Source organism: Anolis carolinensis, chromosome 4 (assembly GCF_035594765.1).
Source record: "Anolis carolinensis isolate JA03-04 chromosome 4, rAnoCar3.1.pri, whole genome shotgun sequence".
NCBI classification, from domain to species: Eukaryota; Metazoa; Chordata; class Lepidosauria; order Squamata; family Dactyloidae; genus Anolis; species Anolis carolinensis.
This window is the reverse complement of record NC_085844.1, coordinates 38,681,207-38,753,295: the sequence shown is the minus strand read 5'-3', so window position 1 is coordinate 38,753,295 and position 72,089 is coordinate 38,681,207. Positions and strand designations below refer to the sequence as shown.

Here is a 72,089-nt window from a genome sequence, read left to right as displayed (position 1 = left end):
AATCTCCTCATGCTCAATCATAAAGGAGGGTTCAGAAAATGAAGATATCAGAAAACAGCCATTTATTTTTTAATTCGGTCCTATTTTGAATTTGTGTTATTTCTTTGTTTGTTTTATATCTTGCCTTTCTCTTAAATGAGATCCGAGGTGGCTTACAACATGAATCAAAATGAGGTATGTGTACTTAAACCTAATAATAAAAAACTTTAACAAGAAATTAAATAAACTACCATATTAAAACATTCATACAGTAAAACAATATAAAATGGTGACTATAACATGGCTACAATAAAAGTATTGGCCTCTCCCTGCATTAAAGACCTTTCTGCATTGCCACTTATTCGGCATTTAAAATAATAATATCAATGCTAATGAAGCTACTAAAAATGATATTACTTCTACTATTACTACTATTAGGCCAGAATCCTCTATCATGTTTATGTACACTTCACTATGTGACAGAAGTGCTAAAAATCATGTCAGTGAATTGTGAAGATGCATAACTGGCAAGAGTGCCCTAATGCATGCTGCCAGTCTTGAGCAGGTGTCCTGATGCCCAGTGGTTCCAATGTGTATTGTTGCAATATATATCAGTTGAAGTGTGCATTGCATTTTGTGGCTTTCCTATGAAGTATCATAACAGCATCCTTTGTTATGAAGGTTAAGGAATCACATAGTTCTAATTCTCACAAACACATGTTCACTTATGAAGATGTAAACTCTGAACAGGAGTCTGGACATTATTATTAACTTTATTAATGTCTCACATTTTTCCCCAAATAGGGATTCAAGGCAGCTTGTATACTACAGTGGGCTGTTGCTAACCGCTGGGGTTTGGTTCCAGGAACTCCTGTTGATAGTCCATGGATATTCATGAACCATTATATACAATGGTGGAGCCCCAATGGTGCAATGGGTTAAACCCTTGTGCTGGCAGGATCGCTGATCAAAAGGTTGGTGGTTTGAATCCAGGGAACGGGGTGAGCTCTTGCTGTCAGCTCCCGTCTGTCAGCTCCCGTCTGTGAGGACATAGTAAAACATTTTTTAAAAAGCATCCAGGCATCCCCTGGGCAACGTCCTTGCAGATGGCCAATTCTCTCACATGGAAGTGACTTGCGTTTTTTCAAGTTGCTGCTGACACAGAAAAATAATACAATGGTATAGTAAAATGGTATCCCTTATATAAATGGCACAATCAAAGTTTGCTTTTTTGGATTTCTTTTTTGAACATTGTCAATCCACGAATGGTCAAATTCATCAAATACAGAATCCATAGATATGGAAGGCCAATTGTCAACTTTATACAGGCCTTTATTTAAGTATTGTGTAAGAAAAGCAAGAGTTGCTTTAAAAATATGATTAATATAGCAGTATAATGGCTTAATTGCTGCCTTGAACCTTATTTTTTGGAAGCTAAAATACAATGTAATGTGTAAATAAAATAATCTAACTGTCTTATAACTATAGTTCTAACTAATTAATTCAAAGGGCTACTCTTCAAGACATATATTTTCTATAGCACATTTCCTCAGCTTTAGTATGTTTCAAAAAGAACTATAGAAATGCATTAAACAAACACACACACAAATAAGCCATACCTTTTGGTTGCCCCACGGCAACTTGCAAACATAGATGAACAAGAAGAACAAATAATTTTAAGACAAAGTCATTAAAATACAATCAAGCAGCAAAGAGATAATTGTGCTCAAACACATTCAGTGGATGAGAGTGCCAAGTAAAGCCGGCAAATGAGCAAAGGTTCTTATTTGTGTGTGTAAGAACTGATCTTACTTGGGATGAAACCCTCATTGATTGATGTGAAATTCTACAGTCTTTTAAAATGGGATGTACGTTACAGAACAATTGCATGCGCCGATGTACAAGGGAATGTCTAAGCAATGGCCCTGTGGCTGACAGTGTCTGAATTTGATGCAGCTTCATTCATGCATATGATACCAAGCCAACCTCCAGTTTCAAGAGCATAATATTATTCTATGAGCCTAACAGCATCCATATGCATCATTACAAATCAGGAGTGAAGTCTTGGAAAAGCCATGAGTTTTCCCTGAACGTCCATAGAGAAAGCTCATATATTCACATATAGAATCCTGATTAGTATTCTGAACCCATTTGGAACTGAGCTGAGGCAGGCTTACCCATACTAATGAGAAGTAGAGGCTTGCAACAAGTCAACTGATCAAGTTTCCTGTGGTTGTTGCCTTTGTGTACTGAAAAATAAAATGTTTTACTGCTACTTATCAACCAGCTGTTAAATGTACAGTGAAGAAAGGTGACATTTTCACAGTCAGGACTCATTGACCTGGATATAAAACATATACTTGCCCAGAAGGCAAATAATTAAATGAAGACAGACTATCAGGTGGGTTGAATACTCTGATTAATTTCAAATTTAAGAGTTGAATACAAATTTGGTAAGAGCTGTTCAGTAGTTTGGGGCTTCTTCACTTGTGTTTTTCATAATTTAGCTGTGGATTCCTGTATTGGCTGGAATTTTGACTAGATGACCCTGAAAGGATTACTTTCAGTAGCAACTTAGTGCTGTGAGGTACTGTCATGAGTTCAATGCTCTTTAATATCTTTAGGAATGGTTTGAGTGAAAAATTAGAAAAGATGATCAAGGTTTGTAATTTACGTCAAGAGGAAAGGGGAAGAAACCTTTATCAGCAGAAAGAGGTCATCAAAATGACTTTTGAAGGTTTAGAATTGAATCAAAGCTAACAAAATCAACTTCAGCAGACGTAAATGTGAAGTTACAAATTTGATGAGCAAAGTCAGGCTCATAAATGCAGGGTACATGGCACCTGAGTTGAGAGCAGCACACAAGAAAATTATCCAGGAGTTGTACAGTTACAAGCTAAACAGTGTGATGAAACAATCACTGTCTAAAAAAGATTTAGGGTTTTATGACATGAGGCAGGCAAACCTGCATATTGCATGTTGCCACCTGTCTCCTTCTTGCCAATAGCTCCCAATCCCATAACATCCCCATCACTTACCTTAGTGCAATGGGTCCCTTCGGGTGCGGTAAAATGAGGTCAGGGAGTGGGATACTGCTCCCCCATACTATTCACAAGATGGATGTTTTCCTTTTATTTTATAGTTTATATTTCCTTTTTTTGTTTTTTAATGCTGAAATTCTATAATTGTGCTAAAAATTAAAAAGTAAGGAGCAGTGATGGTGTGTGAAGATGGGCTATGAGGGTCTGCTGAAGCGGGGTTTCAGGACCATGGATTGGTACAATTGGACTAAATTTTTATCATATCAGAAGCGAATTGAGAACATACTGCAAGTCGCTTCTGTTGTGAGAAAATCAGCTGTCTTGCAAAGACGTTTCCCAGGGGATGCCCAGATATGTTATCATCCACCTGGGAGGCTTTTCTCATTTCCCTGCATGGGAAGATATGGCTGACAGATGGGAGCTCACTTCATTTGAACCTGAAGAGAAGAGATATATCAATGCTGCTCAAAACAACATGCATCTCCTATCAGTGATAATGAGAATGTTGTGAAATATCAGGTTCATGTTATAAAGTTCAAATATTTCCAACTTTTTAATGATGATGTAAGCTGTTTGGGACATACAATATTTGAGATTTGGGGGCTCTCTTTATTTGCGCTTTTAGAGCAGAGGCTGGGTGTTCTATTAGATGGTGATAAATTAGATTTCCTTCATTGGATGATCTTTGATTCTCTGATTTTTCATTTGATGTTTACAGTCCATCATTACTATTTTACTATTGATACTGTGCTCGTCGTAAATCTGTGTTCTCTGCTTTTGTGTTTATTGACTACTTTCTTTAAACTGCTTTGATGGCCACTGAATGTCTCATCCATCTTTAAATGTGATTTTCTGATAATTGGCACCAGCAAAAAGTACACTGCTATGCTGGATTTTTTCTTGATTGGTTAAAACAAACCTTTATCCAAATAGGATTTTCCTTCTGAAAAATATGGAAAAGAGAATGAAATCCCATGCTCTTACTGAGTCCAGTGTGCTTGCAAGAAGAGCCTCAGGCACCATCAAGATGCTAGATCCAAACTTATATTTCTTTTCCTTATCTACTTTCCAAAGCTCATGATAGAAATATGATTTATTTCACAGGCTATGGTGCACTTTTTACCATCATAAGAGTTAAAACACTAAACACCACCCCTACACAAGCAAATATACAATGGTGAAATGTAGTTCCTTATTTTCATGGGTTTTTATCTATCTTGTTTTCATCTGTGCAAAGACCTGGGAATACAAAGCTGGGGAATTAATTGCTATTTCACCTGAAATGCACTTAATTGTTTGAAGCCTGTGGTTTAGTGTGACTTCCAAAAGAAAGGAAGAAATACATAAAAAGGAAAGACATGGAAAAGGGTTACAGGGCATTTCTTTTTGCACACTGAACCCTGATATTTCCTAGTGGTAAAAATTTAAATGCTTCATGCAAACGAAAAATGCAGAATCAGTTCAGCTATAGACAAATGTCAGTAGACTGAATGCAAAATGCACTGCAGGCAGAAAAAGATGACATTTATCAGTCATCCATACATCAGTAACTAAAACAATTTTAGGGTTGTCTAGACAGGCATCTATTATTTCTTAAATTTAAAAGCTTTAGTAGAAAGACAACAGCAAATGCTCTATTTATATTTAGGATTTTTTTTCCTTCCAAGAGAGATGAGACAGGCAATGGAAAAGTGGCAATTTTCAAAGTGAAAATTACAGATTTGCTGATTTCTAAAAATATTTTTTGACAGATGTACTGTATATATTTACGTGGACACTGGGTAATTTATTGCTCCATATCAATGGCAGTGGAACTGAATTATCGGAGTGTGCATATTTTTATGGGATGCTATTACTCTAGCAGTTTGTATATAACAGGCATGATCCAGCCCCAGCTAAGCACATTGAAAGCTCACATTGTTTGCTATATATATGATAAACACATGACCAAACCAGCCTTACAGAAACCGGTCAAATTAAAAGTAGCTATTTTGGACTCCATATATTCTTTATGATATATGTACTTTGCATTTTCCTCAAGGAATATGGACCTCTGCCATATTTTCTTCACAGCTTTGCTATGGGGAAGGTTAGATTGCAATGGCAACATGTCAAAGCTAAATAAATTAATTTTGTGCCCTTACAAAGATTTGAATTTGGATCTCCCTGATACAACCCTGGTGGCACAGTAGGTTAAACCCTTGTGCCGGGAGGACTGATGACTTGAAGGTTGGGTTGCTGACCTGAAGGTTGCCAGTTTGAATCCAATCTGGGGAGAGCATGGATGAGCTACCTCTATCAGCTCCAGCTCCATGCAGGGATACGAGAAAAGCTTCCCACATGGATGGTAAAAACATCAAAAACATCCGGGCATCCCCTGGGCAATGTTCTTGCAGTCGGCCAATTCTCTCACACCAGAAGCGACTTGCAGTTTCTCAAGTCGCTCCTGACATGAAAAAAAAAAAATCCCAACTCAGCATCCTAATCACAGTCTTTCAAATGACTGCCATTGGTGTCATGTTTTGAATGTAGGCTGCTCACTAGTGAACCATATCAGGATGACATTACTTGAATGGTCTGGTTTACAATTGTTTCCTGTACTCATTTTAATTCAAGGTGTTGCCTTTAATTCTAGACAAGTCTATTCATTCAAGGAACTGCCTCATCATGAACACATCTAGGCAAAAGGATAGCTTTAAAATGTTTTAATAAATATGTAAATGATAAAATATTGTGATACTTTTGGCCTGAAATGTATTGGAAAGCTGCAGCTAAAACAGATATACAGAAATAAATATTTAATGGTCTATGCCTTCAGTTCAAAGGGTTCACTCTCATTAGGATAAACAATAAGATAAAGTTAGGAAAAGAAATCATACACTCTTCCAGATGGTGTTGGAATGAACCTCTTAGCAACACTTTGTTGTTGTTGTTGTTGTTGTTGTTGTTGTTGTTGTTGTTGTTGTTGACTTGCCCAAGATTATACAATAGGTATATAGCAATTGCATTTCAACAACATTTGGAGCTACTGCACATTCAAATGTAAACCTTAGGCTGGATCTACACTGCCATATAATCCAGTTCAAAGCAGATAATCTGGATTTTATATGGCTGTGTAGATGGGGGCCATAGTGTCCCCACTTTGGTTGTGATTTTATACTATAACTGTTTTAACATCAATTCCATCCTTATATGCTTTGCCATTGTTGTAATTCCTGTTTCTATTTTTCCTCCAGTCTATTTGTGAAAGTCCCCCACGCACTGGAACCACCTTTACTTACTGCAAGGAGAGCAGTGGCTAACTCTGCTTGAAACAGCAACAAAAGTGGGGGTTGAATGTTTATCTTTAAACAGTGAAAAATATTTAAGGCAGAATATTTTCTAGAATGTAATAAATGTCTGCCGGTTTCACATCATGTTTTCATAACAGTGAAGGAATTGAATTGTTGTGAGTTGTCCGGGCTGTATGGCCATGTTCCAGAAGCATGTTTTGCCCACATCTATGGCAGGCTTCCTCAGAGATTGTGTCACCCCACAACCTCTGAGGATGCCTGCCATAGATATGTGTAAAACATCAGGAGAGAATGCTTCTGGAACATGGCCATACAGCCCAGAAAACTCACAACAACCCAGTGATTCCACCCATGAAAGCCTTCGACAACACAGTGAAGGAATTGAAGCTGCTGGTAAAATTCAAGCAAAGACGTGCATTTTATTAGTCAACAACTTCTAGAGAGCTTAAAAAATATGTTAGGACTTTTCTAGTCCAAAATAGGAATTATATATAGCATACAGAAAAATGAATGCATGCTATTGTAAATGCGAACAAACCAAACTGATACCACAAGAACTCTTGTATATCCACAATCGTAGACATGGGAAATTCATGGCTCTTTATATGTTGTTGGATAATAATTCTTGTCACCATTTTCTGTTGATTGTTCTGATTGGGGATGTTGAGAGTTGTAGACCAATAATATCTAGAGGGCCACAAATTGTCCAGCCCTGGCTTTCTGATGTTTGAAAACATTTGTCCCTAATAAAGCAGCTTTTTACCCCCTGTACAAAACTCTGTGCTACATAAATTTTAGTTTTTAAGGTACCAGAGATATTTTTAGTTTACAATACCAGAATTATATGGCTGCTCTTTGGAGGGAAATAGAGTATTGAAAATAGTATTTTAGAGACATTTTCCAAGATGGAATAGAAATATGTTTGATTGAATGTCATTCTTTTCCCCTTGATAAAGGTTTCTTGCCAATTGTACTTTAGGTTAGCAGCACAATTTCATGCATGTTTACTTGGAAATGTTTCCTTTAGCATTCTATGTGTCTTACTCCCAGGCAAATTAGAAAAAAGTGGCCTATTTCTCAGTAGGTAGACACACTCATACATTTGTGTATTTTTTTTTACTAATTTTGCATATGTTTCTAATTCTTCCTCCTATTACAACTTGCTAAATTTTGAACACTAGTGTTATAGAATATTGTTTCCCCTTCTTCTAGACAACTGACTCCTTTGACACCTTTGCATGAATTCAAAAAGAAAAACACATGATTTGTACAGGCACGAAAAGAAATGGCAGAAAAATAAAAGACAGAATAGTATGATGTGGAGGATTGTGCTTTCCATGCCCAAGGAATATCAGGTGAAGGAAAAGAGATCTAAACATGTTTCTTCTTGTTCTTTTGTGCTCCTCCTCCACATTCTTGGGTCTTGCTTCATTGGTATGATCACAGACATCCAGCTTCACCCTCCTTTCCTTTTTCATTGCAATTGATATATCTGTCCACTAGGTGGAGCTGTAACAATAGGTTTCTTATATTTATGATAATAAGGAACCAGTCACGAACCAATTTGAAAGGCAATGTTCATTTTAACAATTCAGATTCACTCCTGTTAATTTGTATTTTATAAAGGTTCAGCAGGCTTCACTGAATGTCTTGTTAACCAGAGTTTTAAATTTGCTTCCAAATCTGCCATTTGATTGTCCATTTTAGTGTGTGTGTGTGTGCGAGCGCGTGCTTTTTTAAAAAGGTGATTGCATGATATTTGTATGAAGTGGATACATTTGTGTATATGCGGAAGGGGATTAAAATATTCCCCTTTACACAAAAGATATCAAATTTAATATAATTTTTCTGCATGGATCAGGGCATGATCAAAATGCCAGGCTGGCATAGCACACACACACAATGAGACCCATGCGCTGTTTAGAAATATATTCAAAGGGAGAACATGATGGGCTTACTGTGTAATACCCAGCAGGTAGGCTATTCAGTATCTAGGGGGGAAAGAGGAGGGCATGGTTTTCATTTTGCAACATTTTTTTTCCTTCGAGAATATTTACAATTTCTTTAAGGACCCCTATGTTGGGCATGAACGAGGCTCCCATTTCTCTTCAGCTATGAAAATGGCCACAATCAAATTGCCTTCTTTTCCTTCACAGAGTTGCAGATGTGCAATGTAATGGCGTGAGGAACGGAAAGTAGAAATGCATCATAATCATCGCCACAGTTACTTTGAGCATCCTCTGAGATACAGCATGTGAGCCATCACCAGAACAGGAGGTTCAGACAGATGAGCTTCTGGTCGAGCACAGCTCTTCTTCTTAGGATCATCTGAGCCTTTTCTTAGGGAAAAGGGGGACAGGTGTGAAATTTATTTTTTGTTCATTTTTGAACTCACCCAAATGTGCAGATTTCTTCATAGCGATGAGGAACTGAAATTCAGATTTTAAACGTTCAAATGTAAAAGAAATCAGTAATGAGATATCTGTCTCACCAGGCCAGGATTTTGAATGTTTACTTTTTTAAAGTCTGGGTTTGCATGCAAACGTGACACAAAAGATTAATTTTTAAAATAAAAAAATTATATCCCTATTGTAATGCATTTGCTCTGTTTTAAATTGTATTGTGTCATGTTAGCAGTCCCTATATTGGAAGGAAGGAGGGAAAAATAAAGTGAATAATCGAATAATGAATAATTATGTTTCATTATAGGCTTGGAGCACCCAGTGGTGCAATGGGTTAAATCCTTGTGCTGACAGGACTGCTGACTGACAGGTCAGGAGTCGAATCTGGGGAGAGCAGGATGAGCTCCCTCTGTCAGCTCCAGCTTCCCATGTGGGGACATGAGCGAAGCTTCCCACAAGATAGTAAAACATCAAACATCTGAGTGTCCCCTGGGCAACATCCTTGCAGATGGCCAATTCTCTCACACCAGAAGCGACTTGCAGTTTCTCAAGTCACTCCTGACATAACAAAAAAACTATAGGCTTGTTCAGGTGTTTAGGACAGCATTCGCCTACTGACATGATCAAAAAGGTAACAATGTTAATTCAGTGCTTAAACTCTGCTTAGGTTTCTGGAACAGGTTCAACCTGAATGCAAGTGAGGGAGGGGAGACAATTAATTAATTAATGTAATACCATTAAATCCACATGCAGTACTCTTCACAGGAAAGGTTATAGGTGAAAGGAATCATAGAATCATGGAGTTGGAAGAGACCACTAGGGCCATCCAGTCCAACCCCCCTGGCATCCAGGAACCCACAATCAAAGGAGACCTCTATTGTATATGGAGTCTGTCCATATAGTATAAAACCTTTAAAAAAGAGTCCCAATGATGTGAACATGTTGCAAACAGAGAGCCCATCTACATCAAAGGAAGTGGACTCTGTGGCACCCATATGATGTATGCAGCCGATTTACCCTATTCACTGGGCAAGGCTGCTAAATGAAATCTTGTCCCATGCAACCTAATTTTGGGGAGTGCAATGGGGCTTCCCAAAAGCTTCAGAGCTTCCCTGCACTTTTGGGAGGTCTAAAAATTTGAGCTGCAGAAGATTATATGACCCAGGTCCAAATCAGGATATTTATGAGAACCCAGGGAGTTACTAAATTGAAGGCATAGTGCATCACATATGTTTACCTGTCCAGACCATTTTTCACAGGCTTCGGTGGTCAAGGGACAGGAGATGGCATTTACTGTCACCGTATTGCTGTTGTTATGGCATCAACCACAGAGTGTGAAACAGGTCCGGGTTTTCACTTGTTGTCATTGCTTATGCTTGCAAAAGCACCAATATGATTTGGAAAAGGGTGGGGGAAGCCAAGGGAGAAGTAAGATTATTTTCTTTTCACAAACAAGGGAAGTCTTTTCAATTCAAGTAAGCATTTGATGAGTGCCTTTATAAGGCCAATCTTACACAATGTGCTGGAAATTGCCAATTATTGTGCAGGTGTGCATGCATGTTTTTAATGAGGTATGTATGTATGTATGTATGTATGTATGTATGTTTTAACCTAGCCACATAGGTAGTAAAGGTAAAGGTTTTCCCCTGACGTTAAGTCCAGTCGTGACCGACTCTGGGGGTTGGTGCTCATCTCCATTGCTAAGGCAAAGAGCCGGTGTTGTCTGTAGACACCTCCAAGGTCATGTGGCCGGCATGACTGCATGGAGCACCGTTACCTTCCCGCTGGAATGGTACCTATTGATCTACTCACATTGGCATGTTTTCAAACTGCTAGGTTGGCAGGAGCTGGGGCTAACAGCAGGCGCTCATTCTGCTCCTGGGATTTAAACCTGGGACCTTTCAGTCTGCAAGTTCAGCAGCTCAGCGCTTTAACACACTGCGCCACCACCAGGGGCCCAGCCACATAGCCACTGAGAATTATAGTCAGAATAGTCAGGGAACTTTTCCAGGTATGGGGTCAACCGTTCATAGATGTGGCCAATGTGACTGTCAAAGGAATGTGTTTGCAAGCAAACAGGTTGCAAAGCAAGTGTTTTGTTACTCAGAGATCTGGAATAACATTGATAGTTCTGAATTTCCCAATTCCGTCTATCAAAGCTCAACCTAAGCTCGTAACATTCTGCATTTTTGTTAACCGCATGCCCAGACATAATTTTCATTATGAGGAATAATGTTAACATGGGTAGAATACAGATTTTGTATATGGAAAATCTGAGGTGTAATTGTTGGTATCTCAGGTAGCGGGAGATGGGAAAACCCTTTGCCAGAGACCCTGGAGAGCCATTGCCACTCTGAATAGACAAGACTTAGTTTGATAGACAAGGAACATGATCTGGTATAAGGCACTTTCCTATAGATCTGTATTTGGCTTCTTTGAATGAACTGATCAATGCATGACTCCTGGGGAATGCTGAAGTCCATTCAGTATTTAAGTTTGCACATCATGAGGCTGCTGCTCATGTTTGCGTATTGGCAAAAGACCTTTACACCAGCGCTTTGAAGCAGCATTTGTTTCCAATTTGTTTCCAGGTTCAAATGAAAACTTTGATTTCATTTATAAATCTTTCTAATAGCTTAGATCCTTTGACGATGAGATTTCACTCTCTATGAAAAGCCCTTTGTCTTTCTGCCTGAAATTTGACAGCCATCTAAAGGATATAGATATGTGCCTAGAAGCTTTATGATCAAATCCTCTATATGACTATGCCAAAACAGAGCATACATTTATACAACTGGCCAGGGACTCTACAAGCACCAGTGTGGCACATCCTTCTGAAGAACAGAGCTCACTGTTCCTGTTGTGGATATTTATTTAATAATGATTGAAAAGGAAACACATATTAATTGAAGTCTGCATTGACTAGCTGCTAACTCTAATGTGGCCATTCCTTGGCTTGAGGCAGTTGAGCTTATTCAAAGGCAAATGAAAAGCTGAAATGATTTTAAAGTCCTGATTCATCCAAATGCACAACTCAATTCCTTTTGCACCCTATCTGTCCCCCTTGCACTGTCCTTAGCTTTGGGTGTGCCTGCATCTAAGTAGCAGACATTAACTATAAACCTCCAATACCCAGACAATTTCTGACAGCCGTTTTTGCAATCACTCTAACACGTTTCTTCTCTTGGCCCCAAAATGGATTACATGGCTGACCATATCTGCATATTGCTGGTTCACACAATGTTTTTGTATGTAAGTATATGTTGTTGTAGAAGAGACCAACTAGATGCATAGGCAATATTGCATTATTGACAAACACAATTTGACAACTGAATTTTCAAATGCAGAGGGCCAAAAAGTGGATTCTTACATGAGGAAAAAGTAATGAAGTTATATTCTGTGTTGGTGTGTCTCTGTGTAAAGCTTCACTATATATAAGCTTCTTCTTCCCTTTTGGCAATGTACCTTGCACTGCTAACATATAAGCAGTTATGGGAGTGTGGGAATGAAAGAACTGTCATTCACAAATAACCTGGTCAGATCAGATTTCTGGCATTTCAGTAACTTAAGACTTCAGTTGAGCAATTAGAAACATAATTTAGGCATCTAAAGAAACAGTGTAGAAAAAAAAAACCAGTGACACAGCAAATATAGTCATCCCAGGTCTCTAGAATACTAGAAATGTGGAGACTGAAGGAAAAACTAATTGAGAGGACAGAATTCTTATTTTGCCATCTCTGATGCTCAGTTATGGGGAGGTAACTCTAAAGAATAACGGAGATGGTGGTAGAATGCTCTCAAACAGCATTAGGCAACATCTGCCCCTGGAATCTCACATGGTCCCCCCAAGTCTTTTTGTGGCGCTTTGCTCCTCAAGATTTCCTCTGGGCAAAAAAGAAAGAAAAAGAAAAAACAAGAAAGAGAGAAAGAGAGAGAGAGAAGTGTTCTTCTTGGAAACCTTGAGGAGTAGAAATTTACCTTACACCGTTTAATTCCCTCGTATTCATACTGAAGGTGGATCACTGGGCATTTCTTTTTGAGGTGGAGGGATTAATATGGTAATATGTGTTGTGCCTACAGGGTTTCAGTTGCAAGCATAAACAAAAAGCTGTTCTGGGGGGATTTGGAAGAGGCACAACTCCTGGCTGTAGACCTGTAGCCACTTGCTGTATGGACATCCTCCACCCTGCCTCAGGCATTCAGTGGCCAAGGGAACACACAACTGTCTTTTCAAGCAGGCATTTGCATCTAGTTAGCACCTGCCAGGGAGAACTGTGTGGACAGTGTATTATGCTGTAGCCTGCTTGATGTAAGATACCAACCAAGGGCATAACATAAAATGTTGGACTAGGAATTCTAGCATAGGATCAACCATAACATTCAATAATGAATTAACCCTCATTTCTCAGTGCCATGTTCTTTCCACAGTTGTCATGGTAAAACAATGGAGGGGGCATGTACTTCACCATTTGTGCACATGTGTGTACCCATTTTTTCCAATATTTGTTTAACTGTGGCAGTGTTCATTTATAACATGAGTGATGGCCAAGATGCCCTAAGGTATCCCTGTATAGAAAATCACCTGGCAACTCTCCCCTGCAAGATGCACAAAGATTGCAGAAGCTCTGAGATCCCTGGAGGACCCCCTCAGATCCCAGCACTGATATCATCATTGTGCATCTGGTTATGGAGCAGTGTAGCCAGACCTTCTCTGATCCTGACTGCTTGTTATGAAGAATGGAATAGTTATGCAAGTTAATTTTAGCACTGTACAATAAGTTGGGAAGAAGGGGATTATGTGGCCCAGTGTGCCCATAGGTTTAAATCAGGATATTATGCTATCCTGAGGGGACACTGAATTGAGTCCATAGTGCATCACTCATTTATGGTACTCCTGCACTTGGGAAATTGTCTTTACATTTGCTATTTTAGCAAAGTTGCAAAAGTAAAACAGATGTGTTGAACCCCTGGTGTGTTTCTAATTGTAATCACTGGGTTAGATTATGTTTGATTTAATCAGTCATGAACTGGGTGGGCCTGGTTTTGTCTATCAAAGTTCTTATCCAATGTTGTAGTGCTCAAGCATGTTTTGAATCTGGAATGACTCTCCTCTGTTTTTGAAGAGGCATCTTCAATTTTGTATCCTGAAAGCTCATCTTCATTTGCACTTACAGAAGGCAGGGTTTCATTCATGCTGTTGCTGGCATATTCAAAGCAGAAAGTGAATTTGAAATAGGTGTAAAATCTCAGAAGGCTCACCTAAGTCCCATAAAGAATGACAAGTCAGAAAAAGCAATCTGTTTGTGAACCTGAGCATCGCGCACTGTAACTAAGTGCCTTACCAATAAGCCTGGTGTAGGCCATACAAGCAGCTTAAAATGTGATTGTCATGGGTACTCTATATATAATATATTCATCCCAAAGTGCACATAGATTTTTACTATTAGCTTAGAGAGATTTGACTGCATGTGCATTTGAATGTAAAACATAATAGAAGAGGGAAAGTGAACAATAATATGCAGCTCTGGGTGGCACAACAAGAGTGATGACTCAGGCTCAGGGTGAATGCCAGATTGGTCACTTGCTGTAGGAGGCTACATACAGATAGTGGTGATGGTGTTTGGTGATATAGATAAATAATATAAAACCTTGGCTCATATGCACCAACGTTACGGTCTAAAGCAGTGTTTCTCAACCTGTGGGTCCTCAGATGTTTTGATCTTCAACTCCCAGAAATCCTAACAGCTGGTAAACTGGCTGGAATTTCTGGGAGTTGTAGGCCAAAACACCTGGGGGCCCACTGGGTGAGAACCACTGGTCTAAAAGCTCCTTTGAGGTGCCAGATTTTGCGGGAGCCACCTTGAACTGAGGACTTGTTCATGCTATTTGTGTATAGCAGTTATTTTCCTTTAACTACCAGGGCAACATCCTGTAGAATCCTTGGATTTGTATTTAGAGGTGATATTCAGAATTCACAGCTAGAGAACTCTAGTGCATTACAAAAATACAAACTCTAGAATTCAGTAGAAAATTGCTATGGCAGTTAAAGAAGATTCATAGTGCTATTAATTGCATAATGTGAAAAGGTTCCAAGATAGAGAATGTGTGTACCTCTTGATGTTGCTGAACTGCAACAACTGTTCTTTTACCCCGGGGTTGCTGAAAGTCTGGAAACATGTAGAAGACCACAGTCCTGTTCTAGAAAATAACCACTTATAAACAGTGAAGGATCCATGGAAAACTGTGACCAGTCATTTTCAGAATTGTACTTTTTGAACAAAAGAAGCTTTTTTTTTCTCAACATGGAGATGTTCATAATGACTTTTTATGTCTATTAGCTGGTGATGACTATGTTGTTCCTGAATAAAACTACCATTTTAAGTCATCTAAGCTTGGGGCCATCACATCTTTCCTTGTTGGGATAAGTGCATATTGCATGAAGCATCATTGTTATGTGCCAGAAAATGTTAAGGAAGTCTCTTAGTTTTGAGACCATTGCCTTTCTCTGAACCCCATTTCTGTTTTTACCACCTTGGTTTTCTATCATGTTGTGAAGTTCAAATTGTTTTAGACAGCTTAAATATGTCAATGTAAGTCATGACTGAGACAGTATAGACGAGGGTGCGGGGTAACATGGCTGCATCTGCCATGGTTGCCTTTGTCCAGAAAGAAAGCTGTTGTGCCAGCTTCTGAGCTTTTTGGGAGCCAGCAGGGAAGCTTTAACACCAACAATGACCTTCTAACCCAGAGCCTCATTGTCTCTGCACACTACACACCAAATAATGTTGGCGTACTAGTGCTCATGTTAGCACCAGCAAGATGATTCTGGCTCTTGTTTTTGTTTCTGTTTTGTAATCTGTATGCATTTTAATGCATCTTTTCTTGGGGTACACACTGATTTACCTACACATTTCCCTTCTCTAAATGATGTTTCAGTGTATTTTTTTCATTTGTATTCATTTTTATCCACTTGCATTTTAATAAGCAATACTTTGTGTCTACTGGCTATCCTCTGTTTTTTGATGTAAACATGTCTAACTTTTTCAGATTTCCTAAGGTCCTTACCCTAACATGCAACAAAAGCTATGGGAAGAATGTTGCTTAAAGACACAGTTCCTTTGCCACCTGCAATAGTTTTGGCTGCAGTTGAATATTGAGGTAATAAGGTAAAGCCTGATGCTAGGGACAGAGATGCCTCTCTGTCCTTCCGTTCTCAACAGCAGATGGAATGAGACCTAGGGTGCAACACCATTTTAACTATGCATTCATGGGAGTTGCAGTTTTACAAGGTCTTTAGCTTCCTGTACTAAGAAGTACTGGTACCTTACCAAACTAGAAATTCCAGAATTCCATAGCATTGAGCCATGGCAGTTAAAGTGAGGTCAAACGGCATTTATTCTACAGTATAGCTCCACACTAGAAACACCCCTACAGCCAATTACTGATCATCCCTGTCCAGCTGTTGTTACATGCCAAGGGAAGCAGCTGGGCAGAAACGTATGGATTGCCAGCAAGACATAAAGTATCATCAAGTTTCTCCAAAATTCTCACAAGCATTCTTGTCATGAGATGCATTTCTTTGCATCAGGAGATGCAAAGTCACCACTTTTATTAAGAGTGTTGAATTCAATTCAACAGAAAAGCCTTTACACCCATAATGACAGAGAACCAACTGTTCTTGCATGAGGCTGTAGCTTCATTGCATCTTAGATATTCTTAAGTGCTAAGGATTAGGACAGCTCCTGGCTTAGATTTGTCAGGATGAGAAAGAAGACTAGAATCTGGCTGCCCATCAGATTCAACATCTACCCACCTGTCCAGCAGTGCTTGGGCAGAGTGATTTGATGAAAGCATGTTTACTTTTGATGATGGGACAGAAAATTGGTTACGTCACATTTCCACCAGAACTGGCTTTTGTATCAATTACTCATAAAATGAAAAATATTTCAACTGAAAAATAAGAACATCTTAAAAGTTGTTTGGTCTACATTTTAAGTGAACTGACCTGAGACACACACTTCAGAGACAATGGTCATTTTTGCCCCCCAAATATTACAATAGAATTCTCAGTTTTAAAAGAAATGCCCTAATGTGTAACACTTGCCATATTAGGAGAATTGGAAATAAAAATGCATATTTTAGGCAGAGGCGGTCCATAGGTGAGGTCAATTAGGTGCTCGCCTGTGGTGCAAAACTACCGAGGGCGCAGTTGAGGCCCCCTGCATGCGTATGGTGCTGCCGCCGCCATGGTGTGCATCGGCCAGGCCAGGTCGAAGGAAGGCCCGAAGGCGGGTGGTGGGCCCGCACAGACACAGAAGGCACGCCAGCCACCCATCCACACGGGCGAATGGAAGCCCTGCACATGCACACAGGACCATCGCCCAAAATGGTCGATGGTCCTGTGCACGTGCGCAGGGCTTACCTTCTCCTGCATGGACATGGAAGGCACGCCAGCCACCCGTCCACGTGGATGAATGGAAGCTCTGCGCATGCGCACATGACTAGTGCACAGGGATTCCCATCGCCCACGCGGACACGTGGCTGATGGCCCTTCCGTGTCTGCACGGGCGGGGCTGGAGAGGGCCGACTGGCTTGTCTCCTGGCTGCTTCCCAGAGCCCCGCATTGCAGCTGGGCGAAGGAAGCTCCCCGCCCTGCAAAGAGGCCTCCCAAGCCAGGAGGCCACCCTCTTCCTTTTGGCCCATGGCACCTCCATTTTGGTTCCTTCCCCCCCCCCCCCCAAAAAAAAACCTGAAGCTTCCAAGTGCACAAAGGCATCAAGACCCCAGAGCCTTGTTGGTTGTGCCAGAAGAAACGTCAGGAGAGAATTCTTCTGGAACATGGCAGGCAAGAGTTCTTTCTCCAAAACTGGCCCATTGCCCGGGGGGGTGCCAAAATTCGAGGGGGGGGGCGCAAAAAAATCCGGTTTGACTACTCTTGAAAATGACCTAGGGACGGCTCTGATTTTAGGCTAAATTTATGCTTAATGCATATTTAACTCTGTAGTAAAATGCAATGTTGGTGTTATTTAAATTTATAAATGTATTTAACAAAACTTTGTCATAGTTGTTTAGAGCAGGCATAGGCAACCCTTTTTGCCTCGGACCCGCATTGTGGACCCAGCTGGGAAGGCCGGGTTGGGAGGGAGTGGGGCGATTTACACACTGGTTCGGGCGGGCCCACAAGGGCTAGGGCCCAGGAGAGAGTGGGGTGAGGAGGGGTCAGGGCAAGGCCTGGGCCATCTTCAGGTTGTCCTCACAGCATAAGGGCAGTGCTGCTTGTGCCATTCTTATGCAGGAGGAAGGCAGGACACACGGTGACTGCCCTGATCCTCATCCCCCGATCCTTAAGCACTTGACGTTGAGACAGGAGTTGTCTGAGAGTGCTCCTGAGAGCTCTCAGCCACCATGTGCTATCCTTGAGCAGTCATCCCGGCATAAGGATGGGACCTCTCTCGCTGTCCTTATGCTGGGAGGAGGGTGAGACATGCGGTGGCTGAGAGTGCTCCAAAGGATTCTCAGCTGCTGTGGGCTGCTGTGTCCTTATGCCAAAAGAACAGGGTAAATGAGGAGGACCTGAGGTAAGTGCCCCAGGGGCCACAACTGGCCCCCAGGCCTTAGTTTGGCCATGCCTGGTTTAGAGTCATAATGGTGATTTCTTCAACTCTTAGCCCAAATAATAGCTTCATCAGCACCAGGGACTCTTTCATGTGTGTAACAGCTGATAATACAGCCTTGTTTATCATGCTGGCCATTCTGAGGGGGGGGGGGGAAGTGAGTCAAGTTCTGGAATTCAAGAAAAGTGTCATTCCGACTGAAGCAGTGAAAAAGCCAGTTGATTCATATTCACCTTTTGTCATATTAAGGGGGCTGAAAAATGACTTGCAAACAACAAATTCAGTGTGGTATTTCCTTGCAAAATCCTCAGTAGAGCCACAGCCTATTGATTCATATATATTTATATTAACGTCTATATGCCAATAACATCATGTCTGCAAGTTCTAAAACAACTTGGTGAAAAATGGTAAACTTAATGCAACAACAATACAAGTCCAAAATATATTTATTTATTTATTCATTCATTTAGAGTACTTATATCCCTGACTTCAGCCAAAAGGATTCCCAGAGCAGCTTACAAAGTATTATTTTGAGAGTTCCCTGCCCTCAGACTTACAATCTAAATAAGACACAACACACAGGGACAAAGCAATGGCAGTGGGAGAGAGGATTAAGTTCAGCAAATGCTGGCTCCTGGCTCCCTCTGTGGTGACAGCAGTGGCAGCTTGGATTGATGGAAGGACTTTCATCAGCTTCTGCCTATGTATGATAGAGCTGTGTCTACTTCTTCTCTTCCTCCAAGGACACATCAATGGCAGTTGAGATAGAGGGAGAGCCTTTCTTCAGCTACTGGGTCTGTGGATGATAGAGCTTTGCATGCATGTTCCCCTCTCAATGTAAGGCCATCATAATGACAACTGGGATGGAAGAAGGGGCCATTAGTCAACTCCTAAACCAGGGCTTTGAAGAGGGTTTTTTTGGGACTATGACTCCTAGAACTCCCTCAGCAATATTGTCAGTAGAAGCTGTAGTCTAAAAAATGTTTTTAAGACCCCCTTAATACTAGCACATAAAAATGGAGACAACATGTATCAGACAACTTAGTGTCAATGAGAAGACATTTGAAAGAGAAGTGCCTTAATTAACTACATAAATGAAGAAGCCAATTTGATTTTCTTTGGTATAGTGTTCCATACTACAGGTGCCATCTTTTTTTAAATATAGATGGCAAGATCATATCAGAGTGGAATAAGAGTTTTCCATCACTTTATCTAAATTATGGGTGTAGATGGAAGGGTGTTTATTTATTCAATGCTCCATAAGTATTGTTTCTAGATGATACCATGGGTGCTCACATACATGCTTTAAGGTATTTTGGAACACTGGCAATAGTATATCATAGGTAGATTAGTCACAATAAACCAGATCCTTCTACATTTAAAAGTGTGTTTTTTAAATAAAAAAAATCAACAACAAGAAAACAAAGCATTTATCATTATTGCATTGCAGAATAGCAAATATTGCGGTAGAGCTTCATGAATGGCGAACAATATATGCAAAATCAAAAAATATTTTGGAATACATTTTAAAACAAAAATTGGAAATATCAGCTAGAAAGAAGTGGATTTACTCCAGTGGTTCCCAAGGAGTTTGGTTCTCAAGGAATTTTGGACTTCAGCTCCCACAATTCCAAACAGCTGGTAAGCTGGATGGGATTTCTGGGTGTTGAAGTCCAAAACACCTGGAGGAGCAAAGGTTGGGAACCACTGATTTACAAAGTGCAAGGTGCTATAGAGGACTGGTTTCAAGTTAGTGGCAGACTTTGGTGCTAAGCAATCTGAGATTCAGGTGCTGTTAACAGGAGAAGGGAGAAAGAGAGAGGAAGGTGCCCCAAAGTATGGTGGTAATATTTGTTATGACTTGATTTGTACTTGATTGACACACCTGGGATGATAAACATATCTTATACATAGTGCCTATCCAACTGTGGGCAAAGCTAATTTTCTGGGCAGTATTTGTGTTTAATGTCGAGAGGTGTTAATAATACTAGGCAAGACTTGGAAAATTATCAGAAAGCAAGAACAAGATAAAAAAAATTCCTCACAAACACAATTCTGGACTGATTAAAAATCTTCATAGTTTTGGACTTATTCTACACAAATTTTGCTTACGAGATATTTGCATAGGAAATATCATTTACCATCCTAAAGGTAAAAAGGTAAAGGTTTCCCCTGACATTAAGTCCAGTCATGTCTGACTCTGGGGGTTGGTGCTCATCTCCATTTCTAAGCTGAAGAGCCGGCATTGTCCGTAGACACCTCCAAGGTCATGTGGCCGGTATGACTGTATGGAGTGCTGTTACCTTCCTGCCGGAGTGGTACCTATTGATCTACTCATATTGGCACGTTTCCGAACTGCTAGTTTGGCAGAAGCTGAAGCAACAGCGGGTGCTCACTCCGCTCCCGGGATTTGAACCTGCGACCTTTCGGACTGCAAGTTCAGCAGCTCAGTGCTTTAACACACTTCGCCACCGGGGCTCCACCATCCTAAAACAGAGCGTTGTTGTTTTTTTTGTAGACCATGAAGAAAATTCTGTTACTTACACAGAAATGCTGTTTTCTGCATAAAAACCCTTATGAGATTTTTTTTAATGGAATAAATCAGCATTTTTTAAATACAGAAAACATGAATTTCTGCACAGAAAATGGTATTCTGTTAACCACACAGAAAATGCTGCTTTCGGTGCCAAACTGCCACGGGTTAGTTTTTCACATAATAAGTTCAAAACTGTGAATAGTCTTCAAAAATTAACTGTTTTAGGAGACATTTCCTAAAACTACTCATTGCTTCCTTCAAGAACAAAATGAACAAAGTAATGCATTCCCGATAATGTTGGATTGATTTTTGTGAGCATCATAATTGGATAGTTGCTATGATTTTAGCATTATCTTTCTACAAATTTTCCCTTGATGTTTATTTAAGAATCAGAGGAAGATTTCCTTTCAGTCTCTGTTTTAACTCTTCTTTCTTCTGAACCAAGAAAGATCCCAGACCAACCTGTTTTGGCAAAGATATGAAAAATATAGTTAGGCAAATATCTGTTTGGGTTTAAAAGAACAATGCTCAGACCTTATAGAGTTGGAAGCAAAATAATAACCAGTAACCTTCATCTACACTGCTATATAATGTAGTTTGGAACTGCATTATATGGTCCCTGTAGACTCATTTAATGCAGTTCAATGCAGTTAAATTATATTTATATGTGTCTACATTGACCATATAATGCAATTCTAAACAGCATTACATAGCAGCATAGATGGAGCCTAATTTGGAGTCTGTGGGAAGCCGGTGATAGGCACTGTATTTTGCTGTATTCTGTATATCAGATGATTCAATGTCAGTTATATAAAGAGTAACACTATGTTGTGTTAGTTAGTACACAAGTTAGTACACAAGGCAGGAAAGAATGGTCTACCTCTTGAGATTGAGAGAATGCACACCTAACTTCGGTCTAAATAAATAAATAAATACATTTTATTTCTATTCCGCCACCATCTCCCTGAAGGGACCTGAGGTGGCCAACAAAATACAGCGAAATACTGCATATAGATAATACATAAATCTGAAACAATAAAAACCACAGAATTACAACTACATATCTGGTAGTCGGGCTGTGGCTCAGGCTGGTTAGTAGCCAGCTGCAATAAATCATTAAGACCAAGAGGTCATGAGTTCGAGGCCAGCCCGTATGGGAGTGACCACACGACAATTAAAATAAAAAATAGCCCTGCTCGTTGTTGACCTAAGCAACCTGAAAGACAGTTGCATCTGTCAAGTAGGAAAATTTAGGGACCGCTTATGCGGGGAGGCTAATTTAACTGATTTACAACACCGGATGAGGAAGTATTCAATCAAAAAAGGACTCGTTGTCACAGTGGATGATGAAGCAGCAGCTCCTCCTGTGGTCGGAATCAAGCATAGCCTCACAAAGCCAGAAGCTGGGAAGTTAAATAGCCTCTGTGTCTGTCTGTGTGCTGTTTGTCTAATGGCACTGAATGTTTGCCATATATATGTACATTGTGATCCGCCTTGAGTCCCCTTCGGGGTGAGAAGGGAGGAATATAAATACTGTAAATAAATAAAATAAATAAATAGTGTTGAGGAGAAAAGGGCAGGAACAACTGTGCTTCCAAATTTGTACATTATGGCTTTATTATTAGGATGCAGTCTTAAACATCCAAAGCCGTTAATTGAGATAGGGACATGGGAAGCTGCCCAGTACAGACATATCTCAGTTAATGAATTAGTTGTGGTCCTGGGTGTTACTTCTTTAACAGAAAAAAACTGAATCATAAGCAGAAATAACATGGAAAATAGATCCCCATACCATAAAAAAGCAGTCTAACATGTTTCGACAAAGTATTTTAGTTAAAATGAACTATCTACACATGTGAAATGAAATAATCAGGTCAGGAAAACCTTGCATTAATAAACAAAACTGCTTTGAACCTTCTGGAGACCATTTGAGGATTTATTCTAAAATGGATCACTTTTTCTTTAACTCTTCACCACCTTTCTTATGATTTCAATTCAATCCCTGCTGCGAAATAAAGAGACCAGACACAAGATATGGAGAAATAAATGGGTCATTTATTGACCTAATTAGAAACTGGTAATTGAACGAATTGACTAGTTGTGGGGGGAGCACTGTGACATGGGCAATGGTGTGAGGCCAGGTATCTTTTGGGACCACCTGCCAAGCCAACCACTGAGCAAAACACCTGACCCCGGAGGCACTCCACATTGATAGCTTGCTGTCCTTACTGGTCATTACTGGAAGGCCATCCCTGGGAACCTCCCCCCGGACCTATAAGAGAGAGGGAAGTCCCCCAAGGTAAGCACTAAGGGAGATAGTTTGGGGAACCTGCTAAGCTATAGAACCTACAGAGGTAAACCCCAAATTCCCCCTTTACCCCAGAATGGAGGAATGCCAAGGTGTATGCCGAACCAAGCTTTCGTCCCACTTCCTGCGAGTGACACCTATTTATACAGCCCCCACCCATTTAAATTCCTTACTCCTGGCAGCTTCACTATGGGGTAGGTGAAAAACCCTCCTCTCTGAGGAGGCAACAATTTGCTACCTGGCCTCAATGCAACCAGCATAACTCATATTGAATTGAGGGTGGGAGGGTAATTTGTGCTGCAGAAAGGTGAATGCAGAGAGAAAAGGGCTACCTGCAAGAAGGTTCCTTAGGCCCCTCCCCTCTGCCAACTGGCAAGAACGCCAGCTGGAACCAACAGCCTTTCACTGGGGGATTCAATTAGTCCCATCTGACCGGAGTTGCATGTTTTGTGTCTAAATTTATAGATCTATGTTTTTAAAAACCCACAAAAATGACTGTAATCAGATAGTGAAAGTCTTATCTCCTCCCCTCTTTTCCTCTGTTTTGCAATTTGTACATGACCAGTTAGAGATTTTCAAAGCAGCTATTATTTATCTTTGCTATTATACATAGGCACACATAACTATTGACTAGAGTAGAATCCTGTTCTTTCCCAGCTTTTCTTTATTGTATCATTTTCTTCAGACAAATACACAATAAATGGTTCTGAAACAAACCCATAGTAATAGTCCATTATGATACTCCTTAAGTGAGAGAGGAGAGATTTTAGGGTCCATATTTGATGAATCACATGACTTACCATTTCTTTGAAGAACAGCAAATATGATTGAGATACACAGGTTCATTTCTAAATTCTCACATGGTAATCATTTTCACCATCCAGCAGAAGGGGAAAGCAATTCAATGGGTTCTTTTATGTGTTCCTTCTAATAATTAGTTTGGGAAAATTAGAAACTTACATTGGCACTTCAGTTTGGAAAACCCTTAAAGTTTGGGCACAGAGTAAACAGAACAAAGCTAACTAAAGGTCTTTGAAGATTAGGTGTGGTAGACTCTTTGTTCAAACATGAAGCTCATGTAATACTTTGGATGGATGGCTCTTTCCAGAGCCTAGGAAAGTTAATTATTGGAAGTATAATTGGACTCCCAGAATAACCTGAGCCAACGTCATTGACCATCTGGGGAGGGAGGATTCTAGGAGCTGTATCAAATGACCACTCTCATGTAAGTTGGTGGTAAATCTTCTCCAGGTTTTAGTCTAAACTTCAAAGGATCTACAAAAAGTATATAACTATATTCCTTCAAAAACAAAAGTTCAGCACCTGAAATAACTGCTAGAATGGATCTAATGTTTATTGGCATGGAAATTATCAGCTGTTATTGAAAATAATATGCAAAAGTAATGATCCCAAGTTTTGATGGACTCATCTTATTTTATATAGTTTCAAGAAATAAGTTGGATTAAACTATGAAATCAATAGTAGTTATGTACATGTGTATACAGAACTGCAAGCTAAATGGGATTTTAAAGAAAAGCAATATACTTTGTATGGTGAAAAGGCTACAGAAATTACAATCAGTAAGTGAAATCGGACTCGAGTCCTACATCGTTGTAAATAGACTTAACGTCTGCAAGAATTAGATCTGTGCAGTTGCATCACATAACATCCGTATCAGTAAAGGGCTGCAGTTGTGTTACTACAAAGCAGAGCTAGCAAAGTGCATGATATGCATTAATGTGTGATGCACATCATACATGTCGGGTACTCTTGATAACATATTTTTGCAATTCAGTCAAGGGTTTCTTAGAACCTCTGCTACATTGCTAGGTATATGTAAAGTTGCATCAGATAAGTTATATAAGATTCCAGTGTTTATAAATCTTATTTACTTATCACTGTATTCTCTGCCTAACATAATTATGACTTTGGTGCACATTGTCTTAACCACTTTGCTACTTATATTTTTCTAATCTCTAAATGTTGAAAACTAGAAATTTTGAAGGTGTGTGAGAGTGTGTATGTGTATGTAGATAGGCAGGTAAATAGAATAATTTGGCTTCATAAGTCTTCATATGTCATGTTATAAAACATTACAGTAATCTTTAATTCTCTCCCAAAACAGTTTGCTGAGATTTGTTTTTTTAATACTGGCAGCTTTTTTCCACTTGTGCTTTTTAATCCACAATCAGTAAAACATCAGGATTGGGCTGTTTTTAAGAATCTCTTTATTGATGAAAACCCTGAAGTGCCCTTTATCCTTTTTCACATTGTGCTCCCTCACATTTTCTGACTTGTCTTGGCTAGATCAGCTAAATTTCCTCTGAAAGATTGAGAATCTTTCCAGCCTCACCCAGTCACAGTCCAGGAGGAATTCAGTCATTTTTTAAAAAATGTTACATAAGATTCCTTTATTGGCTCTTGTTATTTATCTTTGTGTGCGATCGCCTTTTCTTTCCCCCTCATCTTCTTAATTCAAATTAATAAAGTCCTGCAGTGAATGATCCCTCTCTTCCATAGAAAATTCTTTTCAAAAGACTGAAAAGTCCTCCAAAATCACAGTGCTCATAAAATGGTGGAAAGGGGGTGGGGGAAAGGAAGGGGAGGAACATCTTTTCTTCTTTCCCTTCGACTTCAGTGACACTATGAAGTTTCACATAATTTGCAGACTGCATCTCATAAAATACTGGCAAAATTTATTCATTTCAAATTAAATAGATGTAGCACAGAGTAATCTTTCTCTATTAAATATGTCACTTTTTGCAATTGTTTCTTAATATCCCTCACAGCTTCTATCTAAGATTAGCACTTTCTTTGCTGCCACAGTTTCACTAACCTACTGAATTATTCACTGAAGCAGAACCTTCAGATATCAGGTTAGAAAGGCCTTGATTATGGCAGGAAGTGAACTGTATAAACCATTTTTCTTTAAAGAAAAAAACCCCCTCTCCTTATAGAAAAATATATATCCAGAAATCTGTATTAAATGTGCATCCAAAAATGTTTATAATTAATAGGAATGTGGTCAGCTGTGACCTCCTTATATTTTCTTTACAATAATACATAATAACATTTGGACAATACTTCAATCTTTTTTTTTTAATGCACATGCTCATGAGACTAATGTTAATGGAGCTGGATGTAGACGACTTTTCTTCCATCTTTTTAATGTGAAAGGTTGAAAGATGCTGAGCATGTGTTATTCTGGAAGGCTACCTACAATATACACAATTGTATATATTTTCATACCTGACTCTCCTCCTTTGCTCCAGAAACTTCACAGTATTTTGAATGCACTATGACAGTAAAGCTCGGTTTATGGCTTACTGCCAATAAAGGCTATTACGTTGTGCCAGCCAAGTGCTGAAAAGTTGTTTGAACCTACGGAGGAGACAGAAGCTCCCTTTGCTAGTGCTGAAATCCAGAAACTCACCACTCACAATTCTGCTACTTGATGACGTGTCCAGAGGCACCCAAGTGTTTGAAATATAGTCCTGACACGGAGCAGGCTAAAAGCCCTAACTTCTGCAGGGCTGCACAACATGAAGAAAAACTGCATGCTGCTGATGTCCATTAGTCAGAAGAAGAGATTTTCAGCAACAATTCACCTTAACAAAGATTGAAATTCCTTTCTTGAAATCTGCTGTCCTGTGTATCCCTATTACATTTGAGAAAAGTATCATTTTTCAATGTCTGTCTCAGAATTTGTGGTCCAAAAAAAGGAACTTTTCTGGCCTTTGGTAGTTATGATACAAATGAAATTCAGTAGCTCTCCTGACTGATTTAAAAGTTACTGCAACCAGAAAGACAGAAACTAGACCATAATACTAATGTGTTTTCTTAGGGTCAGGGTGGTTATGTCTAAAAATGTTCAGTACTAGCAACTGTGTTTTGGAAATAAAAGGGGGAAATGTAGATTAGTGATAGACATTCTTGCTTAATAGCAATTGGTTTCTGCATGAAGGAACAACCATTTTGTCCTTTGTCTCCAAAATATGTCCTGAATAAGCTTCTAAAGGCTCCAACATTCCTTTTATCTTCAGGTAAGAATTCTGATTTAAGCTTTGGAGACACTGAGATGAATGGACCCATAGTCTAACAAATTATTAAGGTAAATTAGTATGTTCCTATGAATTCCATAAGCAATATGCTGTGTTTACTTAACTTTACTGTCCTGATTTGACTATTAAGAGATATTCTCCTTCATTCACTGGCTCAATTTCACTTTCAGTTTCATGGCCACCTGATGGTCTGGAAAGTGTCCCAAACTGGTCAGAACACAGCAATTCCACCAACTGCTTGTTTTCTCCATGTATTAGCTATCTGGTTATTCAAGTTCCAACTCATTTTTTAGAATTCAGTTGTAAATTATATACAGTAGAGTCTCACTTATCCAAGCTAAACGGGCGGGCAGAAGCTTGGATAAGCGAATATCTTGGATAATAAGGAGGGATTAAGGAAAAGCCTATTAAACATCAAATTAGGTTATGATTTTACAAATTAAGCACCAAAACATCATGTTATACAACAAATTTGACAGAAAAAGTAGTTCAATACACAGCAATGCTATGTAGTAATTACTGTATTTATGAATTTAGCACCAAAATATCACGATGTATTGAAAACATTGACTACAAAAATGGCTTGGATTATCCAGAGGCTTGGATAAGCGAGGCTTGGAATAGTGAGACTCTACTGTATTATTTTTATTTATTGTTTATTACAATGTTTATATTCTGCCCTTCATCACAGGATATCTTGGCAGTCAGCTATGGAATCAATGTAATACTGTTGAAATAATTTTAAACAGTAAAAAATAGTCTGACAGCATATTAAACAGGTTAAATTAAAACAAGACAGTTTAGACTCAGATTTGAATGAAATCAATTACACTCCAAAGGCATGCATATTTTTAGTTGCCATTACAGTGAAGACAGCATTGCTACTAATCAGATTTTTAAAGGAGGGTATGCCATAACTGACATGCTAAGGAAAGAGAAGGTCATTTCTTATGTTCTCCCAAAAATTTTATTCCTTCAGCAGATCTCAATGCTCAAGCAAGCCTTATGCTTTCATGCATGGAATTCTAAGCTTTTTAGGGCTTGGAATATCATCACTAGTACAGTTCCTTGAGTTCAGAACAGAGTCACATACTCGCCAGCATTTCACAGATGAAACCTGGGACACTTGTGGTTTAAAACACCAGCGTGTAGTCAAGATGGAAAAGGTATTAATGAGGGAGAACACACAATCTAGGAATGGCTCCCTTTGGCTTAAAACCACTGGCAAGGGCAAGATTCCAGCCTTTCCACTCCTCTCCTCCTTGTTATTAACTGAGTGTAAACTATTTTTGCACTTTGAATTCAATTTGTAGCAATTGTAGTAAGGGGGAGAGGGAGAGAGGAACCAGAACATTTTAAAAGCAGCTGAAAAACTGGGATGAAAGAGAATTAATCAGGATTGTTCCTGCCAAATTAAACAATTGATTGATATGGAATCATACTAGTAATTTACTGTGCATCTAATAGATCTGACTAATAAGGCATTTTGTATCTTGTTGTATCAAACATCTCTCTATATTTTCTATGTATCATTTTACCTCATCAAATGGGGCTTTTTCTGGCGGCATATGCTGGTGAAGCCCTAGGTCATCCATGAAGCCCGCTGGCTCTCATCAAACAATGCACAGGAACTTCTGGTGGGGCTCCGTGAATAATCATTCACAGAGCCCCGTGGAGCCGGCACATACCGCCAAGACAGCAACATGGGAAGTTTCCCGTGCTGCCTAGGAAGCAATGGCGAAAGCCATGTTGTTGATGCTTCCTCCCATGGGATCAGCTTTGTTATGAGCCAGGCGATGTGGGGCATGCCCCCTGACGAGGGTCTCATTCTGGGCTCATAGAGTGCATTGTTCAGGGAAGTGCACTAGAGCAGTGCTACTCAAAGTGGTGGCCCATGGAAAGCTTCCATTAAATAAATAAACAGTTATAGCCAATGGACACAGATATTGTATTAGTCCTTGACACATTGAAAAAATATTATTGGTCCCTCAGATCAGATGGCATGAGATGCTCTGACCCAGAACTCTCTAGCAAGGAGTTCTAAGTGTAATTGGATACTTAAAGTGGCACCAAATTGCTACAACTGTGCATTCTAGATACACTCTGGAAGCTGCAAAGTCATTCAGTTATTCTTTTCTTATTGAAAGGCAGTCATAAAAGGCATCAATGATTGTGTAGGGGGAAGGGCACAGAATATTTGACCCTGCCCCTGCTACTATCATGATGAAAGACCCAACAGAATTTAACATGGACAGGACATTGGAGGTTACATACACAACAAAGCCATAATGGCATATAACATTTAGTTTGACCCTGTCTCTGCTATTGTCAGTAGTGATGGAGTAGTTCAGATCTGGGCAGCCGGCATGGACCAACCCTAAAGCTATGGGCAGGCTCTGAAACTGGTGTTTTGTTCTTCTAGCAGTAAAAATATATTGAAAAAATATTGGACAAAGCATTTTAAAACTAGAAGAGATGAAATGCACAGGTCTGCATAGCTCATATAATGTCTGTGCTATAAGAATATACTATTTTCTGATACGTTCTCTTCTTCATCTGCTGTGATGTATTTACTTAGTGAAATAGCATAGAGTTGATAGTGTTGTGGAGTGCAAGGAAGACAGACTAATGAACAATTTCTATTGGATCACATAGCATCTGCTAATACTTGGGATTCCTATAAGAAACTCAGTAGGGTGGACTTTTGTGTGATCCATCAATACATTGCCTATGTTTATGCAGGTGTGAATACTAAGGACCAAGGTGTGATGTTCTATAAACAGAAAAGCAATGAACTATCTGGTTTAATTTATTGCAGATCTACCCTAAACACTGTGCACTGATTTACCAGCAAGATCAAACTTATATTCTTCCTGTCCAATCCAAAACAAAAAAATAGAGGGAGAGGAGAGAAATCTCACTGGCTCTAGTGGAAACTATTTTTATTGCATTGTTATTGTTATTGTTGAACTATTTTACATTGCATTCTAAGCATAGGCAGGTGGGCCAGTTAGGATTCCAGTTAGGCTAGAAAATAATGATATCAGCTTCTCCTCTCAGAACAAGGTGTTTCAGATAACAATGGTCCTGACTCTCTGAAGTGCCTGTAATTTGCTAAAGCAAACAGGATATGAAGCTGCATGCTAAGAATTTACAGAATGCCTCGATGCAGATTTTTGTGCATTGAGCATTAGGAGATCCTGCATATATTCTGCTTGTTTAGTAAATCAAACGTATTAAAGAAATAATAGGGATTTTAAAAATAAAAGGCAGATAAAACAAGATGCAGTGTACCCACCTTTCTTTTGTAAAACCAGAATAAAGCCATGTTTAATTTGCACTTCAAATGTGAACAAATTTTAACTGTCTTGACTTCAGAAATCACTGTATATAGAGTCACAGAGTTATAGAGCTGATTGGAACCCAAAAAACTATGCATTCCTTGCCAGTGCAGGAACCTGCTGTTCAAGCATCTCTCACAGGGAACCATCCAACCTCTAATTAAATCTCTCTAGCAAAGGAGAATCTCCTTCCTTGTAATCTGAATCTTTCAGTAAAGATCTTACCCCCATAACAGCAAACAAACAAACAAACAAAACAACAAAAATAACCAATCAACCAAAAACCAAAGCAAAACCACAAACTTATTCCTTCTTTCATTTGGCAGCCCTTCACATATTTGGCCATCTTATGTACCTCTCAATCTTCTCCAGGCTAAGCAGATTTCACTTCCTCAATAGTTCCTCATTAGAGTTGATTTCTAAACACTCTACCATTTTGACTGACATCTTCAAGACAAACAAATACTAGGATGAGAAGAAAAATCTTTTGCAATCACAAAACAATATGTATTTGTGTGTACAAATGTTAAAAATAGAATTCCATCAGTATTGTTGTAGTGCACTCATCATGCTCCCTATTATCTGCACCTTATCCTTTTGCCCTAATGGAAAGCAGGTAAATTTGGATGCATTGGTATGGGTACATTTCTGGGCGATTAGTAACATGACAATAATCTCTGGGATATTATTCTTTAAGAGAAGTAGCAACAATGTGATCTTCACCGTAAATTATACCACTAGAATGAAGAAAGTTAGGAGTAATGAGGAGTGGATGCTTGCATAGATGGCTAGGAGCACAGTTCAAGGTCTGCCTAAACTTACTTGAAATTCTGGGTTTATATGGCTTTAATTCTAAGTGTATCAGATTCTTGGTGGTTAATCTGTGAGTTCTAATAGATTCTGTAAATCTAAAAATTGCTTACACTTGTTTAGATTTCCAGGGCTTTTTCTGTTTTGAAGATAAAGGTATCACATGTCACCAACAGCTTTATTGGGTTTCAATATTCTGTCATATTGTTTGTATTAACAATATATTTATGTACTTTTAATTGTTGTAATTTGTTGTAAACTTCTGAGATATGGTTTAACTTAAAACTGAGATAGGAATCATGAACTCTGTGGGCCTCGTGCAATTTTTGGAGAAATCTCTTGTGGCCCATGGGCACCTTGAAGTTTCCTGATTCCTGAAAACTCTAGCATCTACTAAAACAATGTTGTTATTGTTTTTATACAAAGTATATTTGTAAAATATAACCATTCCTATTTTAAAATAAATATGGTGATGAATGAAAGTCATACTCTTGTAAATAAGGAAATAAATAGATGAGGATGATGAGGGTGGAGGCAAGAAGCATGATGATAAGAATGCTAGCAAGGCATTGTTGTCATAATCTTTATCTCTATGCATATTAATGGCTTGATAAAATGATATAATTCATTGCTATTAAAAAAGGTTTCCTTGATTTATTTTTTATTTCCCCCCCACCCCCCAGCATGATTTGCATGACTACCTTAGGGAAGCAATGTGGGATTTTACAAATGACTTCTAAATGCTTTTGTTTCCTCATCAGCTGTAGGGAGTTAAGATTTCACACTGGCTTTGTAAAGCTTAATTGTTTATAAATAATTTGAGATCTCCCACTAAGAAAGTGCTCATTCCTGTGTGAAGAGACACACATGTTCTGTCTGTATGGTGGAAAATTCTGTCTGCAGGCTGCAAATGCATGCTGGCAAATGGAGGACACGTAGCATAAAGATGGATAATTATATTCACTTGTGTTAAGTTTCTTACATTGGATGGAATCTATATGTATAGATAATGTATCTAAAATATTAGTTAAATATGAGACCACATAAAATGCATGAAATCCAGGCTTGTAGATTGCTAGGGGACCCCCACTATTTTTTAAATGAAAGATTTCAGAGAGTTCCATTGCAAGTCTAAATCGATATTTGTAAGGATATGGCAGATTTTTCTGATCACTTATTTTCTCACTGAGCCCATGTTAAGAAGGGCTTGAGACTACAAGTCTTTAAATCCCTGAATGTGGCCAGTAGTGATTCTGGATGGGAGTTTCTGGCAATAATAGTCCACCTCCACCCCCCCCCCCAAAAAAAAAGAAACCCAAAGATATTTTCCAAGCTCTGATGTTTAAATGATTTATTCAATTCCTGTAATGGCCTTTGGCTACACATTAAAATATCTTGAAGAAGGCTGCCATGTGGTCAGGCATTTCCTGTATTATGTGCAAAATGTGAACTAAAATATATAATGTAAATTTATATATTTTACCATTTCCTGAGCAACTGCTATGTATTTCCATTGCTAACACATGAATGAATTTTAACAAAATATTTCACTGTATATATTTCATATTTTCTACATGATACATGAAGAAATATTTCACTGCATCTGTCGTGCCTGCACCACCCAACCTCAATGAGCTAGACCAGGAATGTCTTTTGGTTCTTTACTTCATCCACCCTTTCCCCACCCACCCTCCCTCCCTCCCTCCCTCCCTCCCTGCCTGCCTGCCTGCCTGCCTGCCTGCCTGCCTGCCTGCCTGCCTTCCTTCCTTCCTTCCTTCCTTCCTTCCTTCCTTCCTTCCTTCCTTCCTTCCTTCCTTCCTTCCTTCCTTCCTTCCTCACAACCCCAGCTGGCAGAATATACAAAAGAACCTGTCATAAATACCCACATCAATATGGCACACAAGGTTCATTTGACAGGCTGTGCACTACGCATCTCACCAGGCCTAGTCACATACCAATAAGCCAGTTCTGCATTATTACTTTTTTAATGTCAGAATGCATTCCTACAAATCATTTTGGCTAAAGTGAACACTTCCTTAAATCAATCACACTTGTTTATTTCAATAACTGTTTTATGCAGATATTTTTTTCCTAGGGGTTTGATGGTTACTACCTTATCATTATGAAACCAAGAGTTTACCAAGTGTGAGACAATCAGAGCTTTGGAGGAATAATAATAACAATAACAACAACAACAACAATCAATCTTTATTTATACCCCACCACCATCTCCCTGAAAGGACTTGGGGCGGCTCACAGAAGCACTCCAAGTGCTACATATAAACAACAATACGTAAGTATAAATACAATGACATAAGTATAAACAACAGTTTATATAAAATCCCACTAATAAAATTGTGATAGTATAAAATTGTAAAAATTCCTAAAATGCAGTAAAACCTGTGAAAAAAATATGGCAATGTTGTCTGGTAAATTTCAGGAACTGTAGTCTAAAAACTTAATATTCCAAGCTCTCATCATATCCTAGTATTAATTTGCTACCACCTGGGCTACCAGAAGCTAGGCTTACTGGATAATTCTAGGATGTCCAGCTCAAAAAAGTAACCCTTATGTTTTAAATGCAATGTTTCAAAAAAAAATGACTAACAACCAGTTTTTCAGTTAGGTAATGACCTTATAACTGTGTGCATATCAGCGATGCATGGGTGACACTTTTTTTTAGAGAGTAAAAACATTATCTGAGTCAGCTGGGAGTATACATAATGATCACCATCTCAAAGCAGTTACTTTCCTCTCAAGAACAGAAAACAAAATGTTGGCGGACAGCAAAGAGATTTAAAGATGGCCTTAAAGCTAACCTTAAAACTGTGGCATAGACACTGAGAACTGGGAAGCCCTGGCCCTTGAGCATTGTCACTGGAGGTCAGCTGTTACCAACAGTGCTATGGAATTCAAAGAGGCACGAATGGGGGCGAAAGGGAGAAACATGTCAAGAGGAAGGCGTGTGAAGCCAACCTTTGGTGAGATTGTCCTCCATCTGGAAATCGATGTCCTTACTGCGAAAGAGCATACGGATCAAGAATAGGTTTCTACAGTCACCTACAGCCACGAGTGATAATCTATGATGATGATAGCTTGGAATATGTTTTATGGATTTTAACTGTGATTTAAAAAATATCATTGATATTTAGTTCTGTTTTAATGTTTGTATATTTGTAAATTTCAAATTGAATTGAAATGCTTTTAATGTAATCCACTTTGAGTCTCTTTGTGGAGAGAAAAAGTGGGATGTAAATAAACAACAACACACGATGAACTTGAAGGTAGCTTCCAAGAAACAGGTTGCCTCATTTGTATCCATATAATAGAATCATAATTATCTGGCTTCAAATGAGACAAATTATTCCTGCTCTGTGCCCCCCCACCCCCACCCCTTGGTCCATTTTGAGTATGGCTCACATTTCCCCCAAAGTCCCAAGTTAATGACATCACAGCCTAGAGTTTTCACTGTAAGGGTACACAGTGAAGTATATGTATTGGAAAGGTTCACCTACAATGGTCAGGATATTTGTTTCTAATTTGTATTTTATGATGCTTTTACGACTTTTATTAATGTTTTGGCTAGGTGCCTGGAGATGTAGAATATAAAGTCCAATAAAATTGTGAAAGAAATTAATAATCCATGCACACATGTTTTATGACTCTTTCCCCTTGCCTTCTATTTTGCTGTGCCCTCTGCCCAGGAAAAGCATAATGTGTGAAGTAGTCCCAAGACTGATATTTCCCACAGCCTATGGTCAGTATAGTCATATGGCAGAAGGATGTCAAACAAATTTGTGAGGCATCTCTTTATTTTTGAATTAATTAATCTCAACCTTTGGTCTTCCAGGTTCTTTGGATTTCATCTCCCAGAATCTGTTATAATTGGTCATGTTGGTGGAGGCTTCTGGGAGCTGTAATAAAAACAGCTGGTTGACCCAACATTGAAAAATGCCTTCTCGAAAAAACAAAACAAAACAAAAACCAACGACAGTCCCTGTCACATGCATGCACATTGGAGTAGGATTTAAACATGCCTCTTCCTTCCTTCATGGTATAGTAAAGAAAAAGCATTATCATTTTTTTTTCAATGTAGAAAAAATAGTTCCTAATCAGACTTTTTATATCTTTAATTATGTGAACAGTAAACTGTATTTACACTTTAAAATGTTGCTATTTTCCTATAGTCCCCCCCCTTTCATATCAATCTTTTTGAAAAAGAAGAAATCTGGTCTGAGCTCATCTTATTCCTGGATATTTTCTTTTGTTTTCATGACTGGAATGCTAGAGAATTAAAAGGAGAGAGGCAGAGGGATTTTAAAGACAGTAATGGAAAATAACACTTAATCTTTCAATAAAATATTCCTAACAAAAACACAGAACAGGACAAGTCATTACATAAGTAATATGCAATTTACTTTGCCCTTAATAGGAACTGCCTGAGACCTTAGGAATGTATGATAAAACTACCAACTCATGATTTGTCTATTTGAAGGCTTCTAATGGGTCTCTGGGGGACAAAAAGCCCATTCTGAAGAATAAAAAAATAGTTTTTCTTATTTCTGAAAAATGAGTGAACAGGACATTACACCATTATACAATAAAAGTGAACAAAAATAATTGTGAATAACCAAATATATTTTAGAAGAATGCTTTATACACACAGCTAATATGTAAGCCAAGATTTTGCTTGAAGCATTTGATTAAAGTCTTGGGTTAGGTTTTCCTCCCTAAGATGGATGCTGATATAATTTAGAAATAATGTCAAGAGAGGGCTTTTCATCTGAAGGGCAAGGACAGGATCAGAGTGTGAATTTACTAGGGATGAGTGAACTTTTTCTTTTTGTTTGTTTTTCATTAAGATTTTACCAAAATTTTACCAAAATGAAACACTGAATGTAGGAATTAAAAAAATAATTTATGAATTGAGTCCCAAGGCTTTCAATAACAATCTCTTGAAAGTTGAGACTTGAATCCATAAACAGTATATTTCAGCATATTAGTACCAGAATATCAGGGCTTTCCTTTTCTGAGAAGCTTCTAATGTAAACAGCAGGCAGGTACAACATTGTTTTCTTGAAGAATTTTTTAAAGTGTGCAACTTTATACATATTTAGTGTGAGAAGAACTTATTTTAAATACTTCATGCAGAAGATAAAGCAAAACTGACATATTTGAATCTCTAAATTTTTACACATAGGTGGTCTCAAAGGGGTGTGAAAAGGGTGTGGATAAATACCTTAAAACCATACTTCTCCGGTATCTATTTCTTACTTTCTTTTTCCAGAACAGAAGGGATTTTTCAGGGTGAAAGGGTAAAATAACGCAGACAGAAGTTCTAAAATGGAGACCCATGGGTCATATTGAACTTTAAACTCAAACTTCAGTTATACAACCTCCTCCTCCACTGAACGATGTATCTGGAGTTACCCCTGTGGATGATCAGCTCTCAAAGCAAAAGGAATCTAGGAAACTCTGCAATGGAATCCCACTTTTGAACTATCATGTCAGCTAGGTTTTGACAACATGGGTGGCTCCGGAATCATAGATCTTTTTCTCATTCAAGCTATAGTATTTTGGTAGCTATCTGCATACTAGTCAAAGACACAAAACACACACTTCTCAATACATCTCTTTTCTCTTCTTCATTATTAGGTACAATAAGGGCAATAAATTGGTTTTTCATGTATGTTATCACATTTTTTTCTATACAATTTTTGCATCTATATATTTTTTAAAATACAAAGATTCAAATTTGTTTTTGTATGCAAATCCCCATAACATATGCATTATCTACACAATTTTCTCTTAGTATCCGTCTTTGGATATTTAACATTTCTTATACATACTCTTTAATTAGACTTTTCCTACTATATTCTTTCCCAAGCCGAGAACTGTATCAAAGAATGTCACAAAGGGTGCAGTTCTGAGGGTAAACTGTATCCCAATCTGTGTATTAGCCTGGAAAGTGAAAATTGAGTTAGTTCTTAAGAATGAAGACCCCGTAGCCTGTAGTCCCCATCCCACGCCCCTGTTAGCAGGTGTTACTGAACAAAGACAGATCAAGGCTTTACTGAAATAAGGCAAAATCCAGTGTGACAGTTGTGCATGTAACAAAGCTTCTTTCCCTTTGCCTACCATTGTATCAAAGAACTGACTTTTGACACTAGAATTAACTAAAGAAAACCAGAACAATATATTATTTGGACCATTTTTGGGATGCCTAAGGAATGTAATGGGAAGGGGAAAATGTTCTCCCTCTCCTGCATATTCAGTGTTAGACAGAGCTCCTAACCAGAAAAAGCAATGTCTAATAGACATTGTCTATAACGTTCTACAAACCTACAAGGTTTAAATGGGTTATACTATGGATAACAGTGATCTCCAGAAATTGATTAGTCCACCTAGTTCCTTATCTCCTCTACAGTCCTGACCAGTGCTACTAGCTACTAGCCATCTTTTATAAATATTTCTCTATTGTTGAGTGGGTCAGTGGGTAGTGGTAGTGGCCTTAATACCTCAAAAGTCTTGGAACCTAAGTGCAGTCAGACTAAGTTAATACCCAGGGCTGTAGCTGGTGGGGGGGGGGGGGGGGTAGGGGTTCAACCCTCCCCCCCCCCCCCGATTTTTTTTTCTGGCTATGGCCCTGCTAATACCTGCCAGAGGATATCAGATACTATATTCTGAGGAGAGCAATAATAAATCACCTCTGAATATTCTTCATCTAAGAAAATTCTCTGGAATTCATGGGGTCACCTAAAGTAAAACAGTACCTTGAAGGCACATAAGCTCAAAGCACTAGGAGTGGGGCCAAACTGCAGATTTGAGTCTGAAACAATTCTCTGGGGAGTCTCTCGCCCACCCTCACTCACCCACAATTATCTGGACCATCCTTCTATTGCCCAAAGCATAAAAGTGAGTTGGCTTTCCTAGAAACCTAGAAGTAGCAGTTAAAAAATAAACTGAAGGTCACTCTCACTCCACTCTCTTCTCCCCCTAACATGCCCATTCATCCAAATAAAGTGGATTTCCAGACATATTCTACTTCTCTGAGGTATTTTGCCAGTCTGTCTATGCTCTGGAAGGTATTGGGACAGAAAATTAATCCCTGGACATGTTCCAGTTGCCCACACCTGATTTAGCATCAAGTATTAAAAACAGAGATTTCATGTAATTGTCAAGAGAAATAGCTATTGATGGTCCCATTCAGTGCATATATTTTAACTCAAGATCATTTGCATCATCACTTAAATAAAGAGACTAATTCAAGCAATACATGCATGATACAAAAACTAAAGAATGTGATAGCTGTTCACCATACATCATCTATGGCTTTTCTTGACCTTAACGTGACTAAGTTATGTGATCTGTAGAATTGGACAGTTTGGCCACACATTTATATATGGCATGCTGGATTTATCTTTCAATAATTCTGTTATTTGACATTGCTTCAGCATCCACATCTTTGTGAAAAGAATGATAACATTGTTGCCTAGGAAGCGTATAGTTCAGATTAGACAGACGGGGCATTCTGGATGACACTATGATCTCACTGAGATGGGAGAAACTTGTGTCACAAAACACACTAATATTATTTTGGTCTACTTCAGTGCATCTCAAGCTATCCAATGTTGGGACTCAGCATCACCCCTCCCATATGTGCCAAGGACTCCCTCCCCTCAATGTAAGAATTGTTTCCTTTTTTCCCTGGGACTGATAGAAAACGTCTCACGGACTGGACCTAACCTATGGACTATAATTGTAAATAGATCTGGTCTACTTCTTCTAAATGTTTGCCATAACAATACCCTGCATTGTTAAAAGCAGGTATAAGAGTGTGGTTCTATGGAATCATATGGAATTCTGTCTCAAGTGTTCTTGAAGTCCTTCAGTTCCAGCTTCCCTGCACTGTGCACTATGTCTTTTCTGGTTAAAAAGCTGAAAATGTATTTTCTGGAAGTCCCTTTTAAATAATTTCCTTTGCATTGCTAAATGCAAAATAAATAAACAAAGCCTGTTTATCAAAACTTCCAGTCACTTCCTTAATTTTTTTTTGGGGGGGGGAGTCATCTTGGGAGTCTATGTGGCCCTTGCAGAGTTCCGTGGGCAGAAAATTGGCTCACGGACCTACCGCTGTTTTTCCTCTTTGATCTCCAATGACACTACAATTTGAACCATAGAATCATTGAGCATTGAAAGGCTTCCCAAGAATCAGCTAGTTCAACATCCTGCCATGCAGGAATACACTACTAAAACACTCATAACACCCATGTTTAAAGATCTGGTGGTATTTAAACCTCTGTTTAAAGACTACCAAAGAATAATCCTGCAAGGTATCTGTTCTATTGTCCAGTGCTCTTACAGTCAACAAGTCCTATTAACCTGAAACAATAGGAATTCGTTTGAATAGTTGTGTTTTTAAAACATGGTTACCAAGATCCATGATTCTGATTTGTAAACTATATATGGACCCTTCTGTTCATGCAGCACTCATTATTCACTTTAGTGATGGGTGAAATTTTTAGTTTTTGCTCTCTCTAGATAGAAAAGCACTGTATAACCTAATGCCCCTTAGAGGTTTTCCAGATTGCATTAATCCAGGAAGAAATATTTCATAGCATTCATCATCTGCCAAAATCTTTCCAAGTAGTGGAATAGTCTCTAACACTTTAAGAGTGCAATGTTGTGAACAACTGTATAACTTAGTAGCAGTGAAATAATTTTGTCGGAAGACTACTGCTTCAGCCCTTGGCATTTCCAATTGAAAACATCTCTGGCATCAAGTTGGGAAAATGTGCAGTATGACTTCTGTGCCAGTTGGTGAGCATGCATTACAGAACTGGATAGGTCAACAGGCTGACTCACAATGAAGCAGGTTCTAGTGTTGATATGTTCAGGTTTAAAATGATCAACATCCAATGAGATTTGGGACTATTTTCCATAGACATCAGTGATGAATGCCACCTTTTTTGTATCAGTGAAAATGAGTGGGTAGCAATGTACCCAGTATAATAGTATTCACTAGAATTGCAAACCTCTAGATTTAATTTCAGTGAGTACTTTTTGTTCCTAGGCTATAATAAAATATTATTCATTGTGAGTGAAAGTGTCAAAATTAACTCTTATTCAGTTCTGTGTTTACTTATGCAATGCAAAACCTCACTGACCTCAGTGCATTGTTAATGCAAGTGAGATTTTTCATGATTAAGACTCTTTATACTTTAAAGCACAACATTGATTTTGTGAAATCACACAATGAAATGTAATATCCATAAGTGATAACTGAGCTTTCTAAATGTTTCTCAGTTATAAGCATGCATATATGATGGGATACACATGCCCACATACAGACAAATATACTTTAAAGAAAGAAGTTTCAGTGTTAGACAAGGACATAATGGGTTAAAAACTATGTAAATGTTACTCTAGTTAAATTACAGCTTGTTGTTCAGATGAATACTCTCCACTTCTCATATAGCTTTAAATTATGGACAAATGCTTGCAATTGTGAACTACCTACATTGTGGCTGCCTGTTCCCAGGCTTCATCAACCCGAGCTGTCCAATGGGATTACTGTAAGCTTTCACGGCAGTCTGCCAGCCACTGATCAGAAATTCATATCCCTGGATGTTAGATTGCTCTCTTTATTCCATCCTTGTGATGGCTGTGATTGCTGTCATGGTGTTAGGTTAGAAATTAGCATTTTGTGGCCCAAATTTTGCCATCCAGAACATAATCAGAAAAGGGGGGAATAGAAGGGGGAGTAGTAAAAAAAAAATCAAAGAATAGTAATTTCATCTGTCAAAGAAAGGAAATGCAATGCTACCATGATACAGATGTCTACAAAACTTAGGTCAGGGAATGTTGTGGTATTTATGGTCCTATTTGGCAAATGCATAGATGGGGAAGCTTTGCTAGAGACTGAAGTCTGTGGTAGCAGATTAATTCCCCCCTCCCCCTTATAATAAAATATATATATAATCCCCTAGTGAAAGTATGGGTGGGTTTCAAGAACAATTACACTGAAAAACAAAGGAAGGGAGGAAGGGAGGGAGAGAATAAGTGTGGAGAGGGCAAAAAGAAAAAGGAAGATACCAGGATCTCTCTCGCAGATAGTTCCAAGGACATGCTGAATTAATCACAAGAGGCTGGTTAGCAAGGGGTCAGAGAAAGACTTCGCAGCATCATTTTGGGTCATATGTCTAGAGGCAATAGCAGTATGTATGTATGTGCCGCAGAGTAATATCCCTTTTCTGGTTTACTTGTTTGAGGCAAAAGAATAAAAATGAACACATATTGTGTAGGACTGTTGAAAGGAAAGGGGGTAAATGTTATTAAATATCACTTCCCCCAGCTTTTCCAGTTTTAAAACTGCATCATATTTAGCTAAAATATCGATGAAAATGTTTAACGTACAGCACAGTGTTTATATAATTTTTCTATATTGCGTCTCTGGGCATATAGGGAGTATAAGATGCTATTGAACAACATGGAAATAGTCACCAATCTGTACATGTTTCATCAAAACAATTAGTTGAAGGTTAATTACAGAGAAATGGTTTAAAGGAACTATTTAGCCAAAGCTATAGATAATATAAGGTAGACTTTGGTAGCTTGTTATTCTTCCGAGTCACTTCGTGGACATGCTAATTCCTCCTTCCCCTCCCTATCCCCATCATTAGCGCAAAGCAAGCTGGAAGAATTCTGACAAGTGAGGTGCACAGATTCTGCAAGGAGTCTTGATTTTTATCCACCCAAGCCTATCTGTCATCTTTAATCATGCAAAAAGCAGGATTACTTAATCATTTCATTTTATTGAAAAGAAAAAGATTTACATTAAAATGATGACATGGAAGGGAGGGAAAAAATGAAAATGATTATCAAGAAAATGTAATGTGGAGGCGAAAGCTCCATTGGTTTTGTGATGCTCATTTAAGGCAATGATCTAGTAAAGCTAAGATATAAAAGTGATGATGGTATTAGCTATTGGAGTATAACCATATTTCCTTTGCATTTTAAAATGCATTTGGATGTCGTATCTGTACTCAAGGATAGCACTTCTCTTATAAAAATAATTTTTTCACCTCATTTCTGCCTTTTGCTTTTTTAAATGTACCTTTGCTAGCTCTCTATACCCTTATTGACATAAATGTTCTGCTAACAAGTCTGCTCTTTTGCTAGATCCAAGCAGATATTAGTGTTTCCTGAAGTCTTTTTAATTATACATAAGACCAGGATGTGCTAATCAGAAAAACAACTAGTAAAATCATGATACCCTCTTCTTTTCAAGTCTGTCTGTATGTCCACGATATTTTTAGAAAATTAAGAAATTGTTCATATGCTATAATGGACTATCCCCCCTCCCCCCATAGATTTCATTTGAAGACTTTTTAATGCTCAGTATATTTCAAATTATAATTTTAAGTATGTTGTTTCTTACATTAGTTTCTTAGGTCACATTTGCATTTCCAAAAATAAATCAGCTTTCGAGTGACTGTGCCTTTTGATGGACTTTAAATATTAATTTGACTTCTGACTCTCACAATTTTATGCAAAAATACAGCAGAAACCCCAGTATTTGAAACGGAGACATTAAAAATATAAGAAGTTTGCTGTTTATCCTGGCAAAAAAAGGACTTTTCTGGTGCTTTTCAAAATTCAACAAGTGTTATGCATATCACAGCATTACAAAATGCACCAGTTTCCTATTATAAAACCAGTTCAATTTCATTTTTTGTCTGAATGAATTGTAATATAATGATCAACCAATTAAGTGTTTAAAATCCAACAATCTGAAGTAAAATATGTTTTTTGGTTGCTTATTTTTAGGGCCAAATTACAATTCTTTAAAATGTATGAAGATAGAAATACAACTGAATAAAATCTAGGACCTTTTCCCTGATTCAGCTAACAAAATCTTTCCTCAGTCAAACATTCATTCTTTTTAGGTTATGATTGTAGACATGCTTATTTATATACAAATTCTGCCAAAATCTGTGTTTTGAATTGTTTAGAAGCATTGCAATGAATATGCAAAATCTACAATTTAACTGGCACAAGGTAAAAATAGCCTATGTATGTGAATGTTTCTATGCTTTTTACGTTTTCATTTTTGCCACCTCTTCAATTTTAAATATAAGTGCATTGTAACACTGCATTGTAATACAGAGAAAACTCTGAGCCGGGAAAATTAAATATCTCTATCACTATTATAAGGCCAACAGTTTTGAAATTCACTAATGGGTTGTTGCGCTGAATCTAGTAGCTACTCAGCTACTGACTTGTTTCTGAAAGAAGGTTTGATAAGTAACTTTCTGAGGTGGCAATTTCAATTGAGTAAATACATATCCAAAAAAGTTATTTTAATATCTGCTGAAAATGTCATGGTCAGCCCACAAATGTCAGATGCAAGCTTACACAAAACTCTAGAAGTAATACAAAAAGTGTTGTATTGGTAAGAAATTTTGTGCGATTGAAACAATATTCAAAAAAAAAAAAAAGAAAGAAAAGGATTTTCTCTTACAAATCTGAACTATTTTCTAGTTTCTTTATAAACTATTTTATCTTCTTTTGAAACACAGCTGTATTTGGTTCTAAGCAGATTAGGAAGCAATATAATTCAACAAACAAGACTTTTCGATTTTTAATCTTGTGTTGTCTAGTTTAAATAATACAACTTTATATTTGTGAGACTTCTTATATAATTTGTGGGTGAAATAATTCCTTCTTGGATAAATATATAGATATGATGAACTGAAATGTGTGCAAGTGGTTATTTCACTTCCTAAAAGCTAATTGAAATTTGGTATTCTATATATTTTGCAATTTATAATAAGGAAAATGCTTTTTAAAACAACATGCACAATAACCTATTTCCAATAGTAAAAATAAATATTATATAAATAACAATTCGCCTGTTGATGTTAGGTAGATTTCTATATTGAAAAATTAAGCCAAGATAAAAGGACCTCTTAAGAATCTAAGCGTTTTTTCAAAGATGTGTTACATAAACTGCAATAGTGTCATTATCACATTTAAACAATAGGTGGCAGTGTTACCTAAATACATTTTTCTTTTGATTTCGAAAAGGATGGAAGCACTTAAAAGGGACTTTGCATTGTTTTTATGTCTACTTAATTGCAGGTATAAGCAAATTTAGTCTTGCTCAAGAAGCATTAGATAACTTTTCCAAGTTATTTTTACTTGAAATAGCCAATACTTACCTCCCATTTCTCCAACAAATATTATTAATTAAAACATTACACAGTCTTAATTGGTACCACTTATTGTATGCTTTATCCTAGAAATTATCCATGTCAATTGTAACTTTTGAAGATAAATTTTCTTTTTTTAAAAAAAATCAGTGTAATGCACAATCAGAAACAATAGCTACAATATACAATAATAGCTCTTGTGAATAATTTTCAAAAAATTTAAAAACGGAGAAATGTATGATCAGCTTCATATCCACGTGTCCTAAGTAATGCAACATGAAAACTTGACTTCATTACTCTGTGATTAGCTTGGATAAACACCTTTATATCTATAGCTATTACATCTGTGCCTATGTAACTATATCTGTGTCTCTATTTATTCAACATTTCCATACAAAAGCTCGATTTTTCTTATGCAATACCTTCAAGAAGATAGTATTCAAAGTCAAAATGTGAAGTGGCTTAAAAAAACAAACTAGGGAGATGCATGCATAAATCCAATATGCCAATACATGGACCCAACCGAAGTGTAAAAAATAATAATAATGAAAGCAGAACACACAATACAAATGGAAAATGGTTGTTGTTAGCTTAAATGGGTTTGATGATATGCATCTGCATCTATATATGGTGATGGTAATGTACAATAAAAAATCCCATACTGACCAATGCTGCATCCCTGCTCCATGCTTATGTCCTCTACCTCTGGGATACAGCTTTTCTATTGTGCCTTCTCCAAGACATACAGTCATCAGTGTGTGCCAGAAGCACCACGCTGCACTTTTAGTAGCCTTTTCTTTAAATCAAAAAACATTTGCCGGGAGATACCTGAGTGGCCTAACCGGCACTAACCATTTTTTGGCTCAGTAAACAATCTATTTTTTCGTAAAAAAATAATAAAAAAGAAATATAAAATTAGCATATTGCTACTGTGTTGTGCAGAAGGGGGAGAGAAAAAGATATAGGATAATAATGCTGGAGGAAGAAGATAGCTATGGATAGAAGGAATGATGAAATGTGTCTGATAGGGTCGTTTTCTTCTGTGCCACCATTTCGTCGCTGCTGTGGGATTATAGAAAATGGTGGCTACTTATATTTTATGGGAAATGTAAATTTTATGGCAACCTGCCTCTCGAATCCAGAATCTCTCCATGGTGCCGGCTTTGGCAAGTTGAATTTAGCAATAACCTGGATAGGGCTTGGTAATGATATTAGAACAGATGCATATGTGCAAAAACATGTGTCATACTGAAAAATGGCATTTCCTTGATATCAAAAACAATAGCATATTCTGTTGTTTAAAAGAACTAATTGTTCGTCAGTCATGTACAATGGGAATTACTAGAGAATGAGAAACATTGTGATCATTGTAGCGTCTAATGAAGAGTCCTATTATCTAACAATCTTAATAATTGGTAGATTTCAGGAAGAAGGGAAAGTTTCTGATTTTTTCCGCCGTCTGCCCTCTCCTGCTCTCTCACTAATATTCAGCTTTTCCAAAATACAACTGCACTGCTGTTTTATAAATGAGGGCCTCAACTAATTTCTGGTTACAGGGTAAGGCATCGTAACCATATGAGCAAATTCACCTTGTTACAATTTAGAAAAGAAAAAAAGTCTGGCTTTGCCCCCCACCTCTACCCCATATTTGGAATATGTGACTAATAAAACTGATTTTATTAGTCACATACATTAAAACAGAAGAGTGACAAGCAGAAATAAAGGGAAAGGGTAGAGATAGAGAGGAAGGTGTGGGAGGCACTGAGGGAACATTAACAAAGACATCTATAAATCAAAGGATGACACCTATTCTAGTCAGTCAGAGGAATGGTACAAAAGAATTTTCTTTCCAAATTATAAATATACTGATAGGTGAAGATGTATTCAAATGGTAGACAGTGCTATCTGTGCAATAAATATTACTACAATTTAAACATTTAAAATTGCTTTTGATTTAATTAAATGTATTAAATTAATTTATAAACTGATAAAAATCATGATATTGGTATATGGTCACAATTTATTCTGAGGGACTGCTATTTTCTTTGGTCATATTGAGTTGATTGCCTGTAATTTGAATGGGACTTAATACCAAGTGAGTGTGATTGTGAATTTATTCTAACTCAAACAAGAGCTATATTTTTAAATGAAAATGAAAAAAAGCTGATTTATGGTGCCACCTCCATATGAAATAGAAGGAATGTGCATTAAGAGAGATGGGAAGATATTTTTTTCTTCCAGTAGATCTGTCTGCAAGTTCACTTAGGCTTACTTAGTCAATGGGGTTAATGGCTTAATCATATGCAAGTTGCTTCTAATTAGCATTATTAGATTTTTCTGCATAAAATTGCAGCCATGCAGAAAAATCTAACATTTACTTAATTGGGAATCCTATTGTATCCAATGTCTTACTACCAAGAAAATGAATGTTACATTGCAGGCTCATGCTCCCGAAATGTTAGTGCTTTTCCTGCTTTGTGAAACAGGCATTTTCATTTGGTAAGTTTAGGTGCTATCTCTAGACTGTAGCAATTCACTGATCTTGATAAGTGTTTAGTTTTCTTCGCAGAAATTAATCCTACTATCTCCAGAAAAACAATTTATGTCTGTCTATCTACCTATATGAAGATAGTGGTAGTAAATGCATGCCAGCTGGAAAGAGAAGTGGCACTATACTTCAAGCATCCCCTTAACTTCCTCTTCACCCCAAACACTTTTACATCAATGAATTAGTTGAGTTCCTTTAGACTGATGGGAATACACAGAAACAATAGACTGTCTCCTTTCATATGCCCTCATAAAAAAGATTTCACTGACAATTCATGGAGTTTCCATATGTACTTATATAAGAAAATGAAGCTTGTTTTGTTGCCCCTGTATTTTCTTCTCTTCTCCTTATTTCAAACAACAATACTTTTCTATGATGAACATAAGCAATTTATTCCATTTGTGCAACTGTGTCTGCTATGACCTTTGAGAAAATGGGACTTCTGGTTCAGCATACCATTATGTGTGTATGTACACGATCCCTACCCACCCACATTGAAATGAACTGATTTGCATGAAAACTATTCATTTTCTTTGCTTAGTATACCCGGTGAACTTCTAAGCAGGACTGTAGAACATTGCAAAACCCTTGTAAGGCATAGAATACAGTAAGTAAGATCTAAGAATAGTTGTCTATCTTCCAATTGCATTGGTTAGGGGAACTTTGTGCATATGCTGAAAAGGAAGGTAACTGACATCTAATCCCTATAAACATTTAACCCAAATATGTTAAAATCATATGTTCTGTTGTGCTTTCGATTAAGCAGTTCACAAGATATTCAGCCCCGAGCTATATCTACCAGCAGCTCCCATACGTCATCCCTGTCCTTCCTCCTATAGGTTTAACATTTTAAACTGACATTGCTCTTTTACTTCTAATTTATTATTGGCCCTTGCATTTTTGTCCACCAGCCCTGTTCTGAAATTCTATTGCACAATTCACTTCCCCCCGAATTTCAGTACCCATAACTGCTCAGACTATTGATTATTGATGATGTTGTGTTTATGTTATTGTTGTAATGTTGTTGATTCTATTGAGATATGTTTTAATCTATGTTTGGTTTTAATTTTTGTTGGATCAAGCTCGTCCCATGTAAACCACCCCGAGTCCTTTGGGGGAGATGGAGGTGGGATATAAAAGAATAAAGTTAGTTATTACCACTAGTGCACAAGTTTTTTTTAATGTAACTCTTTAGAAGACAGAACTAAGAAGACTAATGACTAAGTGTTAACACCAATATAAATATACATGTGCTTCATACTTTGCCTGCCTGTAATGCATTGGGAATAACATTTTTGTAGACAATCAAAAGCATGAAAAATTAGGTAACAGCTGTATCAGAAGAATCACATGACTCAAACCCTGCTGTAACCCCAGGCAAGCACTTAAGCTGTAACGAGATATATAGACTTTTGTACCATCTGTGTGTCTCAAAACATCAGCACTGCAGAGATGTTTTGCTGGGATCATATATGCACGCCCTGTTTTGAGTTCCAGTTCTTAACTTTAACTTAACTCTCAACCATGTTACATTCCATTAGTCTATATCAGGGGTCTCCAAACTAAGGCCCGGGGGCCAAATGCAGCCCATCGAAGCCATTTATTTATTTGTGCATTTGGTGCACAAAGGCAGAAGGGGGTTGGACTAAATGGCCCAAAGGGTCTCTTCCAACCCTCTTTTTTATTATTATTGTTATTATTATTATTATTATTATTATTGTTATTATTAACATTGAGGCTGGGTGGCCATCTGTCAGGGATGCTTTGCTTGTGCTTTTGGTGCACAGAGGCAGAAGGGGCTTGGACTGAATTGCCCAAAGGGTCTCTTCCAACCCTCTTTATTATTATTATTATTGTTGTTGTTGTTGTTGTTGTTATTATTATTATTATTATTATTATTTTATTATGACACAGCAAACAAGATAGATATGCTGGATTTATTTATTTATTATTATTATTATTATTATTATCATTATCATTATTATTATCAATTGCTTGGTGGCCAACTGTAGTCCGGCCTTCTAACAGTCCAAAGGATCGTGAACTGGCCCCCTGTTTAAAAAGTTTGGGGACCCCTGGTCTATATGATGTCTAGTGAAGATCTTTTGAAATATCATGTTGAAAAACAAATCAGTTAAAAATATCTGCTGCTTCCCTATTTCTTATTTCTCAGCTCACAGACTGATGGCGTTGTTCAGGCTATATAACACATCAGATAAGTCCAGTTGCATTTTAACATAAATGTATGTATCCTTTCTTAGCTTGTGATTTTGCAACACCCTTTTCTGCATAGCTGTATGCAAAGCAATTTTTAAAAAATGATTTTTTTAAAAATCAGGAAATGTATTGTAAATGCATTATATGGGTATAACTATATTAAAATGTGGAAGTAAATTCAGGGACAGAGTATGTATCTAAAATGTTAATTACAGGATGTGATAAAATGCTTTAAGCAATTTAAATGGAGTTGTAGATTTTTATTTTAAAGTTGGAAACTTCTTAAAATATCTCATTAGACTACCTTAGTCTGAAATCTATGCTGAACATTTAAGTCTGTGTTCAGTTAATAACATTTCATGATAATTGTGACATTATATATTCAGTGGTACTTGTAGCAGTGTAGCCTCAGAGATGTTGTCTGATATCAATTAGTGTCCTTAAAGCTTATCAAACAGATTTGAATTAATCAGTAATTTAAAACTCCATCACTATGAACTGATTTCTGCTAGTCCTTTTTAATGGGCACATTTTACTGTTTTAGGGGAAATTGTACCATGTAATGAAATATCTGGTGTTAATCACTAAAAGAGGAAGGTTACTTGAAAAATATTACAGTTCCAGAAAATATCCTATCAGATTATTAAAGTAACTTACAAATCTAGAAAGCCTTGGCTTTAGCTCATTGGGCTAGAATTATGCATTCACTTAGATTGTTAAAATATCTTTCAAGACACTGAAATTTTACCTAATTGAATGCAGCAACTTTGGACTGCACAGATTCTATCAAGGTTTGAGAAATATGGAATTATATGTTACATTAACTTTCAAAATGTAGACAGCATAGCATCTGGCTTGATTTCAGATGCATGTTGGATTGTTTTTTTTTATGAACAGTATAATGTGCCTCCACTTTGTGATGACCCAGAAATTTAGATTATATTTTACAGAGACCCTGATGTGAAAATCATTTTAATAATTTCAATGTATAAGATTTGTAGCATTACTTGCATTGGTGAAAAAGTTCTGGTGATGTTCAGAAAGGTTTGTTCAAAGATGTTATATAACTGAATAGCAAATTGTTATGTCATACTATAAGTCTGAAAGTTCACTTTTAAGTAGCTCTGCTGTGTAAGGGGGAAAGGGAGTATTAGGTGTTTGGGGAAGCAGATCCATGATTCCTTGGATCCCAGCTATTAAATACAACTAATAATCCATGGGAAAATAATGCACATTAATATCAAATATACATTTTTTGAAAATGACAATGACAGTAGTTAACCAAGAAACACCTGTATCAGGTTCAGGTTCATGTATAGTTTGCTTGTTGCTTTAAATGGACAATCCTAGAGGACAGGGGTATCAAACTCATTTTCACCAAGGGCTACATAAACCTTATGGTTTCCTTCAAAGGGCTGTTTGTAATTGTAAGACTATTACAATTAGGAGCCCCTATCTGGCTAACCCCAAATAACAGTGCCCTTAGATCATTTCATTCAAAATTTCTGCACAAACTATTTGGCGTACCAAACTGCATTCCGTATGCAGCTTTATGTTTAGAATTTGGCCAATGCTCTATAGAGGCCACCATTTAGTTAACATCATAAAATTTTGGTTACATATCCACTTCCATAGCTCCAGTAACTCATTGACCCAACTCACCTTGAGCGAACTCCACCACTCAAAATGGTGCACAACAGTCCTAGCAAAGATCGAGAAACTGGGCTATGATAGCGACTACTTAAATATGCTAACTTTCACTGAGACTTTTATCCTCATTAAAAAGAGGCTGCTAGTAATGGACCAACAACAACTGCAGAGCATGGCCAATAAATCTTGTTTGCCAATGAACTTGGCAATTCCATTCACTCAGGGGAATCCAGCCTATTATATTACAGCGCTCACTAATCCATATACAGGAGAGCCTATATGCTGGTCAGATTCAACATTATGCCATTCCCGCTTCATAGAGGAAGGCTCAACAGACTACCGAGTGACAAGAAGCTCTGTCTCTGCAGCTCAGGACAGCTGGACTCCATCCCACATATTCTTCTCCACTGCCCACTCTACCAGGAACTAAGATCAAACTTGCTACTGCAAGCTATAGAATTTATGAAACACCAATCAGAGCCAGACAAAGTAATCATGCTTTTAAATTCCCAAGATTTTAACTGCTGCCTCACTGTGGCAAGTTTTCTAAACAAAGTCTGCAAATTGAATGTTTGACAAACGTGAAGTTTTTCTATTGTTTTTGTATTGTATAATATACTCTGCATTTTACACTATCATGATATACATATTAGGCATGTCCAACTGATGAAAAAAATGTTTCTAAAGTAGAGGGCGCTGGCGCTTCGATATAGAAAGTATTTCCGAATTTTTCACCCAAAAATTTCAGATATTTTCAGATATTTCCAAAAATTCATAATGATTCTAAATGTTTCTAAAATGGTGGACGCACATGCGCAATCGCCAAAAAAAGGAACCCAGGGGGACTTTTACAGGGCTCTCCCACCCTCATTTCTTGAGCTATCCTCATCAAATTTGGTACAGTGGGAGAACACATTCAACACTCTTAGCTCAACAAATTGCAGGACGTTTCCTGTCTCCTATGATTTTTGGCGAATTTTCATAACTTTTTAGAATACACTATTTTTAATATTTGAAGAAACCTGTTCCTGGTTTGAAAATCTTATTTCCTGTTCAATTGGGTTCTTATCACTGTGAAAGTCCCTCTTCTACTTGTGTATCTTTGTTTCTGTGGCCGGAAATCCACGAAAATGGTGGACATTTGCAGACACTGGAAATCCTCCAAGAACTCTGGAAATCAATGGTGTCTCTGGCTATGTGATCCCACAAGCCTGAAAGGCAATGCCTTGCCTTCAATTAGAAAAGGAACAGTGACCATGCCAAGCAATGCCCTGGCAAGGAGTGCAAAGATACTTTGAAAACTATAATTTCCCTTGCTATATCTGCAAGCAAGAACACTGGAAATCAATGGTGTCTCTGGCTATGTGATCCCACAAGCCTGAAAGGCAATGCCTTCTTAATGAAATAAACTACTGATTCTGCAAAGGTATGCTATGATCCAGCAAGAACTATTCTTAACGAAATTGAAAGCTAGAATTTTTCTTAATAATATGGAAAAAAATAACCCTGGAATTCACATCTCTAAATAGCTGAGCGCTACCCAAAATTAACACACTCACAAGAGAAGGAACCAGCAACAAAACTCTAACCCTTTCTCCAAACCCCTCTGTGGGAACAGCCAGGCCTGGTCCCTTCACCCTCTCTCTCCCTCAAGACATGAGGCTTGCTTTCTCTCTCTTTGCAGACCACCACCCTCTCTGCGCAAAACCCAGCCCAGAATGGCTTTCCCAGGCTACACAATGGGCTTTTATGGCTATCTTCCATGTGGACGCAGAGTACCCTAGCCCCCACCTTTGCATCTATCGTGGAAAATTCTGATTGGCTGGGGAGTGGCAGCCATGTTAGGCTGCACTAAGCTCCCATTCAAGGTAGGTTGCAGAAACAATTTTTTTAAAAAAATTATTTAAAAAAATATATTAAAAATTTTTTTGGGGGAAAAAATTAACGAAACATTAAGAGACAATTAGAAAATGGGCCAACGATGGTTCAAATTATATTGCCGGTTGCGCCATGAGACAATGTCTCGGAATGCATCCCAAAAAGCGAGAACAATCCAATATAAATCCAATATAAGATTCAAAACGATTTTTTGGACATACCTAATACATATATGCCAATAAAGGCTTATTGGAAACTTAACTGACTGTATAAATGTAACTATGTTGTCCTGGCATTAAAAGTCTTGTGGAACACATAAAATGATGCGGTGGGCAGGATTCAGCCCACTAGCCTTGAGTTTGACATGTGTGCTATACAGGATGGCGGTTCAATATGAACTTAACCAAGAATAAGTTACATTGCATTCAATGAGCCTTACGTTTGGTGAAATATGTGTTGGATTCCATTGATGGCCATATATACACTTTATCCTGTGATTGCACCGTAACATACTACTGTATTTCATTGCTCAGTTTTTTGAAGTATTCTTTGAAATAGGCAATTCTAGGAAAGAAATCCAAAGGCTAATTAATGGCCATAGTATGAAGGGAATACATATGACTGAGCAAGAAAGAATCAAAGCCAGCAGTGAACAAGAACACAAAGCCAGCTGTGAACATGTGTGAAGAGCCTCCCATTTTCTCATTCTTTCTATCTGTCCCTTCTTTTTCTTTTTTTCTGATACCTCATCATCCTGACCAGAAAGGCTTCAGAGGAGGGACACATCAGTCATTCCAGAATTTTGAACTGACTATTCTTAGAGACCAGAGCTTGCCCACTAAGCATGGACTTGTGAACCATGAATTGGGCCTACAGAGATATTGTATAGTTAACAATGCCATGTGTGCTATTTGCAAAATGGTATCCAGGTCCTTTCAGAAGTGCAGAATGGCAAAGGCCTAGTTTGTGCCAAAAGAGTGAAAGTAGGGATGTGAACTCTCCACTCTGCGTTCTGGATACAGCCCATATGCATTTTCCATTCAACCTATAAAAATAAGCTGCTATTACTGATCAGTGATGAGAAACAGGTTTCAAGTATTCGACATAGAATTCATTGGTAGTTTGCAGGGAAAAGTTCTGCTACATGGAACTAAATGCAAAAAATGTTTTTCTTCCCTAAGTATACGTTACTTTATTTTATATGGGCATAAACCATCTACAAGGACAGAAAGTGAAGTGAAATCTTCTGAACAGGGGCACAGACAGCAAAATGTGTTAACACTTCCTTATACTATCCAAAGCTTATAGTAAAGGTAAAGGCTTTCCCCTTGATATTAAATCTAGTCATGTCCAACTCTGCGGGTTGGTGCTTATCTCAATTTCTAAGCTGAAGAGCTGGCATTGCCCATAGATACCTCCAAGGTCAAGTAGCCAGCATGACTGAATGGAGCGTCGTTAGCTTCCCACTGGAGCAATACTTATTGATCTACTCACATTTGCATGTTTTCGAACTGCTAGGTTGGCGGAAGCTGGGGCTAACGGGGAGCTCCAGCAACTTCAACAGCTCAGCGGTTTAACCGGCTGTGCCATCAGGGGCTCCATCCAAAGTATGGATATGTGTGTGTGTGTGTGTGTGTGTGTATATATATATATATCTATATATATAAAAGGATAAAGTTGCGGGCGCAGTGACTATAACAACAAAACTAAACATCCCAGAAATACGAAACTTGGCAACACAATGCAAAAGCCTTGCCTCCCGGTTACAACAACACAACCACACCACAAAACCACAATCCGGACCCACAAAACTCACAACAACACATCATGACTATAAAAACACAACTAAACGCCATAGAAATGCAAAACTTGGCAACACAACGCAAAAGCCTTGCCTCCCGGTTGTAACAACACAATCACACCACAAAGCCACACTGGACCCACAAAACTCACAACAACGCATCGTGACTATAACAACACAACTAAACACCCCAGAAATACGAAACTTGGCGACACAACGCAAAAGCCTTCCCTCCCGGTTGTAACAACAGAACCACACCACAAAACCACAATCCGGACCCATAAAACTCACAACAATGCATCGTGACTATAACAACACAACTAAACGCCCCAGAAATACGAAACTTGGCACACAACTAAATGCCCCAGAAATACAAAACTTGACAACACAACACAAAAGCCTTGCCTCCTGGTTGTAACAACACAACCACACCACAAAACCACAATCCAGATGCACAAAACTCACAACAAAGCATCATGACTATAACAACACAACTAAATGCCCCAGAAATACGAAACTTGGCACACAACTAAATGCCCCAGAAATACAAAACTTGACAACACAACGCAAAGCCTTTCCTCCCGGTTGTAACAACACAATCACACCACAAAACCACAATCCAGATCCACAAAACTCATAACAATGCATCGTGACTATAACACCACAACTAAACGCCCCAGAAATACGAAACTTGACACACAACTAAACACCCCAGAAATACAAAACTTGACAACACAATGCAAAAGCCTTCCCTCCTGGTTGTAACAAAACAACCACACCACAAAACCACAATCTGGACCCAAAAAACTCAAAACAACGCATTGTGACTATAACAACACAACTAAACCGGATGGCCATCTGTCTGAGAGGTTTGGGTGGGTTCTTCCTCCATGACAAAAAGAAAGAAAGGGGTTGGACTGGATGCAAACTACAAATCCCAGCACCCCATGGCATGGAGTCCATGCATTTCAATTAGAGGCCTCTTCCATTTCCCTTTCCCTGCCATCCAACCCATTGACCCAGTTCCATGGCTCCGCAGGCAGGAAAGGCTGGGACGGATAGAACAAAGGAAGGAGGGAGGGAAGGGAAGCGAAGGAACACCAAGAGCCCTCCCTCTCTGCCCAGAAGGCCAAGAGCAAAAGGGAGAGAAAGACCATTGATCCGGTTATATTTACCCTCCTTTCTGACCAGTGTGTTCTTATCAGCGAGCTCAGGATCGGAGCAGAGAAAGGGAACAACATAGGAATAAAGGAAACAAGGAGAGCACCCACTCTATCTATCCATCCACTCATCTATCCATCCACTCACCCACTAATAATAAACACCTACACAGGCAAGAATCAACCCTGCACTGAGTCTACAATGCCATTCAGAGCTCATCCACCTCCCCAATCCCTACATTCACACTTGGCCTCCAAAAAAGCAATTACAATAATAACAATGACAACAAAAAGAATCTACACCATCACAGGCAAGAAGCAGCCAGGCACTGAGGCTGAGAGGCCAGTCAGTGCTACACTGGGCCTCCAAAAAACAATACAGTATCATCTCAGCAGAATCAGACATCACGATTAACAACAAACCAAAGACAACAGGGATCTCAAGCAATTATCAATCAACACAAAAATTGAAGAAGGTAACAGACTTCAAATACTACTACTAATGTGAGTATAAAGAAGGGTGGAGGTCACAGCATACATACAACCTAATGTAGACTGACCAACACCACCAGACTAAGCCACAGCAATGCGTGGCCGGGCACAGCTAGTATATATATATATATATATATATATATATATATATATAGAGAGAGAGAGAGAGAGAGAGAGAGAGAGAGAGAGAGAGAGAGAGAATGTCTGGAATTCAAAGATAGCTTTCCTTCCTACTCATCAGAGGAAATAGATACCATATTGCATTCTGAATGTATTTAGTGAATTGCTTGTATTATGAAAATGCCCCCAATATCCTTCATTTTATGAAAAAATATGAGACAAACAGACTAAGTCCATTATATCAGCAATGCATGGTTGTGAATGAGTATCATAGCATGAAACCAACCAACAGAAACTGACATCATTACTTTTCTGTATTTTACAACTTTGGCTCATTTTCAAATATATTATAAGGCAGCAAAAAGTGCCCTACAAATGAAGCATATATGTGGTTACAGAAGCAACACACTACATTTCCTTACTTGTATCATGAGACATTTCTCTTAACCCACCACTAAAACTTCAGGGATTTACATTCGGCTCTAATTTGGTATGTTTAACCTGGAGAAGAGAAGATTACAAGGTGACAATGATAGACATGTTTAAATATGGGGGGAGGGAGGAATCACATTGAAGATGGAGTCAGCCTGTTTTCTATGAGGGCTATCCACAAAGTAGGTTACATTTTGGATTTTAAAAAGGACAAAGTATAGGAGAAATCATTTACCATATGCAGTTGAAAGACATGCCAATAATATAATCTCATGTAATTCCCATTGAAACGTAGGCACGTCTCATATAGATAAATGAGTATGAAAAGTACTGCTCCAGTAAATTCCCTGCTTGTGTCCTCAGCCCTTCCCCCTTCCCCCTTCCTGCAGCGTAGCCAAAACACCTCACTTCCAGCCACGTCCCCATTGTTGGAAACAGAGAGAGGCGGCAAATTTACTGGGGCAGACCTTTTCAAACTCATTTATCTATATGAGACGTGCCTAGATTTCAATGGGGATTACCTGAGATTGTATTATTGAGATGTGGCTTTCAGCTGCATATGGTAAATGATTTCTCCTATACTTTGTCCTTTTTAAAATCCAAAACGTAACCTACTTTGTGGATAGCCCTCGTACTTCTATAGAGGTAAGGCCATGAAGCAATGGATTCTAATTACAGGAACACTGATTCCATCTAAACATTAGGAAGAACTTCCTGACTGTAAGAGCTGCTGAACAGTACAATATGCTGTCAGAGTATGGTGGAATTCCCTTCTCTGGAGGTTTAAACAGAAGCTGAATGGATCTGCCACAAGTGCTTTGACTGTGTAATCCTGCATGGCAAGAAAACCACAATGGATAACCATTGTGGTTTTTCCTAGCTCTGTGATTCTGTAATTCTATAATTCCTCCAATTTGTAAACATTGCTTTATGGACAGTAACTTCCAGAATCCCTGACCATAGCTGATGAGGATTCTGGAAACTAAAAATGCCCATGTACTCAACAGCAAGAGCAAATGGGACAAAATACACTGGAGTTTAGACTTCCAACTGGGACCTTTGGTCATGGCAATTTCCCAGTGAGTAGATTATTGTAGAACCTCTACTCTTATTTGACTTGTAGTGTGAAAATGTGTCTTAGGTCCTTTCTACACTGCCAAATAATCCAAATTATTAAATCAAATATCCACATTTTCTTCTTTAAACTGGATTATATGAGTCTACACTGCCATATAATCCAGTTCATAGTAGATAACCTGCAGTGTAGAAGGGGCCTTAGTTCTATGTAGTAATCTCAATTTAGAAAACTTTATTCTTAAAGGTTTGGGTTGATGTAACTGTTTTTCAGTAGTACAAACCTGTCCAATTCTTTCTGACCCTCTTGTAATGGAGTGTTTTAATGTCTTCGGGGATAACTTCATAAGATAAACAGTCTTAACAAGCAGGAGCTTGCTCTTTACTTCCATCTTTTGAAGACCAAAGATCCTTCCAGGGATTTTACTTTGTTAACGAAATATTCTTGAATTTGCTCTGTGCTTCTTTAAAGCACATAAAAGGTGCTCCTTGTAAACAGGTCCCCTTGCCCTTGTTCTTCAGATCGTAGTAAGAATGTTGAAAGATTTCAGAGTAATGCCACAATGTTCTAAATTAAATATAGATTCAGGGTTCAGTGCCTGCTGAGTTGAATGCCGTTAGGACTGTAGGACCATTCAAAACAAAGTGACTGACACATACAATCTCAGTCTACTCTTCAGTTTCCATAGCTGTTGGCTGTTCATTTTAGACTGACACTATTTTCGTGCTTTGAAATGTCTCACAAGGGTATATGCTGGTGGAAGTGTCTACTGCAATTAAAATGTAAGTAGGATTAAACAGTTTCCTAGACATTTAGCATAACACTAAACACTATATTCCATTTTAGTGTCTTTTTATAATGCAATAGCAAGCAATAAATTTGAGGGGGAAATACAAAAAACATAATGTTTTATCCTAAATGTTGGCAATGAAACCAATAACGTGTTGTCGAAGGCTTTCATGGCCGGGATCACAGGATTGTTGTATGTCTTTCGGGCTGTGTGGCCATGTTCCAGAGAATACTTCTGGAACATGGCCACACAGCCCGAAAGACATACAACAACCCTGAAACCAATAACATTTGATAATTTTGTGCCAGGTATATTAATTAACCAGGTTCAGTCTGTATATACTTAATTACTTTCTGTACAGGCAAGTACAGTAACTTGTAACAAACATTTGACTTACAAACAACTCATAATTAAGAATGGGGGTGAGACAACAGGAAGGGAGAGAAATCTACCCCTAGGAAGGGAAATTCACTCCTGAAAAAGTTATCATGGGGAAAAGGTGTCTCTGCGCTCCATGCAGTCATGCCGGCCACATGACCTTGGAGGTGTCTACGGACAATGCTGGCTTTTTGGCTTAGAAATGGAGATGAGCACCAACCCCCAGAGTCAGACATGACTAGACTTAACGTCAGGGGAAACCTTTACCTTTACCTATTTATATATACATCAATATACCTATAAGGTTCAAACCATATGCTGAGTTACTTTTTGAATCTTTCAAAATGCATGTGTTCTTGTCAGAGCTGCCATTGTTAGCTAATAAGAATGACACTTTGAATCATATGGTTTTGTCTGCACAGTGCACACATTACAAGTACACAGTTACCATGAGCTACCACAGCAAATGACACCAACTCTAGTGATCCAACTGATCAAGCCACAACTGTGATTAAAAGTCACAGGAAGTTGAGTGGATATTCACTCTTCTTTCACACTTCCTCAGGTTCAAAAATAATCCTTAAGGTGAATTAGGATTGCAGTCGAAACCAGAATTTCAATCTAATACTGTGGTTGAAAGGCAATAGAAACATGGTTCTTGTAATTAGGCCTATCTGATAAAACTCTGGGAAACTGTTCTTGCACAGAATACTTGTATTTACTCAAGCCTAATGCACCATTGAATCTAATGCACACCTCAATTTTCAAAACCCAGAAACCAAAAAAAGCATTTGCTGCCAAATGTAATGTGCAATAATATAAAGTGCCCTCTTTGCGATTTGGTCAAAAAAAAAATCTGTTGCCTGCTTAGAATTCCTTTTTAAAAAAACAAAAATGTGGAACATCAAAGCTTCCAGCAACAGCAAGGAAAACCTTGGGATGCATCTATGCTGTAGAATGAATCCAATTTCATTGCATTGGTTCAGCGCTATGGGATCCTGGGGGCTGTAGTTTTTCAAGGTCTTGACCCTTCTTTGCCAAAGAATGCTGATGTCTCACCAAATGACAAATCCCAGGATTGCATAGCATTGAGCCATGGTTGTTAAGTTAGAGGTGCCATCTGTCAAATAGGAGCTCCAGGTGCAGCTTCTGAAGCAGCTTTCCCTTTTGCTTTGACTCAACACTACGATTACCATATGACACCAATCTAACACACACTCTAATTTCGGCAAGGTAATTTAGCCAAAAAAGTGAGCATTAGATTTGAGTAAATAGGGTAGTCTATATAATCATGCCCAGCTTATATAAGGAGGAGAATGCTACTGTCACTCTCTTAGGATAGACATCTTAAATCAATAGATTTTATTGATATTTAACTCGCCATTCAATTAATGACTCAAGTCTACTGTGGCTGGCATGAACCAATTGGATCCAGGTCAAAGGCATATGAGCAGAGCATCCAATTGATCAGTTCCTCCATACTCTTTCAGCTCCCTGTCCCCCCTGAAGAACTGCTCTGGAATGGCAGAATATTATCTGAAATTGTACTAGCATTCTCTGTTTGAGAAAGAAGATACTGGTTAATTACCTTCTTCATTCTACTAGTAGGAGATCTTTCTGAAATGTATCCCTTCCAATGATGGAAGAAAGTTTTCTAAGGTACTGTGGATCCAACCCAATGGATATTCTTTTCATTACTTATGGAAAATGGAATGCCATGCATAAGTAAGACACTTCTGAGGCTGGATTATTTTTACATTCTCGAAACCTTCACAGGCACTTGTGATGAAGAATAATGAAGAGATGAAGTCTATATGCCAGTCCTTTCATCCCAGTTTTTCAAATAGAATGCAGTCCCTCTCACCATGAGAAAGGGGATCAAAATATGACCCCAACTCTTAGGTTGATCTAAATTTGCATCATTTTTCCATCTGAAATTGGTGCTGTGCCTTCAGCATTGAAGAAGAGGTCCTGATATATTAGGCAAAGGAGTTTTACTGTCAAGTCCTTTGGAATTTAGTATTAAGAATATTCATACCACCTAACCCTCAATAAAATGCTTTTTTTGTAATACATAGAAACTGATGCAGACTCAAGAGTAATTGATCTGTCTGGGATATATAAACAAATCAGAAACAATCTGCATTAGAGGTGACTCTTAAAAAGATAAATGAAGGAGTTTGAGCCACAAACACACAAACAGATCATAATTTCCTCGCTGTTAATCACAGCTGTTTTCAGAATGTATATGTCCCTTAAAGGGAGACATTGCACTTCCAACATGTCTTGCACTGGAGAAGAGAAAACAGACTAGTTAGTTAGTAGCTAAGAACACCCTGACGTTTGGTACTGCAAATTGAAAGTGAAGGTTACTTTCTTTGTAGACTTTATCTTAAAGCAGTAAAACGGGTAGCAGCAGCTACAACTGAAAGTATTGATTTTGTAATTTCAGCAAATTAAGAACAAGACAGGAAACCTATTAAACCTTTCCACTGATTGCAGGGGCACTTTTTGGTGATGCTGGTGCTGACATTAAAATTACATACACCTGTCTCTTTAAAGCAAAAATATACATCTTAGGGAAGATAGTGACAGCTAGCATGCTGAAAGAGATTTTTTCTGACTTAGTGTGACTTCACCTTTCAAATGTGAAAATATCTGAAGCCAAGATGACAAGAACATACAGCATCACCTATAAAATATTCTCAATTTAGGGCTTGGCTTGGAGGTTCCGTTATTGCATTTTTAATAAATTAACATTTCCACGAAGCCAGGAGAATCTTTGTAATAACAGCAAAGAGAGCAACTCTGGTAATAAAATTATCTGTCAGAACTTTATGAGTAATGATTATGTAAAAATCCATATAACAAAAGCTAACAGCAAAAACCATCAAATTACAGACTTCTGTATCCATGTATGAAACAAGTTATTTTATTGGTATGGAGCAAGCCTCATTTCTATTATAGCAATAAGTGGGGGGGGGGGGGGGAACTTAAAATTATACTAGATTTTTATTGATGTCAATTACAGGACTTAAGATCACTTGTTTCAATAGGAATTGTTTCTCATCTCCTTTCACCTTATAATGTTGAGTATGATTAAAATGAGGTTGTTTTACATGACACACTGCTAGCAACTCATTAGAAATGTATGCATGGGTTCTTCCTATATTTCACAGTAAACACAACAGGTAGCAATCATATATAAAAATATTGAAATGTAGTATTTAGCAATAGGTTACACCCTCTTTTTTCTTTCTCTCTCCGACACAATACAAGTGAAGATTGGAGCAATCTAGGTGAACCTGCTACTATGAAGTTAAAAGTGACCCTTGTCACCTCTCAGTATAGAGCAACAGAAACCATCTTGACTTGGTCAAAAAGCATTTTGAGTATCACACACAACTGTTATAATCTCAGAATCCAGTCTTAATAACTTAATAACTATCTTCATCAGGAACCCTGTTGCAGAATTTCCAAGTTTCACAGTCTGGGCACTTTCCTGCAGTCCTCAGAGCAAGGAGGTAAAGAACAAATTGGACAAAAAGATATGCATGTGATATGCATATATATATATATACACACACACCTCATTTATTTTATGTAGTGTTATTTGAATTGTGTGCTCTGTGCAATTGGGGATGATACTTAATATATCTTGCATTACTACAAGCTGTCTCAAGCCTTGTGACATCACAAGAGTCTGCTTCCTGTGACATTGCATGCTGTTTGGTCTTAGTTTGTGGTCCTGAAATCTCTGATTAGAAATGGCTCTTGTCAGTTCTACTCCTACATGAATTTAATTTTACGTTTCTCTCACAGATGTCTAAGAATGAGATCATATATTAAATTAATATGTAAAAAAGTCCTATCAGTACAGACTTCTGTGACTTTAAAAGCCACTGGTGTAGGAATGGCTTTTTTTTCCTAGAAAGATCATATTGCAGCTGACCTGAAATTGTTTTAAGTTGATTTAGTAAATTATAATAGTCTACTGTTAGCCAGCAACAGAACTGGTTGCTGTATTTTATGGATGTTTTATGTAAGGGCTATGAATAAAAGGCAGCTTTGAAATACGCCGATCAGGCATGACTAGCACATGGCCTGCAGACTATTTTTGTAGGCTAGTTTGGATGTGCTAAACATCTTTATATCATTTTTTGAAAAGAGAATTCCCAGGAAGATCCTAGATCTCCTGTAAAATAAAGAGAATATTCCCCATGCAACTTTAAAAATGTTTTTTAAAACTTTTGTTTTGTTTTAAACAGAAGTGGATTTCTAGCTATTTCTACATCCGAAGGTGCCAGCAGGTTCCAGACAGAAATGGGTGTCCACACTCAAAGATGTTGTCCATTTCTGACTTAAATTGAGCTATGACTGAATAACAGTACTTCTCACTTCATGAAACTGTTTATGAAACTGCTATAATTAGCAGAATTTTGATCACTTAAAATTCTTCTTTATCTTCACAAAGAGTATTTGAATGACAACCATAATGAAAATCAATGGGAAAAAAATCAATGAGTGGATCATTCAAATAATATTTGGTTCACTGTGAGCCCACTTTATGTGGAATGGTAATGTTCTAAAGGCAATCGGTCCTCTGAATTAAACACTGGCTTCTTTATAATGCTAAACACTAATCTGTGTCCTCAATATATGGAACTAGAAGAAATCTAAAGCTCTGAACACCAAAGCTTATGGAATACCTGCTATTTGTTCCATGTTCTCATTGTAATAGTGGAAATAAATTCCATTGTCATCACTAACATATGTACTCGAAAGTAGCTGCCAAAATAGGACATGAAAGAAATGCAATAATTTTTACATACATTCACTGTCATCCCAAACAAAATACTTGAAGGTAGCTACCGAAAAACACATGAAGGGAGAGGGAACATTTTGAATGTCCTCTGGTTTTCCTCCCACATATCCCCCCACACACTCACCATCCAAGCAACATTACACCTGACATGAAAACACCTGGCCTCTCTTCATTGGAGGCCAGCAAAGGGGTTCCTTCTCTTGCAGCAACACCACCACACAGGTTGCATTCCACATGAATGCATTTTGGATCCCTTATTACCATAGATATCCATGGAACAAATCTGGAAACTGAAGAAATTCTAGTCTATTTTGGATATTTTGCTCCCAGGTTTTAATCAATGAACTAACAAGGAGCAGATCACCATCATTAGCTCATCCCTGATGACACACATTCTACTTGCCTTATCCTTAATATCTGCATATTTAACATGTATATCTGAAGGCGGAGTCTGTGAATGGATAGTTCTTTGTGATCTTGTATTCTAGTTATTTAAGAATGTGGACTATAGGGATCCTTGATTCTTACTGTGGTCAGGGTCAGTGGGGCATTTGACATCATGGGTGGGGATGATTTGTGCATCCCAGCTCCTCTCTTATGTATTGATTAAATTGCTCAAGCAGAATAGCTGAATGGCTTCACCATTTCTGCCAGTCTGATTACTAAATGCTACTTGACAACTGATACGACTGTGACTCTTAATTATACTTTTTATGACTCTGGATGCTACTACGATGCATAGACATTTCAACATTTCTAATGGAAGGATTAAAATGGAAGGATTAGCATTGAACATGTACTTGGTACTGCATTTTTATCTCCTTATTTAGCAGCTTCAGCTTCATATCAGTCTCCATAATCCTAACATGATAGAAAACTCAGTGACATCTCAGACACAATAAACACATTGGAGGGAAATGAGTCTAAAAATTGAACCCTATTTTCTCAAGTCTATTTTCAGTAATATCCTCACCTACATATTAGATGGAATTTACATTTACAGACAATTTTGATACTGTCATAATAAACCCTATATAATATATTATAACTTCCTGTTAGTGGGCTTCTTTTATTAAAGCACTAACTTTTCTTCTTCTAAGATAGCATGGAGTTATTTCCACTGATTTTCTTATCATCACTAAAGTACCATTTGAAAACCTCATTGTAATATTGGGAATCCATGAGTAGATTGTATCTATTATTTCAGTTGTCAATGTTGTGAGGGAATATGATTAGAAATATTAGAAATGTCTGTTTAACTATTTTGCTTGCTGCCTACACTAATTTGATTCTTAGGTACATAAAGTCAAATTGTTTCCACATTTTAAAATGCTGAAATTAGAAGCATAATTTGAGTTCCACTTCAGTTAAATGTATTCTCACTTTTGCTTCTTCCCAATTTCAATTTCTTTACATTTCAAGTTCCTTTCATCACACCAGTGAAACATTTGAGAAACATTGGCAATTTCTTGACAGACAACAAAGTAAATGAGATCACTATCTGTTCATGCAAAGTATAGTTACTTCTTGTATTCACTTAATTATGGTTCTCCTTCATGGAGGCCTTCAAATTCCTCCATATGCCTTAAGCTTTGCCTACCAGCTGTGGGCAGACTAACTTAATTGGATGACTCCAGGTCATCCTTCTTCTTCCTTCTTCTGTCCCCTTATCAACTTTCATCCTTCTATCCATAATGTTATACCTCTGTATAATGTTCTGAATTTCTCAACTTTTTTCTTATCCAAAAGTAAAGAAGTTTCTTCCTCCATTAGATACTTTTAAATTTTATGGCAGAATAAATATAGGGAATTCACAGGGTGTTTTAAAACACTATATAAAGCTAAGATTATTTGGATAATATAAAGGGAAGCAAGATAAAATACAGTATATTCCTGAAATGAAACTGACTCACAATTTTCCAGAAAATTTATAACTGACCAAAAAGTTAGGAGATTTTTCTTTTTCAGAAAGTCTGCAAAAGTTTTAGACCTGCTGATTCACAGATCACAACCTTGTCCTGTAAGGGTGATGGATACTGAAAAGAGAAGGAGACTGGCTGAATTGAGAGGGCCTTAGTAGTATCTTCTTTTTTCTTTCTCTTTTTCTTTCTATATCCCTTTTAGTTTGTCCTTTTTGGTGGTGTCTATTCCCCCCCACACACACATGCACACACACTGTTCATACTTTTTAAATAGCCTTCCCATCAGCAGACAGAAACTCTCTTTTCCTTTCCAGCTGCTCTTTGGCAGCTGCTTCTAATATTGGGAATCAGAGCTTGCCAGGGTTGTAGTCCTTTTTGTGAAAAATATGAAAGCTGTAACCTTGGGAATCAGCCTTCAATTAGTAGAATAGCAGTAAAGCACACTTCAGTCCTATGTTACTTCATCAAAATGAAACTGATTAAAAAACAAACAAGGGAGGCAGTTTCAGATTACAAACTTAGAAAAAGTGAACTAAATTACTTTTACTTTTACGTATATGTTTACATACACATAGAGAGCCTACAGTTGGCCCTCCACGGTTGCAGGTTTGACTTTTGATGATCTTGTTGACGGAGAGAAGAAATCAAAGAGGTCCAAAAATGGGAAAAGATGCACCACATATAAGGGACAAAGAGTGGGGGAGGTCTTTAAATGAGCAATGATATAAAGCCAGGATTATCTGCTTTGTATTGGATTATATGGCAGTATGGATTTATATAATTTAGCTCAAAACAGAAAATGTGGATTATTGTGATGTCTCATGGGCCATGTAGTCCCGTCCCTAACACTGTTGTGACAGATGAGGAGGAAAACTTAGGTTTTCCTCCGTTTCAGTCAGAATTGGAACTTTCTCAGCCAGAACTGGAACCCTTGCACCTGCAGGAGATTTGCCTTCCAGAAGTTTGCCAAATAAGCCCTGAGCCAAAATCTCCCCCTTTTTCTCGCCGTGATTATTGTTAACAACAGAGAGGAGCTCAACAGGCTAATCGCAGAAGCCTGAGAATCACGGCCAAACAAATGGCTGATTAAACCTGTTTCCCATGAGAAACTTTAGGGAGTCATGCATCTGGACCCAGAGAATGGCTTTCGCTTCTGGTTCCCCAGAGAATCTGCTCTTGGCGGGAAACCGAGACCCTACTTAGGTTTTTGCCCACGAAGGAGTCTTGCGGAGTCAATTCGTCAGCTACGGGAGTAGGTTGTGTGTGGACTACGCTACTCCCGCGGTCGAGTTCTTGTTCCTGTTTCCAGCCCTGCCTTGTTTCCCAGGACCTTGCCTTGCTCCACGGACCTTGCCTTGTTTTGGACCTCGCCACGAATTTACCACGGATCCTGTCCTTGCTCCACGTTCCTTGTTGCCTTGAATCAAGCTTTGTGTACCAAGAATCAAGTTATTTCCTTGCCTTGCCTAAGTTTCATGGACTAAAGGACCTTGTCATCTCCCCTCACTTTGCTTGGCAAAGTGAGTGTTTCGGTTACTGGATTACAACTTTGGACCTTACTATTTCATATTGGACATTGTTTTCCTGGACTATATTTGACCTTTCCTGAAAGGTCTTCTTCTGAACTATATTCTACATTTACTTTTATTGACTTTACATATTTCCTTAATAAAGATATTAGATAGATTCTGGCCTCTGTGTATGGTTATTGGTGCTCTGCAGCCTGGGTCGTGACAGTTTGACTCCGCCACCTTAAGCACCAATTAAACCAGGCCAGAATGTCTACCGGAGCCGGGCCGGGCGACCAGCCACTCAGCTACACCATCGCCAAGGATGAAGTGGACCGAATCCGGGATATGCTCAATACACAGGCGGGAGAGATACGGGGCTTGAAAGACCGCGGAGCCCGTCTCCCTGCCCTGGCATTGCCAATGAAGTTTTCTGGGGAGGCTTCCAAGGTTCATGTTTTCCGTCGCCAGGCGTACCTAGAGGCCCGTAATGGCGAGTTTCCCCAAGAAGACATCAAGGTGGCGTGGATTTATAGTCTCCTAGATGGGCCAGCGGCCAACTGGGCGACGGCGCTGTTCGATCAAGCCTCCCCACACCTAAGTTCCGCGCAAAACTTCTTGGATCACCTTAAGGCAACTTGGGGGATCGAGGACAATTTAGAGGCGGCCGGCCACAAACTCCGACGCCTTTCCCAAGGGGACAGGCCTTTGTCCCAGTACATAGCCGAGTTCCGAGTGCTGGCCCATAACACCGGCTGGAATGACATAGCCCTCAGAGGACAGTTTCGGGAGGGTCTCAGCATCGAGATGTTGGAGGAAATCTCCAAGGTGGATCCTCCAAACTCTCTTGAGATACTCATTGATCAATGTTTACGGGCCGAAGTCATGCTTGCCAACAGAAAACAGTGGATCCGAGGCCAGAGTGGAAGAGCTGGAGCAAAACCCCCCGCTCCCACCGGCATCCAGCCGCGTCCAGTGTGGAGACCCCCGCCACCAGCCCCATACCCCAGAGGAAGTGAGGAGGTGCCGATGCAGTTGGGCAATGTGCGTCCCAGATTAGATGCTGCCGAGAAGGCCCGCCGCCAACGTCTAAACCTCTGTTGGTACTGCGGAAACGGGGGCCACTTTGCCAGAGAGTGTCCAGCCAAGGGGAAGCCCGCCGCTCGGCTGGCGGTGGCGTCCTCCGTGGAGGCGAAAACGTCCGAGGCGGTGGGCGCAAAGCCGGCGGGGGAAGCCAGCGACCGGGCGTAGAGAGGCTCGCCAACCCGGTCAAAAACCCCACTCAAGAGCCGCCAACCGGGGTCCTATTTCTCCTAGTGGTCACCTTGTGGTCAGCGAAAAAAGGACCCGTCATGATCCATGCCATGATAGACTCAGGAGCCACAAACAATTTCATTGATAGAGAGTATGCCGACTCTCTGGGACTACAATATCACGATTTCAAGAACACCCGTGTGGTACAAGCCATAGATGGCCGCCCCCTCAAGACAGGTCCAGTAAGCCAATGGTCTGAACCCACCAGAATGTGGATAAGGGAGCACATGGAAGAGATTTCCTTCTTTGTTACTGAGGTTCCCCACTTCCCTGTGATTTTGGGAATCCCATTGCTGACACTCCACGACCCCAGCATCTCTTGGACCAACAGAGAACTGCAGTTTGCGTCCAAATATTGCCAAAACCATTGTCTTGTAGCCAAGGTATGCCACGCTACAGACGCTGAATCCATTATCACCTTGCCCAAGAAATACTCAGACTTTTGGGATGTTTTCAATGAGAAAGAAGCCGAGAGACTACCCCCGCATAGACCTTATGACTGTGCCATTGACTTAGTGGAGGGGGCCCCGATTCCGCGAGGACACCTCTACTCCTTGACTGAACCAGAGCAAGAAGCTCTCAGGGAGTTCATAGAGTCAAACCTCCGCAAGGGGTTCATGTGTGATGACTCATGGGCCTTGTAGTCCTGCTTATGACACCGTAATGCCTGATGATGAAGAAAACTTGGGTTTTTTACCTTCCCAGTCTGAACTGGAATTTTCTCAGCCAGATCTTTCCCAGGCAGATCTGGGAACCTTGCACCTGCAAGAAAGTTGTGACCCAGAAGTATGTCAAACAAATCCGGAGCCCACTTCTCCTGTGTTCTCCCGCCATGAGTTTTGTAAACAACAGAGAGGTTTGGAAGCTGCTTCGCGCAGGAGTGCGAGGATAGCAGCCAAGAATTCAGCCAATTAAGTCTCCTTTTTCGTGAGAATCCTTAAGGAGTCAAACATCTGGTCTCAAAGATTAGCTTTCGTTTCTGGTTCCCAGAGAACTGTTTCGGCGGGAAAGTTAGACTCTATATAGGTGATTTGCCCGCGAAGTAACTTCGCGGAGTCAATTCGTCAACCTCCGGAGCGAGTTGTGTCTGGACAGCGCGCTCCGTTTCAAGCCTCGCTCCTGCTCAAGCCTTGCCCTGCTTTCCAGCCTTCGCTCCTGTATTTGCCTTTGTTTACCTACGGACCTTGCTTGTTTCCCAGGACTAAACATTGCCTTGTATCACGGATTTTGCCAAGTTTTTCCACGGACCTTGTTCTTGTTCCTTGTTACCTTGTTCCACGTTTTAAGCCTTGTTCCAAGTATCAAGTTATTTCTTAGCCTTGCTCAAGTTCATGGACTAAAGGACCTTGTCATCTCCCCTCACCTTGCCTGGCAAAGTGAGTGTTTCGGTTATTGGATTACAACTTTGGACCTTAATATTTCATATTGGACATCGCTTTTTTGGGCTAATTGAGACCTTTCCTGAAAGGTCTGCTTTTGGACAATTTCATATACTTGCTTTTATTAACTTTATATATTCCTTCAATAAAGATATTAGTTAGATTCTGGCCTCTGTGTTTGGTTATTGGTGCCTTTGCAGCCTGGGTCCTGACATCATCAGACCCTCTCAATCCCCAGCCGCTTCTCCAGTGATGTTTGTGAAAAAGAAGTCAGGGGACCTACGCTTGGTGGTAGACTATAGGGCATTGAACAATATCACTAAGCGGAACCGCTATCCCCTGCCTTTGATCTCGGACCTATTAGACCGGCTTTGAGGGGCCAAGGTTTACACCAAGCTGGATCTTCGAGGGGCTTATAATCTAGTTCGCATTAGGGAAGGAGACGAATGGAAGACCGCCTTCCAGACTAAATTCGGATTATTCGAGACCCTGGTCATGAATTTCGGTTTATGTGGAGCTCCCGCAACGTTCCAGCATTTTGTCAATGATATCTTTCAGGATTATCTAGATCGGTTCTTGATCATCTACTTGGATGATTTTTTGGTGTTTTCTAGATCACAATCAGAACATGAGAACCACGTCAGAATGGTGTTACAACGATTGCGGGATCATGGACTTTATGCCAAGCTGGAAAAATGCGCTTTTGATCTACAAGAGGTAGATTTTCTGGGATACCGTGTCTCGCCACAAGGGCTCTCCATGGACCCGGCAAAGGTTTCAGCAGTATTGGAATGGCGGGCGCCAACCAACAAAAAAGAGGTGCAGCGTTTCTTGGGGTTCGCGAACTATTACCGTAAGTTCATTCCAGACTTTGCCCGCTGGTCTGATCCAATCACCAGCTGCATCCGTGGGAAACAGCCTTTCCGCTGGACGGAGCAAGCAGAAAAAGGATTCCAGCAACTAAAGAAATTATTCACGTCCCAGCCAATCCTTCAGCACCCGGATTCTCAAACCCCTTTTGTTGTACAGGCTGACGCCTCCGATGTGGCAATTGGGGCTGTACTTTTGCAACCAGTGGGAGATCATCTTCACCCTTGTGCTTTTTACTCCCGTCAACTAACCGCCCCAGAGAGAAATTATACTATTTGGGAAAAAGAACTCTTGGCCATAAAGGCAGCCTTTGAAACTTGGAGACATTGGTTAGAAGGGGCCAAATTTCCCATTGAGGTCCATACTGATCATCGGAATCTAGAACATCTAAGAACTGCCCGCAAATTAAATCAGAGGCAACAGCGCTGGGCTCTATTCTTTGAGCGTTTTGACTTCCAGATCCATTATGTAACCCCAGCTCAGACCAAGCAAGCAGATGCTCTATCAAGGAAACCAGAATATGCTGCAGGGCGCAAAGAGTCCTTTGAATCCCAATTGCTGCAGCCCGAGAACTTTGCCACACTCACAGTGGGAAATACCAAATCCACTCCAATTGAATCAACTCCCTCTACCCCAGGACCCCTTTGTGCTCAAGAAATCAGAGCCAGCCAACAGGCGGATGCCTGGGCTCAAGATCAACTTCGCCAAGGACTACATTTTCCCTTCTCGCTTAAGGATGGGCTACTTTGCTATAGAAACCACGTCTACATCCCTCCAGGACCGGGCAGAGAAAAGGCACTTCGTCTATGTCATGACTGCAAGCCAGCAGGGCATTTCGGACTATTTAAAACCATGCATTTGATCCTAAGAGATTTCTGGTGGCCCAAGATCCGTAAGGATGTGGAGAATTATGTCAATACCTGCCCGGTATGTCAGCGTTCCAAGACAAGAAGGGAGAAGCCCTCGGGGTTACTGCATCCCCTTCCTACTCCATCCCCTCCATGGGAGATAATTTCTGCGGATTTTATCACTGACCTACCACCTTCCCTTGGATTCACCACGATCCTAGTGGTGGTGGACCTTTTTACCAAGTTAGCCCATTTCATTCCCTGCGATGGCCTCCCCACGGCC

At 38.8% G+C, this 72,089-nt stretch overlaps 1 long non-coding RNA gene across 1 annotated transcript; it reads right to left on the bottom strand.

Moving 5' to 3' along the window:
• Positions 1 to 21,203: 21,203 nt before the first annotated feature.
• LOC134298848 (uncharacterized) lies at positions 21,204 to 46,024 on the bottom strand. Its single transcript, XR_010005958.1, has 2 exons — positions 45,266 to 46,024; positions 21,204 to 21,327 (listed from the first exon to the last, which is right to left on the bottom strand). It is a non-coding gene; the product is annotated as an uncharacterized LOC134298848 (long non-coding RNA).
• Between the last annotated feature and the right edge of the window lie 26,065 nt (positions 46,025 to 72,089).